The sequence below is a fragment of the Nelumbo lutea genome, chromosome 1, assembly GCF_056320005.1.
Source record: "Nelumbo lutea isolate HS-2025 chromosome 1, American lotus-T2T, whole genome shotgun sequence".
Lineage (NCBI taxonomy): Eukaryota > Viridiplantae > Streptophyta > Magnoliopsida > Proteales > Nelumbonaceae > Nelumbo > Nelumbo lutea.
Genome location: NC_142684.1, coordinates 110,217,290 through 110,283,608, shown reverse-complemented (window position 1 = coordinate 110,283,608; position 66,319 = coordinate 110,217,290). Strand labels below are relative to the sequence as shown.

General features: G+C 38.8%; 2 protein-coding genes, 1 long non-coding RNA gene and 1 pseudogene across 3 annotated transcripts; 1 reads left to right on the top strand and 3 right to left on the bottom strand.

Annotated features, from left to right (window-relative positions):
- Positions 1–8,826: 8,826 nt before the first annotated feature.
- LOC148876765 (uncharacterized) lies at positions 8,827–10,588 on the top strand. The gene is made up of 2 exons (XM_088968720.1): positions 8,827–9,637; positions 9,801–10,588. Exons 1-2 carry the CDS (start codon positions 9,476–9,478, stop codon positions 10,272–10,274), a joined length of 636 nt encoding a protein of 211 aa, XP_088824846.1. The 5' UTR covers positions 8,827–9,475; the 3' UTR covers positions 10,275–10,588.
- Positions 10,589–12,424: 1,836 nt separating this feature from the next.
- On the bottom strand, positions 12,425–14,112 carry LOC148876764 (protein CANDIDATE G PROTEIN-COUPLED RECEPTOR 7 pseudogene; annotated as a pseudogene).
- Positions 14,113–24,567: 10,455 nt separating this feature from the next.
- On the bottom strand, positions 24,568–25,482 carry LOC148876763 (uncharacterized). The gene is made up of 3 exons (XR_016105390.1): positions 25,121–25,482; positions 24,839–25,043; positions 24,568–24,658 (listed from the first exon to the last, which is right to left on the bottom strand). It is a non-coding gene; the product is annotated as an uncharacterized LOC148876763 (long non-coding RNA).
- Positions 25,483–56,524: 31,042 nt separating this feature from the next.
- Positions 56,525–65,849, bottom strand: LOC148876762 (synaptonemal complex protein 1-like). The gene is made up of 18 exons (XM_088947552.1): positions 65,592–65,849; positions 65,448–65,497; positions 64,849–65,056; positions 64,641–64,766; positions 64,299–64,397; positions 63,330–64,006; positions 62,998–63,246; positions 62,788–62,916; positions 62,631–62,699; positions 62,333–62,443; positions 61,619–61,726; positions 61,416–61,526; positions 61,250–61,336; positions 58,116–58,205; positions 57,898–58,005; positions 57,587–57,673; positions 57,418–57,480; positions 56,525–56,803 (listed from the first exon to the last, which is right to left on the bottom strand). The coding sequence occupies exons 1-18, from the start codon at positions 65,749–65,751 to the stop codon at positions 56,702–56,704; spliced, it is 2,634 nt and encodes an 877-aa protein (XP_088803678.1). The 5' UTR covers positions 65,752–65,849; the 3' UTR covers positions 56,525–56,701.
- Between the last annotated feature and the right edge of the window lie 470 nt (positions 65,850–66,319).

Sequence of the window (66,319 nt, the reverse complement as noted above, 5' to 3'; positions counted from 1 at the left end):
TGCAACCTCTTGACAACTGGGCAGCTCGGGAAGCTTGGGCAGCTCGGCAGAACTTGCCACAGCTTGCCACTTACAGACAGATCGGCATGGCTTGCCACAGGCAACCTGGCGTCTTACGAAAAGCTCGCCACTTAGGGGCAGCTCGGCACTTACAGGTAGCTTGGCATAGGCAGCTCGCCACAGGCAGTTGACCAGCCTGGTGTCTTACGAAGAGCTCGCCACTTAGGGGCAGCTTGACGTATCGCAAGAAGATCTCCTGCCTGACAACCGTACCTAACAGATCTGGAGACCTACGCCCACGTCTCTCACTGGGCGGCGCCGTACTTGACAGATCTGGAGCCATACTCTACAGTAGCCGCCTGCACCCGCCACCTCAGCTCTGGCAGTAACGACTGCGGCAAAGTGACAGAGGCGGTTACGCCTGACTTGACAGAGGCTGTTACGCCTGATTTGACAAGACATTACTATATAAGGACTCCGACCCCCAAAAGACAAGGGGGAGAGAATGAAAAATGGAGGTAATCCTTGCTCTCTAGCTCTCTCATTCCTCTAATATCATCTTCAAGCTCTCGACACTCAGAGTGCTAACTTAGGCATCAGAAAGTCCCCGCTGGGTAAATACCCTTGGGCCCTCTGGTTCAGTTCTTGCAGGTTCCTCAGCTCCTGCCGCCTACAAAGGAGAGAAGATCACCTCATGTAGAGGGTAGTTGGGTTGCACTACACCAGGGAGCTCCACCATCCTCTGAGTTACAGGCCGCGTAGGAGCAGGTCAAATGATGAGTCCACCAAAGTAGTTCTCCACCAGGGAGCTCGTCACCAAGTAACTCTCCACTAGGGAGCTCTTCACCAAGTAGCTCTCCACCAGGGAGCTCTTCACCAGGTAGCTCTCCACCACGGAGTTCGTCACCAAGTAGCTCTCCACCAGGGAGCTCGTCACCAAGTAGCTCTCCACTAGGGAGCTCGTCACTAGGTAGCTCTCCACTAGGGAGCTCATCACCAGGTAGCTCACCACCAGGGAGTATGCCACCAAGTAGCTCATCACCAGGTAGTTCGCCACCAGGGAGCTCCATCATCCTCTGAGTCACAGGCCACCTGGGAGCAGGTCAAATGACGAGGTACTTAGCCAAAAAATTGGTAGATCACAAAAAAATTGGTATGTGACCAGAAACGGTTCCATCAGTATATATGAAGAAAGACATTACAATTAATATAGCAGGATGCATAGATAATATACAATTTTATTGATAATGCATCAATCAAGAGTCCAAGACACATATTATATGGATTTTTACAAATTAGTACATGTACAAAGCCATTATTATTTTATTTTTTATTAAAGTCCAAGACACAAAATGTATGCAATTATTATATTAATTTTTTCTATTTTATTATTTTAAATTTGTAACATTAACAAAAAAGCAACTAAAAAATAATTCTCAAATGTTAGGTAAACAATATTTTCATTTTTGTAAACAATAAATATGTCATTATAAAATGTAAATTAAAATATCAATTAATAATTTATAAAAGTAAATAATCCTAACTTAAAATATATCAAAACTATTAGCTTTTTGAAGATGCATATCATATGAAAATTCATAAATTTTAATTATTAAAATAATTATTCCATTATTAATATTTTATTTTTATAAAATTTAAAGTTAAAATATTATTTTTTATATTAATGTAGAATAGTGGATTTGATATGCTCGATTTATATTATATTCTCAAATATTTTATAAACAATATTTTTATCTTTGTAAATAATAAATACAATGTTATTTAATGAAAATTAAAATATTATTTAATAATTTATAAAACTTTTAAGATAATATCATGTACAAATTTATAAATTTTAAGTATTAAAATAATTATTTTATTATTAACATTTTTATTCACATAATTTTTTTTTGAAATTAAAATCATTTTTTGATATATATGTGTGTTTGATAAATTTTTTATTCCATCTATTTATAAAATACTAATTTTAAATATTTTTTTTCATTTGCAGTTGGAGTTGTTGAATATAAGTATATATTAGATTGCACGTATATGCTAATGTTAATAAAAGTTTAACTTATTTCAGTTATCGTCATCTCTAATCTTTCAAACTACATCCAGGATAAATCCACCATTTTATGGAGGTTGTTAGTTAGCTATAAATTTTGTTTTATTGCATTTGGTTTGCCAGCTGGAATAAAAATCTCTTCAATGATCATACCATCCATCCGGATTGGATATACTACAGCAAGTAAATACTAAATTCAATGCTTGTCTTGGCAGTGCTACCCATCACCCTTCTCGACCCCAAGCTGAGCAACATTCAATTCCTTTTAATATTCATAAATATATATCTCATGATATTTCTGCCATTCTTTTCTCAGATGGAGGTATATATGGAGGCTTATGTTTTGTTTTTATGCAGGCAGAAGGCAGATTTAGGCCCCGTTTGGTTTGTGGGAATAGGGGTATGAAATTGGAATTGGAATGAGCTATTCCGATTTCAATTGTTTGGTTGGATGGAATTGAAATCTCGTTTCCATTTTTGTTAGAATGGCATTTCCCTATTTGAGGGAATGGCCATTCCCTGCCTCTCCCGTGGCAATGAAATCCTATTCTTACTGATTTTAATTCCCATTTTCATTCCTATCTGAACCAAACATATTATGGGAATGGACCATTCCAATTCCAATTTTGAAGAATTTTAATTCTAATTTTAATTCTAATTCCAACTGTGAATCAAACGGACCCTTAATTCCTAATTGCTTATGGTGGTAACGAGGTGGTGGCATGGCCTCCGGCCATGAGTTTAATATGCACTTAGTTTTGAGTGAAACGTAACTTTGCACGGCATAATGAACTCGTGGGTATTTTATTTACACATCTGTCGCAAAATGATGGAGCATGTTCTGAATTCTGATTAATCAAAAAAGTAGTGATCATATCGCCTTTTATGCTGTGATGTGCAACGCCCTATTTAATTAGGCAGAGTAAATGCAAACGAATGGAAATGGGATGAGTGTAAGTTTTGGTTTAGTTTTACTTCAAATTCAACGTTGTCTTATAAGTAGGAAATAACATCATGATGTGGTCCCTCCTTTATGTGCAAGAGAAATTAGTTAGGAGGAAGGTTAGCTGTTTGGGACTGGGAGGAACAAGGGCAGGAAGAAAAATGATGGGGTCCCGACTTTATATGAGAGAGAATCAAGATAGGAGAAAGTGGTGAAAATTTGTACCATTCATTTGCACTAATGACCAATGTAAATGTAGGGAATGCATGCAAATGGGCCTAGTGTAAATTTTGGTTTAATTTTGCTTCAAATTCATTGTCAGCATATAACATGATGTGGTCCCTCCTTTATATGTAAGAGAAAGGAGTCGGGAGGAAGGTTATTTGTTTGGGAGGAACAGGGAAGAAGCAAAATGATGTAGTAACTACTTTATATGAGGCAGAATCATGATTAAACTTTGCACTGCCAATGGGTGCAAATGAGACAGAAAATGCAAAATGTTAATTCATAGTAACAAGCAAAGAAACTGAATGGAGTGCAAAATTTGTATCCAGTTCAGTTTTGCAGTGCAAAGGAAGACAGCCTTTAGACTCAAAGTTGATTTTTATTTTTTATTATTTTTTTGGAATTCCGATTGCCTTCGTTGAAAAGACGTACATACCCATCCAACTCCTCTTTATCCTCTAAAATAATCAAAAGAAAATCCACTTTTTTACCATTGTAATAACTTGCAATTAAATATATAGATGAGCAAAGCATATAATAATATAATATTTAGTACAAGAAGGTCAAAACTCTTTCTGATGAGTGATCTCCCTACTACTATACATCAGTCAAAATAATAATTTACAGGTGACATCATCGTACACGATCTTGGCCCAGTAGTTGGCCCATAAGACTGGACCTCTAAGTCAAAGCTGGGGCCATTACCCAATGGCAATGTTGGGCCTGACCAGCTGGGAGCCTGGGACCGTTTGTTTGATAACGGCTGAACTCAATTATTTATTACTTTGTCTTTTACTGGAATCTAAGAAAATCTCATGGTCATGGGTGTTGTGATCGATCACTAATCAACCCAGATGTGGTTCAGCCATTAAGGAGCTCATTAATATCTTATTGACCAAAACGACAACTCAATAAGTCATTCAATTCAGCCACATGCACTTTCCCTCTATGTTCGGTTCTGCTGGTCCAACCAGATGTGTTGGTTGGGTTAGGATTGAGGTCAAGTCACCCATATTTCTCTTCTCAAATGGGTAATGGGTCTACAATTTTCTTTTGATCAGTTACACAGAAGTACGAGAAGAGTCAGTCCCTTTCCCTTCTGTATGTGGATGAGGATGAGTTATATGCTATACACACACCTTGAGAAATAAACTCAACTCAACAACAAGTCCCAAACATTTGGGATCAGTTTGCACCTTTGAGGCAATGTCCAAGGTTGATGCATGAACTAGCAGGAGTTAAAGGCTACTATCAGGTGTGATATGAAGATTCACCTAACACAACACTGAGTAAGAAAGCAAATAAAGGAATTTCTTCATTAAAGTCTCCACACCTACGAACTGTCCCTGGTAACTTATTTTCAGGTACCAGATGTCCAAGAACTCTTCCCGTGATTTTTAACGACTGTGTACCATCACTGAGAAAATATACACCAGTCTGGTCAGTCCTGCCCACGTGAGTTGTGCTTGGCTACTTGAATACAATTGAAATTAGCAGGAAAAAAAAACTTGGGGATCCGAGTAAATGCTGATCAATTATTACATCGTCTTAGTTTCCCTGAGTATTGATTCTTTGTTTACTTGTTTGCATTTTCTTTCTTGGAATGAAGAAAGATCTATTATAGGTGCAAAATTTCAGCCATTAGCAGAATTGGGATTGATTTGGCTACTCGGACCCACTTTTTGGTTTTTATCCATGCACGATCGATCACCTTAAAAGCTGTAATGGGTAATGGGTGCGTGCAGGGATGCATGCTAGCTAGCTCTTAGCTCAAGGATGACTGACTTCTTGGGTTGAATTACAAAGTTTCAGAAGAGAGAGATCTCGTGCAATTAATTAATAACTAGTAAGTGGCTCCTATGGCCAAGCACATCCTTACCATGCATTAATAATCAATGCAACCCTATAGCTACGTTGTTATAAATTTTACCTTCCTAATGTTCAGATTCAACGCTTCATCTCCAGCAAAAGAATGGATGAACCAGACGGGTTGCAATTTATTACCAAACACTGCATTTTCCCGCAAGTATCTCATATCACTTGGTGATTACTTCCACTGAGCCGTCGACTCAACTCTTATAAATTAATGGTGTGGCACAACAAGCTCTCTCTCTTCACCTGTGCAATCCCCCTCAATTTCCTGAGAGGTTTGCAACCCCCCTCAACTCTTATAAACAGGCTTATTTCTTCCATACTTGGATCGATCTGCCAATGGAAAACTCAGCAACGCAAATATATATAGATCGATCGATGCATGCATGTATGCGTCTAATGGCCAGGTGGCAACTGGGTGGACCTTGCTCAACTCACCTAACCTAACCTATCGGTGTTATACTATAGCCTATAGGTACTGCTTCGCATTTCCTGTGTGGACCCCTCAGCCTACCCTACCCTACTTAATATCTTAGGTCCATTTTCTTTTGCACTTCTACAACTTCAAAACTGACCTACCTACAATTCTCACGTACACATCCATATCTTTGTGCTCTCGAATCCCGATCGATAACCTATTTCATTGATTATTTGGCATTCCTTACTTTAAGCACTTGTCTTCTTTTTGCTGTTCATAGGGCATTTTCACTGCAAAAAGTTAAAATTAGGAATCAGCCTAACATTAACAAGGTTGGCCGGATAAGGGATAACCACTCGCTAATCCTGATGCACAAAAGTGTTCTTAGTCACCAAATGATAATTAAGCATATTTTGCAATCTCTGCTACTTCAATGAAGAGTGGATCTGCTAACTAATGGCCCAAACGAGAAGCTTCTCTGCAATCTCTGCTAGTGAAGGATCTTTATGATGTAGAGTAAGTTCAATGAAGAGAGGATCGATCTGCTAGTGTATTGGCCACCTTCAATGAAGGTAACCAAATGATACTTTTGTTTGTTATGGCCAATTTCTATTGGCCGATTTTTTTATCAGTCCTTTTGTACATGTTTGTATGGGTCGACCTTTTTCGGTCCTTGCCTGACTGATGGGCCAAAACTCTCTTGTATCTTCTCTCTCTTTTTGTTTTTTAACAAAACTTTATTTTTACTTCCAAAAAAATTAAAGAAGCTTCTTTGCAATTTCGGCCAATAGAGTTGGGTTTTGGCCTTTGGAAGGGTGGACCTGATAGTGAAGTTTCATTGAAGCTTCTCTGCAACGGAAGGCCGGATCGGTCCCATTTTTGCATGCAATGGTAAAATACAAGAGGCTGGTAGCCATTCACAAAGTAAGAAAATATATATAGAAATATGAGCAAGAATAAGAGGAATGCATTAGTTTTAGATACTTGAAGCTGTTCCTCTCAATGTGTGACTTTAGTCCTGAAACGTTCAATTTGTAGTTCCGTACGACTTGATTAATTCAATGCCAAAAATCAATCCAAATGAGTTAATCTAATAACCGGCTATATATAAGATTGGATTTTCTTTCAACAATCAAAATAGTATTTATTAATTTCTTTGATGATTAGATTCAGCAGCTATTGCACAGCCATCCGGATCAGAAAAATGAGTAAAACACAGACCCATCGTTTGGCTCACTCAGTTTTTATTCCAATATGGATCGGGGACCCCAAAAGAAGCCTAGAATGAAACTTCTATAAACACAAAAGAGCTATCTATATACGAAAACAACTGTCTAGGCCAGTAAGTCAAAGAAAATAGATGAGAATAACCGTTGGATGTGACAGGCGGATGATCAACTAATCCATGGATCGAACACTGCTAGCTAGGAGTTAATTAGTATCATCCAATCAATTTATAAGATTTTAAGGAGTACCATTTATTGGTGCACCAACTCACCCAATAAGCACACACTTATGATTTTGCAGGGTTACCATACCATTATTCATTAAGACATTAAAGCTGTATTTTGTGGGTAGGCCAGTTTCTTAGAGGTACGGCAAGATCAATTTAACGCCGTCCACAGTAAATAATTTCAGGGCCGAGTACCTTACTGATACTAGTTCTACAAAGAGGGTCCTGCTCTGATGGACCCAACCCAAACAGATGGTACCCAAGATCCCATGTTGAAACAACATCTGGTGGGATGATCAGAACCACTCGATTAGAGGACATGGAGTGACTGGTTAGATAGATCAGTGGTTAGGAGATCATCTAGTGCATGGGTCCAGAATAGTAGTATATATATATACAATGAGTCGGTCTTATTCCATTTTAATAATTTTAATGCGTATATTGGCCACCTTGAAATTGAATGAAGAAGGTATTGAATATGTAATTGGAACAACAACTATACGGGTGAAATTTTCAAGGGGCACTCCCATAAATATATCTAAGAAACAAGAGTAACTTCTGACATTTATTCTCATAAGTGGGAATAGGTTGAATGAGTTCCCACAATTGGAAAGGAAAGGCTTAATGAAGTAGGAGGGGAGGTGGGTTGGGAGCATTTAACAGAAACCGGTGGTGGCGAGTGATGAAGAAAGGTATTGTAGAAAGAGAGCTGTGTAAATGCTCACCCTTGAATTTTGCATTTATTAGAATTCAAGTTGAGTTAATGAAGGCAGGTGAAGTTCAACCCTGAGCCCAATGACCAGCTTCTACTGAAGCCTTTAATGGGTTTGGCCGTTTTTCTTGGCTTCCCTTCTTGTCTCCCAATATTCCCAATTGTTTTTTTTTTTTTTTTTTCTTTTAACTTCTCAGGGGCTAACTTACACAATTACCCTTAGTTTGGAAACAAGTAAATATTAACCGTGTATTTCTCTTTGTAATTGTGGTGGGGGTTTGAACTTTGAAGTAATATATATGGTGTTTATTAGGTAGTAGGCCGCGGTCCCTTATTTTATTATTTTGTAGGTGAGGTATGGTTAGGGTCACTTGAATATTGTAACTCATCCCCCCTCTCCCCTGCTAGCTAGATATATCAATCCCATTCAAAATTTACCAAAACCCACCAAATTTAAGTTTTAATCAACTAATTTGCCTTTTCTGGCTTTAATTATTTGAGAATGGAAAATCTGTCAAATATCCCAATTGAGTTGGCTGTTTTGTTGATTGTTCCTTCCTGCTAGTGCTAGCTAGCATACTCCTTTAACTTAAATATTCTGATGATCAAATATATCAATGATTTGACCCCCAAAGATTGGTGCTTCAAAAGTACTTTAGAGTTTAGAGTTTAGGCCATTTCATTAACATAACACAAATAAATGCAGTCTACTGGACAAATTTGGTGCTTGCTTTTTAATAACTGATGATGATAGAGAAGAAAACAAAAGAAGGGTAGTTTAATTCTATAAAGGGTAAAAAGGTAATTGTAATATGTTTTAGCACAAGAATAAATAAAAATGTTCACAAAAATAACATGAGTAGAAGTTAATATGAGAGCTAGGGGGGTTTGGTGGTCAAAGAAGACGAGGAAGAGAAAAATTAAATGGTGAAGAAATAAAACTATTCAGGAAGAGTAGTGATGGGAAGAAATATTGGCATTCTGAAGAGAGAGAGAGAGAGAGAGAGAGAGAGAGAGAGAGAGAAAGAGAGAGAGGGGTTATTTAATTCATGCCTCATAGGTTGTGGTTGTTTTAATAGCTCCTGATTTAAGGGTGTTGAGAGGCTTTAAAGTCAGTTGTTTGGGCAACCCAAGTGCGGAAGTTGGATTTATTGAAGAGCGATAAGCATTCAAACCTTCTTCAACTGTACACAGACTCCACCATTAAATGATCTTTCCATTCCTTGCTGGCTTGCTCTCCTCCTGTGTATGATTGTAATTTCTCTCTCTCTCTCTCTGAATGCCACAGCTTATTGCCATTAACTCTTCAAGCCAAGCTAGCTCTCGGCTTATTGGCTTTAGCTTCAGCAGTTAGCCTCGAAGTCGAGGATGATCTGGAAGCGTAACAGGCATTCTTCGTACATGACATCAAGTCACGTAAGAACCCAGGTTGGTTGGTGTTGTTTTCTTCCATGAAAACCAACTTAATTTTGAGGTCTCGTTGTAAATACACTAGGAGAGCGCATAGGCTACCTTAATTGGCTTTAACAATCGTTCGGAGCTAAATTCAATGAGCGAGGTGGGACCTTTTAAATGTCCTTTTAAAGCTGCTCTATTAGATTCTGGCTTTCAGTCCTTTCTTCTTACAAATATGGCTCGAACTCGGTCTATATAAACCCGCTTAGAATTCAGCATTTGATCAAACAGAGGAGGAGTCAGTTGAGAGAAGAAGAAGAAGAAGTAGAAGAAGAGAGTGCCCTGATTTTCCTTCAAGATATCACCTCTCTAAATCAAAGGAGAACACCATGTTAGAGTTGGAGATTTCGTCAAAGAAGAGGAGATGGGAAGAAATAGATGTCAAAGAGGATTTCGAGAAGCAATCCAAGTTATCAAAGGCCGTGGTTGATATTGAGCTCCAACTCGAAAGGCCCTTACCTGTGGAGTGGCAACGATGCCTCGATATCAAGGTATATAGCGTATGTCAAAAAGATTGCCTATATACGCTTATCATCATCATCTATCCTTTCAATTACAGTAATAGAAATGCAGCTAGCTGATCGCCTGATCCTATCCAGGGTAGAAAGATAAACGAACTAATAATGTTTTCTTGTGTTTTATCGATGGATGCAGTCTGGACAGATACACTTCTTTAACACCAGGACCCAGAAAAGAACCTCTAAGGATCCAAGGCAAAGCCCAGAGCGTTCGAGTCCCAGCAGCAACATCAGCTTGGACCTGGAGCTCAACCTCACTTGCGAGTCCCTTAGGAGCCGGAGCCAGAGCCAGAGGGATGACAATTCAACAAAGCGTGAGACCGGTGATGGTGACCTCCTACACAACAATTCAAACAATAGTATAATTCCACCATCCAAGAATTCCGGCAGCTGCTACGGCAGGATGGCACCGATTACTCCTCCTTCATGGGTGTCATCGGAATCAGATGAGCAGGAAATGGTAGCGGCCGTGTGCAAGCGATGTCATATGTTGGTCATGCTATGCAAGTCGTCTCCTGCATGCCCCAACTGCAAATTCATGCACCCTCCGGACCAAAGTCCTCCCAACCTACTCAAGCCAGGCTTTAGGCTTTTGTGCTGTAAGGATTAAATCAGGCCTACTGCCTCTTTTATTAAGATGCCAACTTAGTACCACCTAGCTACTCGTAGTCTTGTCTTTAACCGTTATTTGGCTCATCTATCTATATAGGCTCTATTCTCCGGCCTCAACCCACTTTTCTCCTGTAAGAAAAGAAAATGCAAAGACCCAAAGAATAATACTAGAAACTAGAAACTCAGAGGGAAAGAGAGAGTAAATTCTGATGATGTAAATAGACAAGAAATGGGGTTTTCTGTAAGGATTGCTCATTATCCTATTATCTAATCTAATGTAAAAGAAGGAAAAAGTAGTGCATTAACTTTTAATTAGGTTTTACTCTTTTAGCTAGTAGTTCTTATTCTGATTTGTAGAGATGTTTCTATTATGGATTTGTGACAGCTTTACGTGACCCTGACGTGTGTTCATTCTAAGGTGAAGGCGAGATCACACAATTAGATTCTTGTGACACCCAAATGTATATTGACCTATATACCTTTTTGGGTGAACGTGAAACTGAAACCCTTTAATTTCCATAAGTTTATTATGGGAGCTTCACTACGTCACTTTTATAACTCTTAACCCACCCACCCTCTCCTCCCCAACATTAACCCTCCACCAATTCCTATGCGTTACTTGTAGTCTTGTACTTTCAAGTGCCGAGTACCATACAGAGTCAGCCTCTGCCCTTTAATAGAATATATACAATGACAAAGACAAAGGGTCTCTCGTTAAAATTTGTCTTGACGTCGTTAGACTATGAATCTATAATATAATATATATATATATATATATATATTATATGATTATTGGTAAAAACATTTACAGTCTTTTTGTTTTGGGTGAAAGTGGGGTTATGGTTTCAGTTGCTTAAAGTTAAAACCTGACCTGACAAAGTAGCTAGGAATTGAAGATGCGTTCACTTCATGCGTGTTTGCTTACACCCACTTGTGTATGTGTGCGGCCACGCGCGCACAGACTATAATTAATCATGGAAATAAGAAATTTTTATTAGTTATTAAAGACTATTATAATTACAAGTTAAGAAAATTTTCATTTTATAGCTAAACATACCAAATTGTAAGTAGATATGTTTTAGATTGACTTTTAAGAAAATCAAATTTGCTTTTCGTAGTGAATCTCTTTATTCACAGTTGAAATTAAGGAAAACATTTTTGCTTAATATTGATTCATTGTAGTGAAGGACTGAGGACAATTTATTTTATGGTATCCCTGAATTAAATTAAGTGAGGGATGCAGGATCATAATGATAAGAATATCGGATGATAGTTGGTGGGAATCCTTTTATTATTTTAATTATAACGTCATTCACAATAAAAGCACAGCTAACAATTTCATAAAGAATCACCGAAATGATCTTTTCATGAGTAAATTTAAAGCACTCTATAATTAGCCAATAATATTATATTTATTTATATATGTATTTAAATAAAAATAATTTTAATATCTAACAATAAATAGAAAAAAGAAAACAGATTAAAAAACTTGGTGGACATAAGAGTATATTTATTATGAGAGTGTTGGCTAAAAGACCTCGTATCCCAGTTTTAAAAATATGGATATGCCATAAACCAATTTGATAGAATGACTTTTATATTTGGACTAACGGTTCTCATAACCCTTGTATTATGCTGGCACTTTTGCTTTGAATAATGGAAAAGGTCAATTTAGATCCTAGACTTCAAAAAAAAAGTCAGTTGTAAGTAGATAATGCACGGTATTACTGATTTATAATCCGTTAAATAATGCACGGTACTAGTGACTTTGTTTGCAAGTGGATTCCACTAAATAAAATAAAAATCATTTAAATTATAAATTAATAAATATTGAAAATAATATATAAGTGGGTTTCATTTAAAATTTTCTCTTTTAAGAGAAAGTTATGATTTTCAAAAGGAGGAATTGATTAGGTGATCGATTCCATTTTTCCTTAAAACTGGAATTTTATCAAAAAATATTGATTTGGTCAGTAAATCATTGATCCGGGTGGTTGAACCGTTTGAACTTTTTAATTTTTTTATTAAGACGGGCCATCCGTTTGACTTGAAAACCAAACCCCTGACCAATTCCTTGTCCAATTCGCTTGAAGAAAATTATAGGTGTGATCCACTTAAAATTTTCTCTTTAATTGATGACTCTCTCACTCACTCTACCGAATTTCCCTCCCCATTCCCTCCCCAGTCTTCCCTCCTTTCCACCTGCCACCGCCATTTTGCAACTCTCAACAGCGGCGGATGATACTCATCGAGAACAAAGAAATCATTTCTCTCAACAGGTCAAAATATATAAAACACTACCAAGTAGAAAACAAGACTTGCAGTCTTTCATCCGCATTGCTCACCCACTGATACTTGTTAGTAGCAATCGTTCTGAGAGCAAACACCACAATTCTCGTAAACTTAGCCAAATTCCTCGCAGCCTTGCCATCAGTCTTGGATGTCTCCCTCAACTAACAAGAACACCTTAATCCAAGTTACCCAATACTTAATGAATGGGCCCATATCCCCAATCACAACAGAAGCCAAATTTGCAGGAACCTGAAGTGTGATCACAATCATCAAAACCTTCTTCTCCCTTTCTTGTAAGAACGGCTTCAAGAACGACCATCCCGTGCCAATCAAGATGATGACAGTGAAAAGCAACACAACCCTGAGAAACTGGAACAAGTAGAACAGAACATCCCAACAGTAGGGGGTACCAATGACCTTGGCATAGTATTATCCGCAGCAGCGCAGATCAAATTCAAGGCCTTAATAAGGAGAAAATCAGACATCCAGAGATGAATCCAGTGGACTGAGAGCTTGTTCGTGTAGCAAATGTAGATCCAAAACACTAAGAAGGCTAAGTAGGACAGGGAGAAAGAAGAAAGAGAGCATAGGGAGCTGGGTCTGGCCTGCGGGGAGGTAGTCTTTGACGTCGTTGTCAATGTTGTTGATCTCAGTACGAATTGCCATGGTGACCTGACTGTGGTGCGCAATTAGCGAAGAAGAGAGTGTATTCATTGGGGTCGATGACGGGGTACGAATTGTTGATGGAGGTGCGTTGGGCTGTTAAGAGGACTATGAATGTGAAGAGGGAAATGATGATGTAATGACTGTCAAGGACGCAGAATTAGGGTTTTGCTCGACTTCTATGAGGACTTGAATGAGGGCGGAGGGTCTCCTCCAGAGGAGGAAGAAGCCGAATCAAGAGGGATCGGGTTGGGACAGAGAAGAAGTGTAATACATCGTTGACTGCCACGGTAACGTAACCAGTGTGGGAAGGAGAAATAGGAACTCAATGAAGAGGACTGGGAGAATATTTCTTCCCATGATGCAAAAGTTGCAGAAGCAAAGAGAGAGTTGCAGCAGATATGGAGGGTGGAAAGGAGGGAGAATCATCCGCAGCTATTGAGAGTTGCAATGGCAGTAGTGGGTGGAAAGGAGGGAGAAGATGGGGAGCTAGATTTGGTAGAGAGAGAGGACCCACCTATTAAAGAAAAAAAAAATTGGGGTCTTTTCTGTTCAGTCTGAAATTCAAATCAGAATTCTAAGGTGGAGTGCAATCTAAAAATCCCAAAAAAAATTAAATGGGGCCTAATTAAAGGAGGAAATTTTAAATGGGATTCACCATATATTATTTTCAACATTTATTAATTTATAATTTAAATTATTTTTATTTTATTCAATGGAACTCACTTACAAATTTTCAGTTTTTTGAGTTTATCAATGTTACGTCAGTATTTCCTATTATTTAATTTATTATTTAATGGATTATAATCAATGTCACCAACACGTGTGTTATCTGCTTACCATTGGCCTTTTCTTTGAAGTCTAAGGTTGAAATTGACCATTTTGATTGTTCAAGGGTAAAAATGCCTTTTTCCTTTTATCACCCATTTAATGTAGGTAGTATAGTAATATTAGAAGGCTAGAACCTTGTATACAAGCTGATCTTTGTGCCAATAGCTAACTTTCAGGTAGAATTAATCTGATATTGGGTCCCATTAATGCTCAAACATGGAATAGCTTGCAGGTTATGTGGCCCCTAACCCTATAAAACCCACAAACATGTCCAATGTCATTAGATCTCAGCTTTAGTCAGTTTTTTAAATCTTCAAAATAAGACTGTCAAAATTTAGGGAAAATTTATGATGCAGAAAAGATATAGTATGGAAAAAATTTTGAATAATCAGAATCCACCCATGAATTTTGATCAATTACACCTAATTGGCTACTATGTTTACGACTTCAGTTGACTAGTCAAAAATTTTTAAGATATCATATCTTTTCCATATCATGGTTGAACCCCAAAATTTAATATCCAAATACATCCCTGATTTTGAATTTGGTCCTTATCTAATTTTGGAAGCACTTGAATTAGTACTTTTCACCTCATTCGATTCTCTTTTTCTCTCATTAAGTCCTATGTCTAAGGTATTAATTCCTATTTTACTCACTAATGAATTCTATAAATTAGATCTAAATTCATTACTTTTAATAATATAAAACTAATTAAAAGGGAATAAGTGTAAAATTAAATAAATAAAAAATATCCAAAATTTTGACACATCTCTAATATTTTCTATTAATTATATTAAAGAAGACTCAAGTTTTTATTGATAATGAAAATGAAATACAAAATTTAAACTGACCCAATAGTCAACAAGTCAACCTTTAGTCTCAAATTTATTTACACTTGATGTCTAATGTATGTACGCGTATACAACTATGCATCCATAGATGTATGTATCTATGTATTTTTGTATATTTTTCTACAAGTATTTATGTATACATATTTATCTATCTATACATGTATGCATGTATATTGCATATCATGAATTTTTAATTTAAATTGATGTTTTATAAACATTAACTATGTTGTTTTACATAATAATGCTAACATATATTTAATTAACATGAACCCTTAGAATCTAAGAAATAAGTACATTTGGCAAAAAGTAGAGAAGTCGGACCCAACTTGAACCTGAACTAAACCCAACACAAACTTTTTGGGTAGGGGATAGGGTTTTAACAACTTAGGGTTGGGTTAGGGTTAACCTCAATCTGACCTAACCCGTCACAACTCGCACTATTAATGATGATGATGATAATAGTTATAATGTGTCAAAAATTTTCACAAAATTTGTACATTTCTTTATGTATAAAAATAACTCTTATTTATCACACATTTTAATTTGGTAATATGAATGAATATAAAATATTATAGATTTGCCTATCTTTTTAATAAAATTTCTATATTTAGCATTTTTCTCTATAAACACAAGTAGGTACTATGTACATGCATAAATACATATTTATATAGCATTTCTACATGCAAATATGAAGTTAAGTTTAGGGATGGCAATTTTCCCCATCCCTGACAGGGACTCGACTTCCTCGACATGATGGGGTCGGGGATGGGGATTGTTTTCTGGGGCAGGGACGGGGACAAGGATTAATAAGAAACCCTGATCGGGGTCAGGGTCAGGGATGGGGATTAAGGTCCCTGCCCTGCCCAACCTTGATTACATATATATATATATATATATATATATATATATATATATATATATATGTGTGTGTGTGTGTGTGTGTGTGTGTTATTTATATTATATATGTATATATATATCAAAACATATTGAAAATATTATTTATAACTTAAATTTTTATCTATTTTAAGTAAATTTATTTTTCAAAAAAAATTATATTATCTAAAAAAGTTTTGGGGATTCGGGTCCCCAGAAGGAACCCATCCTCATTAGGGATCAGGGATGGAGGACAAATTTTATCCCAACAAGGATCGGGGACGGGGACGGGGGTTAATTTCAGAATCGGGGGCAGGGATGAGGAATATGATCCACACCCTGAGCCCACTCCATTGCTATTCCTAGTTAAGTTGGGTTTGGATTGGTCAAGGCTTGAACCCCAACCCAATAAGTTCATACTTTTCAAACCTAACCCAACCACCCTAATTTTTCAAGTTGGGTTCGGGCTAACCCAACCAAACCACCCTAACCTAAACCTAAGTTCATACTTGTAATCAACCCTTGTGATTAATGAATAAATTCAGTTTTTTTTTTGTTTTTTAATAAGTTTATTTATTTGAGAATGGAAAGAGCTAAAATATATATATTAAAATCCATGGAGGAAATAGTTTTCACATAATAGTTGTAAACTTGTAACCAATGTTAGATTTGAGATTGTTCACCACTACTCTGGTTTAGTCTCAAGGAAGAAGACAATGAATAGTTTCTTTTATAAAGGGTGATTTTGAAATTTTGAAATGTTTCAAAATGCATGTGACATCACATGCATCATATAATGGATAGACTACTAACGATGGGTACTAAACTAGTAGATTTTGGGAGTTTAGGTACTACAATGGCACATTTTAAAGTTTAGGTACTAAAGTGAGACTTGCCCCAAAGTATAGGAAACTAATCTGCAATTTATCCTATTATAATTATACATATATAGAAAAAGGTTTCTCTTTAATTTGATCAAGGAACTTCCATAAACAAATGCACGTATTTGTACCACATGGAGGGATCTAGTGTCATTTGAAACTGTCCATCAAATAAAGAACCCATTGGATTGGCAATATGTTCAAACACAATTTATATCAACCATATGCCCCATCTTTTATTTGTGGATTTTTTCAATGAATATTATTTTCAAAATTGTGATTTTTAAGAGCAAATTACAAAGACCTCCTATGCTATGGGGTCAATAACAATTAACCCCCTAAACTTTCACTTTGTGACAAATAGATCAATGGATTGGGTCATTTCTAATTCTTGCCTTTTCCAAGTTGATTCAAACCTAGAATTGATTATTTTATTAAATATATCATTTTTTTTTATTTTTTTATAATTTTTATCATATTTTGTGATTGAAATGATAAATTTGATAGATAGTAACGAGGATAATATTAATTAAAATGGTTAATTTATTAACATATAAATAATTTAGCATTTTCTATAATTTTTATTAAGATTATATTATCAAAATTTATATTTTATGATATTATAAATAAAGAAATATAGTTTTCAGTATAATCGGGTCTAGAGACTATTAATTGAGATGGTTTTGGGTTTGTGATTTTGTCTTAACTAATAATCAGTTTTGAATCGGTTCTATCTACACCCGACCCTTGACAATCATAGCGACAAAACACCCTTCTTCATTATAGTTTTGTCAATTAACTTCAAAAAAATTCTCATTTGTAGTTTAAAAATTTGCCAATTCCCAAATTACCCTTTTTTCTTGTTTATTTGAACCATTTATGTTCAATTAGTTTTCTGAATATAAAATTGAAGTCTTTTGAGTTGCTCTAATAAATGAAATGGTAGAGATTCCTTTATGATAGATATAAATTTAAGGTTTTGTTTGGTTTTCATAGTTTCTTGATTTATTGTAGAAAGGAGTGGATAATTTTTAGATTTTAAGGTGAAGAGAGGCATACATGTTAGTGAAATGAAATAAGAATTTAAAAAAACTTGTTTTTGTAAGTTGGTGGAATGATTCTTGTTATTTTAGTTGGTTTCATTTGGAAAAATGGAGGTATTTTTTGCAAATATAAGTTCAGGGGTAATTGTCTTTGACCCCATAGTATAGAGGGGTCTTTGTAATTTACCCTTTTAATGTAAAAGCAATTTTTATAAAATCGGACCAGACTGGCCAGTTGGACCAATTGAATCACGACCTGGACCCCTTGTCTGTTCAATCATACCCCCAAAACTGCATTAGGTAAAAAATTCGCCAAAACTGGTGACTCGGACAATTGAATTGGAAAACGTATGACCCAGCCCCAATTTTAGAAAATTAGCTAGTTTTTAGAAATTTTTTTAGCACATAAGTGTAAACTTCTGAACGCATTAATTTTGTTCTCATATGTCTGATTGTCGTGATCATTTTTTAGATTTTGGCTAACTTTTTGAGATCTATGAGTTCCCAAGGCACCAAAGACGTATGGCCCCACTATTTTTGATAAAAAGATGCATTTTTTTTGCTTCAAATCTTAATTTTTAATATACAGAATCAAAACTAAAATAATATATATATATATATATATATATATATATATATATATACTATAAAATATACATACATATTATGTCATCATGGTTCAACCCCGGTTGAACCTCTAACTAGGGGTGCAACTTGGGTGGGCCTAACCCAAGCCCTGACCGACCCAACCTGCAATTTTACATAGGTTGGGCTTAAATTTTTGGTCCTTGGACTAGGCCTAGAACCAAAATTTTGGGTTTTTAAAATTTTCAAGTTGGGTTGGGGCCTAGCCCTTAAGAGGCCCAAGCCCAGCCCAACTTTATCACAACCCAATTATATACATGTATGTGTGCATATGTAGACACATATGCATGCATACATGCATATATGCATACTTTTTTGATAAACTATACACATACGTATACATGCATACATATACACACATGTATTATATCAATTTTTGGTGGAGGCTAATTGACCAACCCAAGCCCAACACAAGTGCATAAAACATTTGTGTGTGAAAAACTTTTGTGGGGGCTAATTGACCTTAGGGTTGGGCCTAGGTTGAGCTAAAACGCTACCCAACCCACCTGACTTGTACCTCTACCTCTAACCCATGAACCTCTCCCTTTTCTGAGTCGATGTCTGGTCTGGTTCTCTAGATATTTTGTAAAAGTAAAACTTACCAAGGTAGACCATTATTTGGTGTATTGGTACAATTTCAGGCTCTTACAAGCATGAAGACATGGGTTCAAATCTGAGGACAACCACTTTATGCAAAAAAATGCCATAGGTAGGACAAACTTTTGGTAATGACATTTTTGACAAAAGTAGACTTGTTTTTCACACATGGCAAGATGTAAATCAGATTTTTCCTCACAAAGGGAGATGAGTTTAGCTTCCGCTAGGGCAAACCCCATTAGAGCAGCCTTTACAGCTTTGCACTGAGGGATGGGAGATATTCCCAATACAAGGTTGCAACTGGCAGTTGGAACGGTGTGGGCACAGGCTTGCCATGAGGGAGATGTTCCTGATGTACAGATACAAGGGCTATGAGGTGCCTATGAGGACCAATTTTGTAAGGAGGAAATCCAAACTTGAAAAGATGTTTCAGACAAAGTTGTTTTCCAACAGGGTGCAAAGAGTGACTTAGAGACTTCTTTTAAGCTCCGATTTAGAGGACATTTTTGCCCAACTAATAGTGGTATACTTATTAATTTTTCTCATTTTCTGCCACTTTGGTAAATATAATATTGCATACTTCCTATTCCTCTGGATCAGCCCTCGTTCACTCCACCGGTCCATACCAGCCTTGCAGTTCGCATGGCAGTTTTATTTCGCTATATTGAGGATATCTGACTCGTCGGAGTAGAGAACTAGGACCAAAGCTGACAGCAGCGTTGGTAGTTAATGGAGGGGGGTGGGCTACACCTATGTAAACCCATGAAGAAAACGAAAAGGTGGAGATAGATCGTTGATATCTCTCAGTCATTGTTTCATGCCTTTAGTTGAAAACTTACTTTATTACTAGAAAATAAAGGTAAAAAGAAATAGAAAACGCAAACATTTCTATGGAAGATTGGAATCAACTCAGCCTAGTTTCATATATACCCCTCAGTCCACAATCTTAATTTTGTTGATCGTCTCATCTTGCGGTTTAAGAAGATTATACATGGATCACAACATCGACTCGGCCATTAAAAACCGGCTAGTTACTAGTTATTAGTTTGTTTGCATTATAGAAGTGGCAATGTAGGTTCAGGAAATTGACCTGAGCTAGTGCGAGACCAAACCCATTTTCAAAGTCATTGTTTAAATGATATGCATCAAGCACATCAACCATATCCTTCTGAAAGGAGTTTACTTCGACTACCCTTGACCGTATTAAAATTAAAGACCATGACTGACCAACCAAATGAGAGAGAGAGAAACAAAGAACAAGTAAAAAATCAACTTTATCCAACTCGAGTTTAACCAAGACTGATCAGCCTCGTGAATGGGAGCTTGCATCCTCGAAAACTTTCTATTCCTGCCAAGATAGAGCAGCCACAACACCATTTACATTCTAACTTCACAACTAACGGAGTTCAGACTTAATTCCACGTATCAAATTTTGTTAGCCCTCTCAAATAGATTCTCATTTTCGTTTTTCTAGAACTACTCCCTCCTTTCTTCTCCCCCTACACTGCCATTGCAACCAATCACCATACGTTTGTCAACTGCAACAGCCGACTCTCAACCGTCGTTCATTCCCCATCCTGAGCCCAACTCTCTCTCTTCCTCTCCTTTATTCCTCCCCCTCACCTCTAGTTCCACCCTATTATGGCTCAGCTTGGAAAGATAAGGACCCATTAATCAAAATGCTATAGGGTTTGGGATTTTAGATTAAAACCTATAGAGTTTGGGATGGGTTTGGGTTTTGACTTTAGTGTATCTGATAGCCGATACCCGGGATGCATAAATATGAACCTATTATATTATATATCATGCACAAACTTATAAATTTTAAGTACTAAGATAATTATTCTATTATTAATATTTTATTTGTATAAATTTCTTTTGATTAAAATCATCATTTGATGTAAATTTGGATTTGATAGATTGTTTATTTCATTTAGTTACAAAATGCTATTTTTAAATATTATTTCTTTTAATTTTTAGTTGAAATTGTTAATCATATATATGTATTAATTATTTTAATGAATACAAAAGTTAATAAAATCTATTTTATTTCATTAAATAACACAAAAAGCGAGATGGCTTATTGGCCTAAGGTAGTACTAAGAGATTTGGTGTTATCATTAATTGATTTTGGTTCAAGTCACACTATAAGCATTAAGTAACAATTTTTTTAATAGAAAACATTTGGTCAAAGGGTTAAAAGGGTAGGAAAGGTCAAGATGGGTTTGGGGCAAGATAGGTTTAGGAAATTTTTGGTATGGGTTTGGAATCAGGGATACATAGGCGGATCTAGGAATGGGTAAGGCAATTTGCACGGGTACCCTACCCGTTGCCATTCTTAGCCAGAGACAACATAAGGGATGACAACAGTAGGAGCATTGTCATATCTAGCCTCTTGGTTGATGAGGACAAAGATATAAATATCAATAACAGTGCCAATGCCCAAAAATTGAAGTCCCACAATGAGAGGTTCTTCTTCATGTCATTTTGACTTTGAGCAGTTGAGCCTTCACCTCATTTAGCTTTGTTTTGTTCTTTATCCTTATTCCAATTTTGTTTAGCTTTGTCTCATCCTTCAATCGAATTAGAATGCGACCTTTCAACTGTATTCCAATTTCTCTCAATGCCTTGATAGTTCCTCCGGTTCTCAAATGTTGTAAAGTAATAGTAACAGAAAGCAAAATGGAACTTATCAGTAATTTCTTTCCAAACCAAGACACGCTAATGTTGTAGAACTGCGGTGATGAATCTGAGAAATTGCAAAGAGAAGGAGGAGTGAGCTGTGCCACTTGGTCACTCTCCTTAAAACCGCATTTGCCCCCTACAATGTAGTTGGGTGAATGCAAATTAATTTCCATGATAAAACAACCCACAAGCCACTGGTAGGCGTGCACTCACTTACCAGACCTCTGCAAACCACCAGGAATGATGCTTAGAAATCTGACACTCGACAGAGAATAGAATTGTGTTGTGTGCACTAGTCAGTGTTTCTAGGTCGACTGACACTCTCTTTATAGAGTGTTCATAGTCACTTGAATGGACACAGAAGTGTCTTTTCATTGAGATGTTTCTTCAAAACAATGCACCTATTCGAAGAGACATAGAGAAGAAGAGACATGAAAAAGAAAAAAAAAAACATTTTAAAAAATAAATCTGAAATTCAAAAGTCAATCCCAACCCCTCTCTTGGTGAGACACGTGCATACACGTACACGGACACGCACTCCTCCAACCCCTCTCTCATTCATGTGAACATCTATATTGCTTTCCTCCTATGGGTTTCTACACATAGATAGAGCAAGTCTATAGATATACTCAAACACAACTCCTTTCTCAGCAATGTGGGACAAAGATTTTTCCCATTGATTTAAAGGAAGAAGGAGAAAAAGACAAAACAATAACATAAGGGAAAGATGAGACATTCTTGAAATTTTGAATCTCCATCAAACAATCCCCCACAAGATTTAAAATTACAAGATCGGATATCCTGAGCATCGTAGTGAAAAAAGTTTTCATGGTGATGTCTTTTGAACTCCAGTCAACACTTAGGTATGACAGACTATGTTATGGAGTACAAATGAAGTCAGACTCCTTCAACCTTTCTTCTTTGTCATAACTAATAATCTGCCAACCAGCTCAACTCACCATTTCTTTGGTGGTTCTTTTATTTTGGAACATTTTGGCCTTGTTCCCCTCTTAGAATCATGAGTGTTTTAGTGAGTTAACCCTTAGATCTCTCCTAGAATCAACCACACTTCGCACTCACTCAGGTCAGTTATTTAGTGATTCCTTGGTTTCTTGGAAATGCAAGAAACAACAAACTGTTTCCAAGTCATCTACTAAAGCCGAGTATAGAGCCATGTCCTCAATATGTAGTGAAATAGTTTGGCATAAGGCTCTACTTCATGGCATGGACATTGATCACTCATTTGCTATTCCTCTGTTTGCTGACAATATGAGCGCAATCAAGATTGCATCCAATCCTGTATTTCATGAGCATTCTAAACATATTGAGGTGGATTATCACTTCATTCATGACCTCCACACGGGTCACATCTCTCTCCCACATGTTTCATCAAACCTACAGCTTGTAGATCTCTTCACCAAAGCTATGACCAAGGCCCGACATAATTTCCTTGTGGACAAATTGATGCTTATACCCCAACATCAATTTGAGGGGGAGCATAGAGAAGATAAATGGTAGTTTTGTAATTCCACTGTATTTTTATTCTTCTTTCTTGTATTGTAATAGGCGTGTACATTAGTGTACTTCTCTTTTATTTCTTTATAAGGACAATATTGTCCATTCACGTAAGTTTAATATAAATACATTTTTTTTTTGTTTGTTCAATCATATTGATCAACTCTAACAGATCTGAACTTGTGTTTCTCTTTTTTCTCTTTCAACTTCTCACAAACTGACACATCTTCTCTACAATTTCTACTTGGTGAAGCAATGCATACATTGGGGGAAGGTTCGATCTAGTTTATTGTGCATTTTGGGGGTGTTTTCTTGTCACTTCTCATTTGTATTTCTCCTTTTCTAAATTTGGGAAAAAAATTAGTGTTATTAACAAAGTTTTAAAACATGCCAAATAGGGTCTATAGGTGTGCAAGCTAGGTACCTGAATTGAAAATTGTACATGGCATTGGGCCCAGGCCCTTTCAAATTTTAACAATTGTGTGACCTAAGCCCACCCAATGCTGGGAGAAAAATCATTGGCAATAAAAGTTTATCATGTTACTTGATTGTATTTAAATGGACGGTTGAAAATGTTTTTTCTTTTAAATCTCGAGTGAGATTGTTAAAAATCCTCTTACTTTGCTTTTTTCTATATGGACATTGTTTTCCAATAACACATCCAATAGTGGGTCATGATCATCAAAACATGGAGCAAGTGGCAAACTATGGCCTCTGGACCCATATCCACAATGTGTATCCCAGGCCTAAGACACTACAAAATTAGAAAATAGGAACAGAGGTAAGCTAATGAATGAGGAAAATGGAGAGGGCTATTGCATTCAGCAATTTTTCTTGCATTTCCAAATAAAAGAAGAGTTGTTGGAACTTGGAAAGACATGTAATAGAGGGAGGACAGTTTTGGAAAGAAACTAGCTCCCATTGCACTAGTGGAAAATGGAGAAAGAACAGCTTTCTGGGTATTTTTGTTCTTCCTAAACAAGCACCCTCTAGGTCATTGTTAATACAACCTCTCATCTCATAATCATAACTTCATTGTAAAGAACATAAGGGAAGAATTATGAGATAAAACTAATTATACCTGATGATTTTCATATTCAGTTGAGGCTCACAGGAGATGTTAAATTGAGCCCTTTAAAAGCTCAACTCTAAGTTTCTTCATAATAATTAAATTATTTTCACATGCTCAGAGCAAATAGGAATGGGGGATAAAGACCAATGCACTGAGAAGCATATGACATATAGAAGGATAAGAAACAAAAGAGAAAAAGAAAAACCGAATGGATATAGAGAAAATGGATGATCCATCCAACAAGGTATACACGACGAGAGGGAAATAACATTTCTAAAGAACAAAGAAGGAAAAAAAAAAAGAAAAAACAACTGAGTAAATATACAGTTTGAGTAAAACTTACAGCAACACATGGAGCAAACGTATATGGTATGCCCGTAGCTCTAACTTCCAGGGCAGTCGCAACCCCAATCCTTTGAACTAAATCTGCATCTCTATAGCTCATCCAAATAATTGGATATTGAGTGAGATAAGAAAGTGGAGACACACGATAGGTTTTGATGGTATTTGTAACTTGTGGATTAAGTTTTCATCATCTTTTCCAGTTGAAGCAAAGACGAGCAAGAAACTCATTGAATAGGTACCAAAATGCAGATAATTAGCTAAAAAATAACCTGGTTGCACCAAGGCCGATGTTGTGAGGGAAGATGGTAGCACCATATACATTATTGTGGCCATGAACTGCATCAGTAGCATAGAGAATCGGAATCCCAAGGCGCGACTGAATAGCTGCCTTCTGAAAGGAATCAACCATATCGGCCCAAAGGGTAGCCGAGGCGCCATCGAATGGAGCACTGCCACCGCCACTGAGAACACTACCTGCAAATTGCATTCGTGAATTGAACGAGGAATGGCAGAACCTTTTGAACCCACAATAACAGAAAGAGAGGGAGTACCGATGCATAGGTCTCTAATGGCGGAAGGATTGACAACAGATCTCTCAATCTGGGTCATCTGACCGAGTTTCTCTCTCAACGTCATTCGAGAGAGAAGATCTCTAACCCTAACCTCCACGGGTTCATTACTGTTTCTGTAGATGCATTGGGGTTCCTCCGTTTTACTCATCTCAGCCTCTGTCTAGAGTATAGACTACACTACAGACTTCCCCAAGTTTTTGTCCTACTCATTGGATTTTCATCTCCTTTGCCCACTCAACTGCGCCCGTATATTGAATTTCGACGATGCGCGATACTCGGACGCCGGACGGACTGAGTTGGTCGCCTTGTTGAGTTGTTTGACCCAGGGTCCGTATTTCGATGCTCAAGCAAACGAGCTCGTAATTGTTTATAAGAAAAGCAAAAGAAAAATGGATTCCAGCCGGAGGTAGTTTTGCGCCCAAAAATGGATTCCATGTAAGCGGATAATGTCTATCCGTGATGTGGCATTGTAATCTTGGCATTGTAACCTTTCTGATCGTTGATTTGCCACCATGTCATATCATCAATTGATTTCCCACGCCCATGGCTATAAATAAGGGGTCCCATTCACACTATTCTAAGATTTCTGGCAAGAGAGAGACAAACGATTGGAGGGGAATTCTAATCAGAGGTCGTTAGTTCGATAAGCTAAATCCAGTAATGCGAGGTTAATTTCTATTTTCCAAAAAGCTGGTGAGTCTTTTTCCCTCTTTTAGTCATGTCTTCAAGTGAGTCATAAGGGGCCCTCTTATTTTGCTCGGGTTGAGGAAGGGACTTCAGCACGATATTGGCGAGGTTCCATATTGGGACCTCAACTTCTCAGCAAGAGTCGGAGTCCAACTCCTAGTTTGATCCCAACGAGCTAAGCGGGGAATAAATCGTTAGTTTAATGTTTTGTTCCGCATCCCAAATGAGTTCAACTATATTCTACTTGGCCCGGATTAGTTCCCTTGGAGCCAAAGTCGAGGCGAAGTCTGTGTCTTTGAGGAGGCGTTGATCGCTAACCTTTGATTTCCTCTACACCCCATTCATTGTCGAGGTGCTCTTTCTTTACAGTATTTCTTTGGAGAAACTCCACCTGAATGCCATCCAAACCCTCATCGGAACAATTTCTCTCAGCTACCATCTTATCTTCCCTCTAGACATAGATGTCTTCTCAGGCTGTGTAGTATAAAGAAGGTTCCTAACGAGCCCTACTATTTTTACTTGTCTTTCCGCCAAGGTTATAAGCTTTTGGGAGGTTTCCCCACAAAGGTGAGGGATTGGGAGAGTAAGTATTTCTTCCTTTCTCAAGAAGTCGACTAGCCTATAGACACCATTTGGCGACATAGGGCGAGAAACGTCTCTGAGGTCAAGTTCAGTGACTAGTTGAGTGTTGAGGTCCAACGCCTTGTACGTCAATAGTTAATGATAGATCAATTCTTAGTCGAGCCTATGCTCGTTCGAGCTACCCTAAGTCCCGTAGGTAGGTTGGCCTAATCGTCACTTGTCTTTTATATTGAAGGTTACCTTCTAGTTCGGCTAACTCACTTTTCTTTTGTGTATTTACTCAGAGATGGCGAGTACTACTTCCCTCCTGACAGCGGCCAAGAGGCCCTCAAAGAAGAAGAGGATGCCTGACTCCTCAGTTCGCTCGTCAATGGAGGGTTCATTGGTCGGTGCCGAAGAGAGTCTTGCTATGCGCATGCCCACGGTCGTCGACCTTGAAGGGGTCGGCAACCCCATGTCCATAGAGCCCGCTTAGGTCTCCACAAGTCCGACCACCCGATCCCCTTAGGTTGCCCTAGAAGAGTGCACTATCGGTCCCTCTCACTCTAACATACCTCGTTTCATACCCAACATCAACATTTCAATTATAAACCATCTCATTGATCCGATAGTTGCTCTGCGAATAGGGAGGGGAATCCTTCTCCCTAAAGACTTCCAATACTATAGTGGGCTTGATCTTGCTGATGCCAACACAAGAATGACTCGGTGCATCCTACAAGTGTGTGATCTTTAATTTTGATGTCTGGTTATCTTTCTTTCTGAGCCTTATTGTTATTGTTTCTTTTTTGCAGGCAAACTCAATGGACCAAAAATCACTTCGCCTTATCCAAGTGTGAAAAGCAGGAGATGCAAGTGAACATAGAGACCCTACAAGTCCAACTGGAAGGAGCTCGCTTGAGCGCTGAGGCAACTCACCGTAGTGCAGAGGAGGACCGCCAACGCTTCTTCAAGCTCAATGCCGACATGTAGCATGAGTTGGAGCAACCCAAGGGGACCATTGCCACCCCGGCCGACGAAGTGCAGACCAAGGATCATCAACTGGAAGAGTGGTGAACTAAATCTACTAAAGATATTCCTCATGCCAAGGTTGCAGTAGTCAAGTGTTTCCGCTTGTTGCCTGAGTATGAACCGAAAAAGATCGATAATGTTCTTCTTTCTATGAAGAGGGGATTCAAGCTATGCTGCAGTCCCTACATACCAATTTTGATTCCAGTACTCTATCCATTAGGTCGATACCAGATGAGTTGCCCATGCAAGTCAACCAAGAGCCTCTAACTCTAGATAAGGAGGATGGTGAGGTCACAATGTGGTGGAGGACGAGGGGACGGATGGGGTTGACGATGATTTGTAGGGCAATGAAGAAGAGTAACTGCTAGTGGGGAGTCTCTGTTCATGTTCTTTGGAGAATTGTTGGCCTGAAGAATGCTTCTTTTTTAGAGCTTCCGTGCTCTATGATTCTTTCTTTGCCCATTGTTTTTTTTTCGAATGACTATGTATCATATTTCCTTTCTTTTTCTTTTTTTGAATGAATGGATCAATCTTTCTTGTATGTTTTGTGCCTTCTTTCCTGCCCTTTATTTTCCACCACTAGAAAATAGGTAAGTACTAAAACACGACCGGAGGTTGTCAGGGTGCACCTATGTCCAGGGGTACAAGTCGAGTGGGTTCGGTCGGGTTTATGGTTAACCTAGGCCCGAAACTAAAATTTGGGATTAAGGCCCGAGCTCGAGGTCAAGCCCGATTTTTCCAACCTGAGCCCAGCCCTCCCTGTAACTTGATGCACTTAGGTTGGGCTTGGGTTGGTCAATGAACCCACTCTAAAATTATAAATATATAAATGTATTTATGCAAATAAATACATATACATATATTTATGTATGTATGTAAATATGTATGCAAAATATCTATACAAATGTTATATATATATATGTATGTATATAATTGATTTTGGCTCGGGCTACCTAAGTGCTAGGCCCGAACCTAGCCCAAAAAATAAAAAACCTTGACTTCTTGGGCCTAAGCCCAGCCCGAGGACCAAAAATCCAAGCCTAGCCTGTGTATAATTCCAAGTTGGGCTGTTTCGGGCTCAGGATGGGCCTGCCCAAGTCCCACCCATACCTATGTCTAGGTCTTGAAACAATTGGACTTGCGATTTTCGCTAAGTCAAAACGTTGTCGGACTACATATCTTCTTAGCTAAGTCAAAGTGTTGTTGAGTTGATGACATCTTCCAAGTTCGGCATAGGGGGCCTTAGAGCTGAAAGCAGTTTAGCTTTCCCTTATTCATTTAGATTTTTTACCATGTCGTTGTAGCGGGCAGCCTACACTTTGCTTTTGCAAGTGCAACTTGAAAACTCCAAACTCCTTAGAAGTAGTATCTCCTTAAGTTATCAATGTTCCACATACAGGATACCTACCTACCCTCCAATGTTTTGATCTCATACATGCCTTCACTGATCACCTTGAGTACTTTGTAGGGGCATTCTCAGTTTGGACCTAGCTTTCCTACACTGGGCTCAGGTACCATAACCTTCCTGAGTACCAGGATGCCAACTCAAAATTGGCATCTCTTAACTCGGGCATTGAAGTACCGATCTACCCATTGTTGGTATGCCATAGTTCGAATGTAGGCTAATTCACGAACCTCCTCCACTAAGTCAAGGTTAGTCCATAGCTCATCCTCGTTAACTTCCTCATTATACATCTCAAACTGCAAGGTCGACACTTCAATTTCGGTTGGATGACAACCTCCATCATGTACGTAAGGTTGAAAGGAGTCTTGTCGGTTGCTATCTTGATAGTAGTTTGGTAGGCCCAGAGAACACTAGGCAACTCATCCACCCGCACACCCTTAACTTGGAAAAGCCGAGCTTTAAGTCCATGGAGGATTGCTCTGTTTGTCACTTAGGCATGAACATTTGCTTGGGGGTGGGCCGCCAAGGTGTAGTTCAGTTGGATTCCCATCTCGGCATGCCAAATATAGAACTTGATGTATTCGAACTGTTTTCCATTGTTTGATATCAACACAATGGGGAGTCTGAATTGGTAGACAATGTTCCTCCAAAAGAAATTATGGACATTGAGCTATGATAGATACCATCGACTCAACTTCCACCAACTTAGTAAAATAGTCAACCACTCAATCGCAACCACCAAGAACCTCCTCTACCGAGTCAACGGTAGGCTGGTGTGGTATGTTAGCATTTCACTAACACTTGTCACACTTCTGAACTAACTCCATTGCGCCCACCTTCATTATGGACCAGTAGTAGCATTCTCTTATAGCTTTCTGGGCCAACACTCTGGCCCCCAAGTGTCCTTTGTAGAAACCTTTGTGGATTTCACATAGCACCTGGTTCACTTCTTTTGGTCGCAAGTAGCGCAAGTAAGGGAGTGTGAACGACCTGCAATACAGTTGTTCGCCAATGATAACATAGTGATCTAATTGCCACTCTACCCTCCAAGTTGTGTTGCATTTCGCTGGTAGGCTCCTGTTGCACAAATAGTCAATGAGGGGGTCAACCCAGCTCGGTCCCGTAGCCAAAACAGGAGCGTCCTCTTCTACCACATTTTTTATGATAGGTTGTGGTAGGTCTTTAATGTAGACCATTCTCTTTGTGATGTCTATTGCACCAGCCAACTTCGAGACTGCATCAACCTTGGTGTTTTCGGACCTTGGGATAGGACCATAATGTTATGGGCTAAAAGTAAGGACGCAATTTACAAGTTGCTAGCACCAGCGAGAAGGCCAATTACAAGTCTTATATTCAACCTCCTCATTTTGCAACGAGCACTATCTTATTTCAACATCTAGTAATGGGGCACAAATTGATAGTGCTTTCCCAAGTCACCTAGCAACTTGTTTTTACCCGTTCAATCTAATTACAGGGATCTCCTTTCACATAGGTTAGGTGTCCATCACTAATGATTTGTGTAATGGGTTTCAGCCCCATTCCTACCGGTGCCTCATAAACTATTTTAAAAGTTTGCGGTTTGGTTAATGAATCTACAATGTTCTTTTTAGGCCTTACAAAATCCAAAGCGATTGTACCTTTGCTGATGTATTGTCTTACTATGTTATGCCTTACCATTGTAAGTTTTGTTTTGGCATTGCCTATCACTACTTGACTATCACAATGGAGAGATATAGATGGAACTGGTTGTGGTCAAAGTGGTATTATCTACCAATAAGTTTCTTAGCCACTCTACCTCGGACCTTGCCAATTCTAACACAATGAATTAAGCCTCCATTATCAAACTTGTATTGCAGGATTGCTTTATTGATTTCCACGATACTGCTCCACCTCCTAAGGTAAAGACATATCCACTGGTGGAAGTACTATCATTTGAATATGAAATCCAGTTTGCATCAGTAAAGCCTTCTAAAACATGAGGAAAACCTAAGTAATGTAAATCAAAGTTTGTAGTTCCCTTTAAATATTTTAATAGCCTTATTAGAGCATCATGATGCTCATTTCTAGGATTATGAGTATATTGACTTAATTTTTCAACAGTTATTACTATATCCGGTCTTGTAAAATTCATTTAGTAAGACATAGACCTGATTATGCTTACATACTCCTTTTGTGAAATAGGTTCTCTTATATGTTTCCTTAAGTGAATACTACGGTTAAGTGGTGCTTTAACAGGTTTACAGTCATAGTGTCCAAACTTTCTAAGAATACTTTCTACATAGTGTGACCAGGAGAGAATAAAATTTCCTTGTTGTTTTTAGATTTTAATCCCCAATATCACATAAGCCTCACCCATGTCTTTGGTATCAAATTTGGACATTACGAACTGTTTTGTTTCTTTCACTACCTCCAGACTTATTCTCGTTATTAGCATATCATCAACATATAAACAGATCATGCCACATTTATTATTTACAAACTTATTGTACTCATTTGTTACTAACACATTATCAAACCTTTCATGCCATTATTTGGGAGCTTGTTTTAAGCTATACAACGACTTAATTAGTTTGTACACTTTGTTTTCTTGTCCTAACACTATGAAGCCTTTAGGTTGCTTAATATATATTTCCTCCTCCAGTTCTCCATTTAAGAAGGTTGTTTTTATATCCATTTAATGAACTACCAATTTGTAAATGGAAGATATAGCAAATAAGACTCTAATTGTAATTAACCTTGCAACTAGGGAATATCTGCCAAAAAAACATACATCTAATTTTAAAAATTTCTTAAAAATCCACTTACAATCTAATGCCTTAGTTCCAGGTGGGAGATCTACAAATTCACAAGTGTGATTAGTGACTAAAGAGTCCATTTCACTTTTTATGGCTTCTTTCCAAAACACTACATCAGGGGAGCTTACAACTTTCTGATATGTTATTGGGTCTTTGTCAATTAGAAATGTGAACATTCTGTCACCCAAGTTTGTTTCTTTCCTTTATCTTTTACTTCTTCTCAAGTCCATTTCTTGATTATTGGAATCAATGTTTCCTGAACTAAGTGAAATACTATTTTCTTGAGCATTTAACCCTTGTTCTTGGTTTCTATTATAGACTTGGGGTGGTTCCCTACTTAATGTTTCCCTTTTCTATGGGAAGATATGCTCAAAGAACTCTGTGTTTCGGGACTCAATTATTGTGTTGTATTCTACAACATTTTTTATTATTTTTATTAGAAGGAATTTGTATACTACATTGTTTCGTGCATATTCAATAAATACACAGTTACAAGTTTTGGGTCCCGGTTTCTTTCTTTTAAGTTTAGGTTTTTTGACCTTTGCTAAGCAACCCCAAACTTTTAAATAGTTTAGGTTGGGTCTCCTATTATGCCAAAGATCAAAAGACATTTGACCTTTCTTCTTAGGAGGTACTCTATTGTATAGGTGACAAGTGTGAATGTCAGAAAAAAAATGGCTCACTTTGCCACTTGGGCTGGAAATGGAGTCGCCACCCATCAGATTAAAAAAATGGAGGTGATGAGACCTCTGGGAATAATTTTTAAAAATGTTTTCATTTTAGTAATGACTCCAAAGCCTGTGGCACCAATTAACCAGTCTGGGTAAGACTTGGAAGGGAGAGGGAAGGAGTTAGACACCCCTTTCCTAGGTCTAATAGGTGGGGCCTACATGGTACTCAAGCCTTCAGTTAGAAGTAAGAAAGCTATTAAGGACAAAAATAAGGTTCGACAAACCAAAAGCTCAAAATGATAAGTACATACATTCTTTCTCTTTTCATGAATTTGAAGATACTATCATTAGCATTACTTTCCTAAACAAGCTTTAAATAATACTGAGAAGATTCTAGAAATATAACACAAATGAAAGCAAGCCAGAAGCAGGGGTCTACTATTGTATTGTCATCTTATTAAACCTAAATCAAGAGTTACATCTCTTGGTAAACTTCTAGAGATTGCCCCTCCAACTAATTCAATCAAAGGATAATAAGAGGAAAAAGTGTGACCACACTATGCAGCAGATCAATTATGAATTTAACAGTGAATCACAAACTTCTAGAAAGGAGACAGGATTCCTACGAAACAAATCTTACTCTGAAGAAATCTAACTGAAAACATACCACCTAGAAAATTTTAACAAAAGGAAGAAAGAGGATTCAATGAGCACTCTAAAAGAGATCGATCTAAACACAATTTTAACTTCAAATAACAAGATGAGGAATCTAACAATGAAACAAACTCACATCCATAGTACTATTCGAGACATATACGGATTAAACCTGAACAACTATCAACACTAAATCTAAAAGAATAAAATACAAACAAAAAAAAAAGAATAAAAAAAACAAGGAGTAACTGAACAACAACATAACATACAATAGTACGTACAAATATAACGACACATGATAGTAGACAATGAACAAAACTACTTTGTTCAGCTGGAAACCTACCAACGGGAATGAGTCCAATGGAATCTGCTCCGTCAGTTTAATCCCCAACCTTGAACCCTCACTGTCAAAGTGAACTAATAAAGAGGTTGGTGTGGGTTACTTGAGGGATGTCCTAACCAGAGGTTCAATGCAGCGAATGGAAGTCTAGATAAATTTGGTGTGTCTTGTAGGAGACAATAAAAAACTATGGCAATCGCATGGATCCTCCCGACCTCTGAAGTTCACCGGCTTCCTGAGGAAGTCTACCATTGATGGACGTCGAATATGCAGTAATCTTCTAGAGAACAGATGAGATAAGTGATGGTGTTAAGGATGATGAATCTCACTCTAAATTTCGTAGGAGGAGAGGGATTATCGAGAGAGAGAGAGAGAGGCGGATGTCATCATTATTCTCTGAAGAAGATGATGAATAGTGATGAACGAGCGATGGGCTTCAAACTAGAGGAAGGAGAGGGAGGCGAAGGTGGAAAATGATCAGGAAAGAAATACAAGAAAAAGGAATGAAGGAAACCGGAAAAATCTAATGAAGAGGATGACAAAATCGTCATTGCCTCCAATGGTCTAGGCGAGAATGACAATGAATAGTAAGAGCTTCCCTTCTCTTGTCCACGTTTTCTTTGCTTAGGGTGAAAATGAAGGGTTCGGTCCCTTTTAAAAATGTGCTAGGGGGTTTTGTAAATTCTGAAATATTAAAGGGGCATTTTTTACTTTACGATTTTGGACCTAAAATGGTTCAAAGGGGGTGGTCGGACCAGGTTTTTTGGTTCAAAGATAGGGTTTGGTTCAGCTGATATAGGGTTAAAGTGGGTTTGACTATAAATAAGGATTTGCAAGAGCAGGCCCGTAAACAAGGGTACTTTTGGTTTAAATTTTATAAGGTGGGATTTTTGGACATTCTAAGTTGATTGACAGGGTCAGATTGACCCGACTAGGCCCGGATTGGGCAGATCTGGAAAGGGCTCAATTCGGTTAATCTAAGGGCTCAAAATGGAATCTTTGTGTGATGAAGGGGCAAATAAATGCAGTTTTGGGTGAAATTTCACAAGGTAGGGTTTTTAGGAAATTTGAGGTGATTGGTAATGTTAGATTGAGCAAACTAGGCCCAGATCAAGCAGATTTGTAATCCGGTAAACCTATAACCTTAAAATATAATATTTGTATAATTGAGGGTAAATGGAGATTTTTTGGGCTAAGATTTCATATGTAGAGGTTTTTTGGTATTCTGGGGTGATTGGAAATGTTTGATTGGTTTATATGTGTTCAGATCAAGAAGATATGGGTTGTAGGTACGAGAAGGATCGAAATAGAATCTTTGTTTGATGGTCGGGTGCATGGTGAAATCTTTAGTTCAAATTTCATGGGTAGGTGTTTTGGGATGTCCAGGGTTTGATGGTTATGTCTGATCTAATGGTTGAGGTGTAAGTGATGATCAATCGGGGGGCATCGAATTGGTATCGGGTATGTTTAACGGTGGATTTGAGGGCTCTCAGGGTAAAATTCAGGTTGTTTGGGGTTTTGAGGTGTTTCAGAGAGGTTGGATGAGTTTGATCGGGTGTTTGGGGAAATCGGAGATTTAGGCGGTAGACCGAACAAAAATCGGATGCTAACAACAAACTGTTAGGATTGGTTCTCCCCACATGTTCAAAGGTGCACCCGAACTGATTAACATACTATTCATCATTTCTTTTAATGTTCAATTTAGTCTTTCTGCAACTCCATTAGATCCAGGCTAGTAAGGGGTTGTGGTTTCATGGATGATTCCATTTTCTTCAAAAAATTTCCTTATGGTTTCTCCATCATACTCAATCCTTCTATCTATTCTAAGTCTTTTTTTTTCCTAATTAATTTTCTACTTTAGCCTTATATGCTATATATGCTTGACCAGACTCATCTTTTGATATAAGTAAAACAACTTTTGCATATCTAAAGAAGTCACCTGTGAAGGTTATATAATATCTTTTTCCTCCTTTAAATTCATGAGACTTAAGATCTCTTAAATCGTTGTGTATAAGTTGGAATAGTTCAGATTCTCTTTTTACACTTTTATGAGGTTTTTTAGTGAATTTTTCTTCTATGCATACTTGGAATTTTAATGTTTTAAAATCTATAGGAACATTCAATACTCCTAACTTAGATAACCGTTTTAGATAAGGAGCACTACGATGTCCTAGTCTAGCATGCGAAAAATCAATAGATTCAATAATATAAGTAGAAGAAGAAACACTCTTATTCATAAAAACATAAAAAAAAAAAAATTAGTACAAATAGTCCACCAGCATTATATCATTTTCCAACAAATACATTATTTTTAGTTAACACAATTCTATTTGCTTCAAATAGGAGTTTCAATCCTACTTTATTGAGGAGTGCTCCCAATACCAAATTTTGACTGATCTCCAGTACATGCAACGCCATTTAGCATTAGGATCTTTTCTGAAGTCGGTTTCAGGAGTACCTTTCTCTTGTTGATGACCTTCAAAGTTTGTGAGTTTCCCATGAAGACTTGCTCTCATAGAAGGAGTTGCGGTCTCCACATATGTGCTTAGTAGCACTAGTGTCCAACACTCACTCCTTTGGTTTATCAACCAAGTTTGTCTCAATTACTATGGTTGCAATGATGTCCTCAGTCAAATTGACCTTTGGCTTTCTAGAGTCTTTCTTCTTTTGGTACCGGTAGTCTTTCTTGTAATGCCTAGATTTACCACATACAACTATTTTGATTCAGACAACTACTTGGTTCAAAGTAGTGCCCTTTCTCTTGTGCTTCATAATGGTTTTAAAATCATTCCATGTATGTGGCAATTTCTTTATGAGAGAACCAACAATGAATTTAACTGGCAATATCATGCCTTCTTTTGCTAGTTCCCCCACAAACACTTGAAACCATAGTGCAAAATGCCTATTTCCAGGTGTTTCAGACCCCAACTTTTTTTAATAATAAAAACCACGTTTTAAGCTTCCAAAAAAACCAAACTTTGAAAAAAAATATATTAAAAAAAGGTGTTTCGGTCATTTCTAAGTACCGATACGATACGACCAAAATGCGTATCGTATCAATAATTTGAACCTTGCTTGAAACTCATCTATTTGGGCAGAAATGTGCATGTCTTCTTTCATGGTAAAATGCAGGAAATTGGCAATTACATATTTTTTATTTCTAGCATTTTCCAAAGCATATTTATTGTCCAAAGTATTCTAGATTTCATAGGCAAAATTGTAGGAGTAGTAAACATTTTAGAGTTCAGTGGACAAGTAGTTAAAGATATAGTTTTTGCATAGGTGATCAGTTGTGATCTAGTGTTCTGCAATAACAGAATATGTTGGTTTCTCCATGTTTAGTGGGTTTGGTTCAGTCAAAGTTGATGTTACCCCTAACTATTCTAAGGCAAAAAGGAGGTGTTGACAACAACGCTTGTCTTGCAGTTGGTTCCATTAAAGGAGTCAATCTTAGAGAAATTGGGAACTGTTGATAGTATCCGGTTCCTCATGATAGGGTAAGCAAAGATAGGTTCCATAAATGCAGTTTAAAGATTGTTGTAAAATAATAGTAACAGAGGAAAAATGGAACTTATCGGTAATCGCTTTCCAAACAGAGAGACGGTAGTGTTGCAGAACTGCGGTGATGAATCTAAGAAATTGCAGAGAGAAGGAGGAATGAGTCGTGCCGCTTGGTCACTCTCCTAAAACTGCATCTGCCCCCTACGGTGTAGCTGGGTGAATGCAAATCGACTACCATGATAAAACAACCCACAACCATTGGTAGGCGTGTACTCATTTACAAGACCTCCGCAAACCATCAGGAATGATGCTTAGAAATCTAACACTCGACAGAGAATAGAACTGTGTTGTGTGCACTAGTCTATGTTTCTAGGTCCACTAACACTCTCTTTATAGAGTGTTCTTAGTCACTCGAATGGACATAAAAGTGTCTTTTTAAAGAGATGTTTCTTCAAAACAGTGCACATTTCGAAGAGACAGAGAGAAGAGATAGGAAAAACAAGAAAATATTTTAAAAAATAAATTTAAAAGTTAAAAGTTAAACTATTTAAGCCGATCAAAGGTAAAAAACTAATTTTGTGGGACACGCACACACACGTACATGCACCTACAGCCCAACCCGGCCCAACCCGGTTCGCACATGTGAAAGGCACCCTCAACCCCTCTCTCATACATGTGAACATATATAGCGCTTTCCTCCTGTGGGTCCCTACCCATAGATAGAGCAAGTTTATAGATATACTCAAACATAACTCCTTTCCCGGGCAGTGCAGGCGAAGGAGTTTTTCCATGCATTTAAAGGAGGAAGGAGAAAAAGACAAAATAACTACTAGGAAATCCAAAATTATAGTATTATCCCATCAAAATAGGATGAAAAAACTATTTAGGTTTAACAAAAATGCAATAAATAGAATGACCCATGAAGACTAGAAAAAGCAAATCACAAGAAACTAAATCCTAAAATACAAATTCACACACATTGGTGTAGGTGGTGGTGGCTAGTGGGGTGGGGGTAGGGCTGTCAAGTGGATTAGATTTGGTCCAATCAGGTCCAATCCAATGTTGGTCCATTTACAAATGGACTGGACCAAATCAGGTCCAAACCCCATACAAATAGGATCTAGTCCAAACCAATTGAAATTCAAACCGGTCCAAATTAAATGTTTTTCTCAGAAAATGTTTTCCCTACTCACAATCCATAAGAGTCCACAATGGTCACTAAGAAAAAACAACAACAATCAACGGATGGCAGCCTCTCAACATATATGTGTCATCTTTTCATTGGTTGAGTTTTGGTAAAGCAACACTCCTTCCAAACCACGTACAAACCCTGGAAGGCAGGAAATTTTGCCCCCTCCCTGGATAATATCCCACCGTCCATCTCTATAAACTTGGAGAAATCTCAATCGTAGCTTGCGGCGATGCTTATCCTTCGCTAGTCGCCATGCAGCATGCCAACAGTCATTGTTTTCTATAAAAAGAAAAGCCCTCCAGACCTCTAGCATCTCTCTCTCTCTCTAGTTTCTTGGGTTTTAATAAAAATGGTGGCGATAATCGCACATCAAATCAGTGCCCTATTTGTGATGCCCATAGCTTCATAAAAAAATAGGAAAGTGTCAAGTGATTAGCCTGTTGCGGTAGTCAGTGTATCAGCTCTCTAGAAGACACCCTTACGGCCTATGAACTGAAGGGATGTGAGGTCCAGCATATGGATGGCCGAACCCTATAGGAAGGTTGGGCGAAATTTCAAAAATTTCTTTGCTCCTATCTGGGAATCCTATTCCCAAATTAAAAAACTGCATTTTCAAGGTTCGTTCTTGTAACCAAACCAGACCAAATCTGAAACCAAATAAAGGGAGGATATACCTGATACGAAATCTATGCAAGAATAATCCTCCCAACGTAGGTGTTCACGCCCAAAGAGAGTACCAAATCCTTCCTCCACTAAAGATGACACAGCTTAGGATGAGGCAGGATCAATAGATAGTTCTTCACCAAGAACTAGTGATTCTTCGGCAAGAATCGAATGGGACGGTGAGCACAGCTTCTAGATTGTCTCTTCTGGCAAGAAACAGCATCAATACCAAATCTTGATTTAATCCAAGAATTGGAGATCGAACAGGGTGGAGTGGCAAGAGTAGGGAGAAAAAGAGCAGAAGGCAATAACAGTTTAACTGTGTTGTCTTCTCTCTGTATTCAGTGAATGAGTTTTTGATAGTTCATCGTGCTCTCCTATTTATAGCCTTAAAGAGACAATTTCCTAATCTCATTAGGAGTTTCCTAATCCAAATCTTTATTTGGATCTAGACTCTTTAACTAATAAGGATAATCCCTTGTCTTATCTATAGATAAAGATCAACCTTCCTAATCAAATTAGGAGTTCCTTTACTCCAAATCTTTATTTGGATCAAGACTCCTTAAGTGGATGAGGACAATCCCTTATCTTATCTACTAATCCAAATCCCAGATCCGCCCCTGTTTAACTAATCTAATTAACCTAATTCCAAATGGGCTTTTAGGCCCATTAAGCTTTCAGGCTCACTTCCACTTTAATGCTAGCTAGCTTGGCTCTCTTTGTATGGTGTGGGACCCTATCATTGATCTACACATCAACCACATGGGTTCAGCCTAGCCTCTGTTAAAGGCCGGGCCGAATTCACTGATAAATACAGTGAAACCCTGAGTTCATTACCATGGGCTCTTAATGGGCCCAACATTTACACTAAATGGTCCTTGGGTCTAGCCATTTTATGAAGGCCCAAGAATTGTGGACAGATGCAAGATTAACCCATCAGGTATAACCCTCAGTGGTCTTACACTTAACCTCTCAGCCCATAATGATCAAACACTGCCCGACAAGAGAGGACCTCTCCCTCGGCTGTAAGGTGCAGTGTTGCACTCTTTACTCACATGGATCCCGGGAATTAAAACATTTTGCAAACATTTTGAAACCATAAATGCAAAACAAATTTCAATGGTTGAAATCAACTGCCAGCAGCTTAGGTTTCCATCAGAAAGAGTGCATCCCCGATCATTCACTTTGTCCGATAAAGGGGCTGATCTTGTCACTATGATCACCCACTCAGATGAATTCTCGGACTATCCCAACATACCTAGGTTTTGACCCCCCTAAGGATCTCACTGATTGGTATATCAAAGACAATCCAATCCGACACCTAGTGTAGCATCATAATCGAGTCTAGGGGTTAGGTGTAACATTCCAGTTTTGCCCATTTGTCTCCAAGGTCTAGGGTAATACTGGAATTTTGGTCCAGTTCAGGGTTTCAAGAAAACCCACACTACATGTACCTCAGGTCTCACCTTGGCAGCTGAGACAAGCCACCCCAACCAACTTGGTGGTACATCAATGTCAGCCTTGGCAGGATAAATCTCCCCAAATCTATCCAACGGCTATGAAGATTCTAAACTAACACGAGTCTTATATGTGTCCAGTTTAAGGGTATTACACAGAAAAACACCATAATAACATGAATTAAATATGTACTTTATTCATTTACAATAAATGTCATAATGTACATCATGCTGATTGGAGCTAAGGGAATACACTGTCTAACAACTTCCACTTGCACTTAGGTCCAATCAGGTATAAGTCGGAGTCCCATACTTACCACATGTTTCTCAAACACTTCCAATGTCAGTGGCTTAGTCAGGTCTGCTACATTTTCCGCTGATGCTACCTTTTGAATCAAGACATCCCCTCTTCCAACTATCTCTTGTAGTACATGGTACTTCCTCCCGTGGCTCCTTGGCCTGAGCAATAGCTCCAGTGTTGTCACACAACAATGGAATGGGTGATGTGCTAGATGGAACCACTCCTAACTCCTGAATGAACTTCTTCATCCATACGACTTCTTTGGCAGCTTCACTTGCAGCAATGTCATCGGCCTCGATTGTTGAATCTATAGTGGACTCATGTTTGTTGCTTTTCTAGTTAACTATAGGACCCCACTGCAAAGATGTATCCAGATGTAGCCTTTCTATCATCTGGGTCTAACTGGAAATCGGCATTGGTATACCTAAGGATTTGTAGTGAACTACCATCGAATACTAGACAAAACTCTTTTGTCCTTCGAAGGTATTTCAGTATGTTTTTCACAATGGTTCAATGCTCTTGTCCTGGATTAGATTGGTATCTACTTACCATACTCATGGCCTAAGCTATATCTGGCCAAGTGCACGGCACGACATACATGATGCTCCCTATGGCAGATAAATAGAGAACTTCCTTCATGCCCTCAATCTCCTCAGGTGTCTTGGGAGACATACCCTTGGAGCGAGTGACTCCAAGCCTGAAAGGAACATTTCCCTTCTTAGAGTTCTCCATATCGTATCTCTTGACTATTTTGTCAATATAAGTAGATTGGGATAATCCTATTATCCTCTTCGATCTATCTCTATAGAGTCGAAGTTCTAAGATATAAGATGCTTCTCTAAGATCTTTCATGGAGAATTGCTATGAAAGCCATACTTTCACTACAGTCAACATTCCTACATCATTCCCAATGAGTAGAATGTCGTCTACAAATAAAACCAAGAACGTAACCTTATCCCCACTAGCCTTCCCGTAAACACAGGGCTCATCCAGATTCTGCTCAAAATCAAACTGTTTGACAGTTGAGTCAAACCGAATGTTCCAGCTCCTAGAAGCTTGTTTAAGTCCATATATAGACCGGTTGAGTTTACATACCATGTGTTCCTGACTTGCAGCGATAAAACCTTGTGGTTGTTGCATATAGATACCTTCAGTAAGATCCTTATTCAGGAACGCGGTTTTGACATCCATTTGTCAAATCTTGTAGTCATGGTATGCTACTATAGCTAGCAGAATCCTAATGGATTTAAGCATGGTCGCGAGTGATAAGGTTTCCTCATAATCAATTCCTTCTTTATGAGTGTACCATTTTGCCAAAAGACGAGTTTCGTAGGTCTCAACCTTTCCATCAGGGCCCTTCTTCCTCTTATAGATCCATTTGCGACCAATTATTTTTAACCTAGGCAGGTGGATCTACTAGAGTTCAAACTCCATTGGTCTCCATTGAGTCCATCTCAGCTCTCATGGCATCTACCCACTTCAAGGAATATATGTCCAACATAGCTTCCATATAAGTCACGGGATCCTCCTCACTGGTCGTGGCTTCCACCAAATAACTTTCTTGGTCATAACTGTAATGAACTAGAGGCCTGGATGCCCGGGTAGATCTCCTAGGTTGGTCATTTACTAGAGCTTGTGGAACATCTCCCACTACTCCTGAGCTCTCCTCATTAAGAACAACTTCCTGATGATGATTGTTCAGGATGTAATCTTCCTCCAAGAGATGGGCATTTCGGTTATAGAACACCTTCTGTTCTTTTGGGTCATAGAACAAATATCCTACAGAGCCTTTTGGGTATCCTACAAATAGACAACGGCTGGTTTTAGATTTTAATTTGTCAACACTTGTTCTTTTAACATGTGTCAGACAACCCTAAATCTTCAAATGTCTTACACTTGGTTTCTTACCGGTCCAAAGCTCATAAGGAGTCTTTGGAACGGATTTGGTTGAAACCTGGTTCAGCACATATATCACAGTCTCTAATGCATAACCCCAAAAGGATGTGAGTAGTTTCAAGTGTACGAGAAGTGATCGGACCATATCCAATCAAGTCCAATTCCTCCTTTCTGACACACCGTTTAAGTGTGGTGTAGCAGGAGGAGCTAGTTGTGATACTATCCCATTTTCCTTTAAGTAGTCCATAAATTCAATGGAGAGATATTCACCTCATCGATCAAATCAAAGGGACTTAATGTGTCTCCCCAACTGCTTCTCGACCTCTTGCCTTAACTCTTTGATCTTTTCAAATGATTCAAACTTATGTCTCATTAGGTATATGTAACCATATCGAGAGTAATCATCGGTGAATTTTATAAAATAAACGTGTTGGTTACGTGTCCTAACATTCAGGGGACCATATACATCAGTATGTATAAGGTCAAGTGTGTCTGTTGAATTTTTAGGCTTACCGTTAAATGGTCGTTTTGTCATTTTACCCTGAAGGCTAGGTTCACGGGTTGGAAGATCTTCTACAGTTAGAAAATCCAGAGGACAATCATTTACTAACCTTGTGATACGATCTATGTTAATGTGGTCAAGTCGATAATGCCACAAGCATGTGGGGTTAAGTGTATCATGGGTTTTTTTCTTGGGGTTATTATCCAACGTAGATTTGGTTATATTTGTTTTCAGAGAAGGATAGAGAACATAGAGACAATTCTCAAGTTATCCATATGTGAGGGATTTGTTATTTCTTTTGATAGTAATCACATTACTGAAGAGAATAGAATATCCATCCGCACATAGTTTTGAAACAGAAATCAATTTTCTTCTCAAATTGGATACATAAAGACAATCTTTTAATGTAATTATTCCTTTTCTGAAATACAATTCTACAATTCCTATAGTTGTAGCTGCAATGCTTGCAGAATTCCCCAAGTAAAGAATCACTTCATCGTCACTCAGTCTTCTGTTTGTCTTGAACCCCTGCAATGTATTACATGCATGAGTAGAAGCCCTAGAGTCAATACACCAAGAAGCAGAAGTGACCAACATATTGGTCTCTATGACAAAGGATTCGAAATTACCTTGTTTCTTGGTCTCTAGGTATTGAGGACAGTTCCTCTTCTAGTGGCCGGTCTGTTTGTAGAAGTGACAAGAATCCGATGCCTTGTCCTTCCTCTCTCTGCCTTTTAGGCTTGTTATTTTTCTTCTGAGGTTTCTTCTTTGCCTTCCTCTTCTTCTTGCCCAACTTGACACATTCAACAACCATGGAAATGGGCTCATCCTTCTTTATCAGTTCTTCAGCCCTCTGCAACATATTGTTGAGTTCCTGGAGGCTAACATTTAGCTTGTTCACATTATAATTCATTATGAACTAATTGAAGGAAGGAGGCAAAGAGTTCCGGATGGCATCAACTTTGGTGACATGATCTAGCCCAGATCCAAGAGACTCTAGTTCATTGATGTATCCATCATTGTATGACAATGGTCATGAGCTAGCTGGTTCTTAGAAATTTATGCGGTTGTAAACTGCTTTATGACCTTCTAACGAGTAGAACAATTCTGCTCTTCATACATTGTCCTTAGACTATCCAAGATATTCTTGGACACTTTGATCTGATCAAATTTTTGTTGTATCTGGTTGTCTAAGGAGGCTATGATATAACACCGGGCAAGAGAGTTTTTCTCTTCCCATTCTTGGTGTTCCCTCCTACGGGCCTCAGAAGCCCTATCATTCGAACAATCCAAAGCAGGGTTCTTAGCAACCTTGTCCAATTTCTCGAACGTCAGGACCAACATAAGGTTACGATACCAGTCAGCGTAATTTGGGCCCTCAAGCTTATCGTCACCCAACAGATTGGAAAATTGTCCATTTGCCATTTCTAATAAAAGGCAAAGCAAATATTGGTTCACAACCTGATTTGATTCGTGTTATCTACATAGATATGGCTTTTAATCTATGTTCCATTTCTATTTGTTCATCTCTGAGATTTTCTTCTTATCTCAGTGACGGAGACTGCAAACTATGCCTCTGGAAATGTGGGAAACCACATAGGGTGCATGGAGCCAATTGTTTCAGCTGCATAACGACACCACCTTCTGTGAAGGATATCCACTCATCTAATGAGCTTTCCCTTTGGTCTCTGTCAAACAAGGTTCATTACCATTTTAGGTTAAACATTTATGTCCAATGAGTGTTTACCCATCATATTCGTGAACGCCAAGGTACCATGAGAAAGTCTTCCATTTTAGGATAGGCCCCTCTCATATTGGTCTATAACACCCCTATAATTTTATAAAGGAATGTGAGATCCATCATATGAATGGACAAACCCTACATGAAGGTTTGGCGAAATTTCAAAAATTTCTTTGCTCCCATCTGAGAATCCAATTCCCAATTTAGAAAATTGCATTTTCAAGGTTCATTCTTTTAACTAAATCGGACCAAATCTGAAACCAAATAAAGGAAGGAATATACCTGATGCGGAATCCACACAAGAATGCTCCTCCCAATGTAGGTGTTTATGCCCAAAGAGAGTACCAACCTGAAGCCAGTCCATTAACACCCCTAGGTGGGGGTATAGAGTGGAATAGTGGATCAAAGGTGTTTGAGTGTAGAGAAATTTAGGGTGGATGAGGTGATGGGGCCAAAGTGCATTAGATGAGCACGTATGCATAATGAAGGAAGAAGAAAGAAGCGAAGGAAAGAGAAATAGTAGTTGGTTGCAGTTGCATTGAAGGGGGGAGAAGAAAGAAGGTGGAGAGAGAGAGAAAAGAAATGAGTTTGAGTGAAAGAAAGGGGAGAGATTTGGGATGGATAATGAATTTTTTCTTTGAGTCAAACGATGCACAATCTAAAAGCTCCTAGCTGGAAGGTTGACTAGACATTGTTCACATGGTGAGTTAGATCAAACTGCAAAACAAGGATCAGAGAGACCGGGGTGGATTACCTGGTGTGGTCTCTCCGATGCTTAAGTTAGTATTCTTGTTGTGGTGGCGAGCTAAATGCTTGAATGCTAGAGAGCTTGATTGTAAATAATCGCTCATACCTGGGCCCTAGAGAGGTTGATGCCCTTATATAGTTGAGCTACCATGGGTCTCACAAAACAATTCCGGAATCCTCGACCTAAGTAGATGAGATCCGTTTCTACTTTAGGCGGGGAGTAATGTATCAGTCAATGAAGTCTATCGTAACCGTCTGATCCGGGCGGGGAGAGGATAAGGCCTGCCATTATGCAACATGATCCCGGGAGGTTCAAAGTCCGCTAAGAAGCATCTAGAGTCGATTATGTGTCACTTCAGTTCTTGGGCCTCAAACTGGCTTAGGTGTCGAGGTGCTTCTATACCGAGGTGACTCTATGCTGAGGTGGCTTTGTACCAAGGTGACCGAACACCCGAGTCCAAAAACTACTAACTAGGCTTCTCTTGTTGAGTTGTCATCCTACTGGTAGATCGCGTCCACATGACCTTTACTTAGTAGGTTGTGCCAAATTACCCCTCATCAATTGCCCCCCACTCTTCGTGCTAGGGGTCCTAACCCGACACGGAGAGTTCTTGACAAGCCCAGGTGGATTTAGCATGATGTCTAGGTGGTATGGAGGCCGGACCTTTGGTTGGACCTGTTCGATTGTTTGGCTAGACTAGGAAGTGACCCATATCGTATATCAGGTACACGTGGACATCAAGCCGATTATAAACTTTGCAAACGTCAAAACGCGTGCTCAACTGATTTCAACTTCAGGTAGCATGTAGTCAGTTTTCCTAGGAGCCGTTGGATCACACAGATCTTGGCCATTGATCCCTAGATATAATGGCTATAAATAGGGGCCAAATGGCCCATTTTCTTTGCCACAAACCATGAGTCTGAAGTCCTTGAGGTCGCGTTCAAGTCTTCCAGCTTGGTGTCAACTATTCCCGAGTCTAAGGTCATCTTGCTTTCTTCGGTCTTCATTGATGAGTTCGTCTTCCTTTTCTTTCAATTTCGTTGTCCTTTCCATTAGCATGTCTAGTCTTAGCTTATATAGCCTTTTAGATGGGAGCGGTGAATCCGCTGGGGCCAAGGTGGGCACCTCGGCACAAATCACAAAGCCTCATCCTACCGAGGTGGGCACTTCAGCACAGGATGTGGACTCCAGCCCATCCGAGGTAGACTCACCTCAGTGAAAGCAATAAGCCTCTAGCAAGTCGGCCTTTACCTCACACAGAGGTTGCCTTCCAAATAGCTTCGATCCGTCTACAATGACAACAGACAGGCTCTTGTCTTTAGTAGCTCGTTGCAGACTCCCTAATAACTTAGTATGTAGTATCCCCTTAGGCAACTTTCCTTGGGATCACAGTCATCACGGTCATAACAAGATCATGGTCTTCGAGGATCAGCTCGTAGTCGAGCTACGTCTTCCACTCCACCCCTTCATAGTCGAACTCATTAATTTTTTTTTATATCGCCATAGACCAGCTACATCTGAACTTCATCCGCAACATTGTAGGTACCATTTACCTTTTCCATGATTATAACCGACCTCTAGACCTCGACATCATTTCTTCGATCCTCTCCATCAAGAAGAATCCGACCTATGTTCTAACCAAGCACAGGCGAAGTTATTACATGTCTCCTCGCCCCAGGTACAAGTTGTTGCACGAGCTCCCAAACAAAGTCCTGGCTTGGAAGAGACGTTACTTCGTGGTCCGTAACACCAAGGGGTGGCCATTCTTGACTCAATAGAGAGCAGCCATCCAGGACCCCAGCGTTAGGTTGGACCCAAAGACATGGGAGGAGATCTGATCTTGGGCGAATCTCGACCTGAAGTTCAAAAACTCCGTGACCAAGGAGAATATCGTACAAGTTGTTCTAAGTCCTCCTAGTAGGTCACCAACTATTGTACTTGTTTTCTTTGTTTTGTTTTACTTTGATGTTGCATCTAACTCGATTCATCATCTTTTGCAGCTGCCATGGCTAACATCCCCACCGACGAGCTCTTTGGGAGTATGCAGAATGGGAAGAAGAAGAAGAGGGCCTCCAAGAAGGCTCGCCTCCACACCGAGACCACCACCTCTGATATTGGCACCTCCATCCCCGAGCACCCACCAGTCGTCAAACAACCTCCCATGATGGACTTGGTTGAGGAGGACTAAGGCAAGGCTACCCCGTCCCGCGTGTCCGAGGAGACCAAATCTTCTAAGCCCCAGCACGTGTAGGTGACCACCACTCCGTCGAGTAGCGACACTTCTACTCAGAGCATTTTGACTCCGAAGTTCAGTCAAACTGACTGATGCCTTGGACCCCCTTTGTAAATACTCGATGTCCCAAGCCTTCGAGCTTGGCTAAATAGTTGTAATCTTTTTGTTGATTTTTTTACTATGTACCCTAATTTCTTTATCAATGGAATACAAGTATTTTGCAAAACTCCTTGTGTGCAAAAATTTTTCTAAGTGTAGATTACTTCTGAGCTGGCGAGCTCAACTTGAATAGGAATAATCTAATCATCATTGTACACCAGGGTGAATTGACACTATAGAGTACATGCCCAACTTGTTTGTGCTCGAGCTACTTTGCCTTGCCCATGCCAAAGCAACTGGGTTTTAATGAGCCTGTGCCGAAGAGGCGACCGGGTCTTAGACTGCCTATGCTGAAAAGGTGACTAGGACTCATCTATCCATGTCGGAGAGGTGACTGGGTCTTATATCATGCCAAGGTCTCTTGTCAACTCGGCACCATAGCCCTTAGGATTGTGGGAGTGACTTAAGTCCTCTCTCCAGTTCGTCGTCTTTAGGATCAGCTCGGTGATCCTATGGGCTTAGTTGTTTTCTATTTAAATTGAGGTTTATAGATAGTATCTCCTCAGGTTGTCAACGTTCCAAGCTCATAGGTTCCTTCTCCGAACACCCATCTCACCCGGTAAGGACCTTCCCAATTTGGACCGAGCTTACCCACGCTGGGCTCAGGTATCATTACCTTGCAGAGGACTAGGTCACTGACTTGGAATAGTTGCTTCCTGACCCGAGCATTATAATACCGAGCTACTCGTTGCTGGTAAACTGTAGTTCAAATGTGAGCCAGATCATGTACCTCCTCGACGAGGTCCAAGTTAGTTCTAAGTTCATCATCATTTGTCTCTTCATTGTAAGCTACGGGCCACAACGTCGGTACTTCAATCTCTGTCAAGCTTACAGCTTTCGTCCCGTATGTGAAGTTGAAGGTTGTCTCGCCAGTCATAATCTTGATGGTAGTTCGGTAGGCCCAAAGGACACTGGGTAGCTCGTCCACCCACAATCCTTTAGCTCGTGCGAGGCGAGCTTTCAGTCTGCGGAGGATAGCCTTGTTCGTCACTTTGGCCTATTCGTTCTCTTGTGGATGCACTACCAAAGTGAAATTTTGGTAAATCCCCATCTCAGCGCACCAGTTTTGGAATTTGATGTCCTCGAATTGCTTCCCGTTATCTGAAATCAAGACTTTGGGCAATCCGAAATGGCACACGATACTTTTCCAGAAGAAATTCTGCACATTTTGGGCTATAATGCTTACCAACGGTTCGGCTTCTACCCACTTTGTGAAGTAGTCCATTGCCACAACCAAGAACTTCCTCTGCCCAGTTGCCGGAAGAAATGGACCAAGGATGTTGATTCCCCACTGTGTGAAAGGCCATGAGCTAGTAAGATACTTCAAATTGGCAGTAGGTTGATGGAGGATATTGGCATGCATCTAACATTTGTCGCATTTCTTGACAAGCTCAAGTGCATCTTTCTTCATTGTGGGCCAATAGTAGCCCTGCCTTAATGCTTTTTGGGCAAAGGCTCTGCCCTCCAAGTGTCCTCCGCATAATCCTTCATGGATATTGTGAAGTACAAACTCAGCTTCTAAGGGTTGCAGGCAATGTAGGTAGGGAAGCATGAAGGATCTCTTGTACAACCATCCGTCTATAAAGACATACCGAGCTAATTGGCGCTTTACCCTCTGAGCTGCATTGCATTCTGCAGGTAGGGTCTCGTGGAGCAGATAATCAGTGAGAGGGTTAATCCAGCTCGGTTCTACTTGCAACATAGGAGCAACCTCTTCTGCCCCCTCCCTCGAGAATGTTGGGCGGAGGCAAGTCCTCTATGTACAGAGTTCGCATGGTGTTGCCACTTGTACTTGCTAGTCGAGACAAGGCGTTGGCCTCAACATTCTCGGACCTTAGAATTTGTTTGATGAAACAAGTGCTGAAGCCTAGTAGGGTCTCCCTGACTTTGGTTAAATAGGTCGCCATACTTGAGTCGCGTTCTTCGTAGTCACCATTGACTTGGTTAACTACTAGCTATGAGTCACTGCACACGGTGAGATGTTTTGTACCCATTTGCTTCGCTAACTTTAGCCCGGCAATTAGTGCTTCAAGCTCCACCTCATTGTTCGATGCCTCGAATCTGAACCGGAGAGCGTACTCTAGCTTCACCTCGCTTGGACCATACAGTATCAGTCATGCACGACTTCCTCGCTAGTTGGACGAGCCATTTACATGGAGGATCCAGGGCTCCTTGTCCCAGGTCGGTACTACTCTGACTGGGACCAGTGCCACGCTGGTTGATGCCTCCGACATGTTAACAGGCTCAATCAATTAAGGGGCCAGTGTGTTGAATGTACATTCTGCTATGAAGCCCGCCAAGACTTGGGCTTTGAATGATGGTTGTGGCTCGAACCAGATGTCATACTCACTGAGGCCTAAGTAGGATGTGCCTCAGAGATCTATTAGTAAGGACGACGATGATATGGACTTGGAAGTATGGGCGTAATTTTCGAGCTGCTATCACTAGCGCGTATGCCAACTTCTCAATGTCGAGATATCTGGTTTCTGTGTCCTACAACATTTTACTTACATAGTAGATGGGTCATTGAACCTAGTCTACTTCTCTAATTAGTACCGAGTTGACCACCTCGTCACTCGTAGAGAGGTACAACTTCAAATCATCTCCTTCCCTAGGTCGAGTTAAAACTGGGGCGGTACTTAAGGTACCTTTTTAGCTCACCAAATGCGAGCTGGCACTCTTCAGTCCATTCAAAAGTTTCATTCTTCTGAGGAGGCACCAACCTACCGATTTAGACATAAACTGGTTTAGGGCAACTACCCGGCCAGTTAGTCGTTGTACCTCCTTGATTTTCTGGGGTGGTTGCATTTCTAAGATAGCCTTAATTTTATCTGGATTAGCTTTGATGCCACATTAGTTCACTATGTAACTGGGGAATTTGCCTGACATGACCCCAAAGACACACTGATAACTCTGCATTTTGATGCCTGAAGGGCATCAATTCAGGGGTATTTTCAACCTTAGAATAGTCAAATTATGTCATTTTCCCAGTTAATTTTAATGTTGTGACCTCTGAGGGTCTCTATGCAAAACTAGGAAGTTTCCATGGCTGAAATGCAACTTTTGGGAAGCTGGTGTAAAGTCCAACTGAGAGAGGGGGTGTTTTCATGAAAAACTAAGAACAAGAGGGCGCCTCCTATCTACTAAACCCAGTTTAGCACCCCTCCTACTGTATTAGAATGCTCCCCACACCTTAGCAAACCCTAGGGAACCTTTTAACCCATTCTTTTCACTCTTAGCAAACCCTAGCTGCCCCTAGGTGTTTAATCTCCACCCTCCACCACTCATTCTAGGGCACTCTTTTTGTAGCTTTTAAACCCTAGGGCTCCACCCAACTGCTAATCCTCACCATTTATCCCCTAACCACTAGATCTCAGCCCTCCATTCCATCTTCTATCTCAGTCATCCACTCTAGGGTGCCACCCACCTCTTAATCTCCACCTTTCAGCCCTAAGCGCCTCAATCTCCACCATCTATTTCTGAGCACCCAAATCTCAGTCCTATATAATATTGGGTGCCCTCTCCTTCTATTCTCAGCCTTAAGATCACCCCAAAACCATCTTAACCCTCCATTAAAAACCCTAGGGCACCCATATCTTTGCTAAAACCCAGTTGTCGCACCCTTCTTTCTCTTTAATCCCAATTGTATCCACCCTTCTCTATAAAAGGAACCTAAGAGCTCCTGAGAAGGGGTTGGATTCTACCCCCAGGTAAGACGAAAGGTTGATCTTGAGAAGTTCAAGGGTAAAGGAAGAGGACACCCAGGCAAGAGGAGGAGTTCCTACTTGCAATTCGCCAACACCACTACTGCCACCTCTAGAATCGAATCCCAACAACTTTTACTTTATTTTAGCTTTAATTTATGTTCTTTCAATTCTAGTTTCATTATTTATTTTCTGTAATTTATTTTCATTCTATTTGATCTTCATTTTGTTTTTTGCTGATTTACAATTCGGCCAGATAAGACGGAAGGCTTAGCTCAAGAAGTTCGAGGGTCAAAGGAGAGATCCAGAGACTACTACCTCTGATCGGATTACAAATTTTTATTTTGTTTCTTTTGTTTATTTATTTCTATATTTATTTATGTTTTTACACTTTTAACTTTCAATACTGTTTGAATTCTATATTTTTCTCAGTTTAATTAATTAATTTTTCTATTTTTGCACTTTGTTCTCTTGTCCGGATTTGAGTATACGTTAATTTTCCCTCGCTTGCTTGTGGATACGACCTGTTCTCACCCATTTATCGTGTTAGTATTTGTTTGACAGTCAAAAAATTTTATAAATGTTTAAACTAGTGTTCCAAAGTGGTTAACAACACGCTTCTGGACACACCACACACTTGTTTGGGTTTAACTTCATATTGAATTTCCTTAAAATTTAAAAAATAGCATCTAAATCATCAATTAAAGATCTATAAAATTGGGTCTTCACGACCATGTCATCAACATAGCATTCCACTTTATTGCCAATCAAAGGTTCATAAATTTTGTTTACAAGTCGCTGGAAAGTTGCTTCAGCGTTTTTCAAACCAAAGGGCATAACTTTATAGCAGTACAACCCGAGTTCGGTTACAAAAGTAGTTTTATCTTGGTCAGTTGTGCCCATCCTAATTTGGTTGTAGCCGGAGTAAGCATCCATGAAACTCACCAACTCATGCCCTGAGGTCGCGTCTACCAGGCGATCAATTCTGGGCAAGGGGAAGCAGTCCTTTGGATAGGCTCTGTTCAGGATAGTGTAGTCATCACACATGCACCACTTGCCATTGGCTTTCTTCACAAGCATGGGATTGGTGACCTAGCTCGGGTAATGGACCTCCCTAATGAAGTCTATGGCGAGGAGCTTCCCAACCTCTTCATTGACTATCCTCCGCAGCTCTGGGGTGAGGCTGTGTTTTCTTTGTCTAACTGGCCTAAATAAAGGGTCCACATTAATTTTATGAGTTATCACACTAGGGTCGATTCCAGGCTTTTCTGCCATGGGCCAGGCAAAAACGGTCTACATTATTGAGTAAGAAACTCACTAGCTATGTTCAGAGCGATTCGCTTATCAGTGCACCGATCTGAAGATTCTTGGTCAGCTCGGTCTCAGAAACGATATGTGGAATGTCTCTTCCACCGGGGCAGCTCACTCCTCAATGTAATCTGCTGGTTGCTCCAGTTCGACTCTTCCGCTAGTTTTACCTTTTCCTTGAGTGCAGCCACGTAGCACTTACGGGATTCAAGTTGATCGCTTTGTATGACCCCCACTCTGTAATCTGTCAAAAACTTCATCATGAGATAATAAGTTGATGTTATCATGCATAATGCATGTATGATGGGCCAACCTATAATTGCATTGTAAAGGGACGGAGTTGCAACCACCAAGAATGTATCCTCTCCATTGAACCCTACTAGTGGAGTATCCACTAGTTTCATATCGCTCTGCTACAGTTGTAACTTGTCAAAAGTTCCTTTGAAGAGGATATCGGTCGAACTGTCTAAGTCCACCAAGATCTGCTTCACCTCAAAGTTATTGATGATCAATTTTACAATAAGGGTATCGTCATGAGGATACTGAATCCCACGAGCATCGTCCTTGGTAAAATAAATGGGTTCTTTGATCCGAGGTCGCTTTGGTGAGTTCTCTATCTCGTGCTCCAGTTCTTGGAGCACATGCACCCCGCTACAATGGATTCCCTGTTGTTCACATTGATCACCCCGTAGATCGGTCTTTCTTCTAGTAGCAAGCGAGGTGGTTGTTCATTTTGCCTACTGGTTTATAGGGCGTCCTTCCGATCTCCCTATCAGTCCCCCTGTCCTTTCTCCTTGCACAAAATATAGTTCTTCAAATATCCACAACGAATGAGTTCCTCAATCTCGTCGTGGAGGTTTTTGCAGTTCTCTGTGATGTAACCATGGTCCCGATGAAAGTGAAAATAAACATTTGGGTTCCTGGTTGTTGGGTCTCCCCATAGCCTAGGTGGTCATCTAATGATGGAGGAATCTTTAATGGCCATTAAGATCTCTCCTCGCTTCGCGTTAAGGGGAGTATAATTGGTTCTCTCCACTGGCGAGGTCCTAGAAAGCTAACCCAACTTGTAACTTCATGAGGAGGACTTGCTTCTTAGCTTTGGGGACTTGCTCTTTTTCCTTTTCTGTTTATTGTTGTTCATCCCTTCTTCTCTCTTTCTTTTTTCGCCTTGCTGGTTGTCGATCTTCTAGTTTATTTCTTCTTTTGTACTAATAAACTAATCGGCTACCCTAAGCAACTCTGGCTTTTTTCCACAACATGCCACTTGAACTCCTTATGAGTAATTCCTTTACATGTTGCGAAGAGGCATACCATCGGATCAAGGTCTGATATCTGTAGGCATGTCTCGTTGAAGCACTTGATGTAGCTTTGAGGTTTCTATACCAGGTCCAAACTACTCCTCTGAATGTGGTGGAGAAAGCCACGCACATGCAAGCATCATCGGCCTTGGTGAGATGCATCTAGGACTGGAACGCATCTACATGAGCATTGGGGTCAAAAGACCCATCGTACTTGTCTAGTGGTGGTACTTTGAAACCTTTCAGCATTGGAGCCACTGGGAGCTCAGGTGACAAGGGGATGGCTAGCTCAAAAGAGCAGGCATCGTTCTCATGGCCACCGAGCTTATCTCTTCTCTTTCTTGGCTTTGATCCACTGGATGGCTAGGCTTTGCTGGTGGGTTATTCCTTGTTGAGGAACGGCAAGTCTTGCGACGTCGCCATTGCTACTTCTTTGGTGGTGCGGCATTTATATTGCTAGCCTCAGTGTTGTCAAGTATCTCGATCTTGCTCCAAATGGTGGGGCGAGGTGGTTCGGGGGTTCTTCTCGCAGCTTCTTCTTCGTCGCGTATCCGGCGCTGGCAATCATGAGGGACCGAGGGGTCTCTTCTTGAGCCCGCACCTCGGGCCCCGAGATGACGATCTACATTATCTTGGTATGGAAACTGCTGACTATGCCTCTCTGGATAGCTGGATTTGGGCCTATCTTTCGAGTTCTCTCTTCAGGAGGTCGGGGGAATACGCCGATCACCTATTATACCCCGTGGTGAGGTCCGTCCCGAGGGAGGGACCAGTTCCTGTGAAGTTTTCTCACCACGGGGGGGAGATTGACGGATGTTTTGATGAGCCCGATGCTGATTCGGGTTATGAGTCTGCCCTTGATGTTGATTTGTCGAATGGTTCAGTTGTAATGGTGGGAACTGCTACTGGTACTGTTGATAGATATAATACTACTAAAATTGTTGGAATTGGTGGAACTATCGCATTTGAATCTGCATTGTCTGGACGTTCTAGACGAGGTCATTAAATTGGAGTGCCCGACCCCAGGGGGAATCACAGAAGGCTCGGAGAATGTGGCATTCACTTGGGGGAGCGAGACACTCACATGTTGGATAGTGTGCGGCACAGACAGTGATGGAACCCCCGAGAATGTCAAGGGGATGGTAAACTGGCCAATGGTCACTAAGGTAAACTATCAGGGATCGCGTCCACGTGACCTTTACTTACTAGGTCGTGCCAAATTACCCCTTATAAGAGTCCAAACTACAGTTTAAATCTGGACTCCGTTAGTTTTGAGTTTTGAATGTGAATGGTGTTGTGGTTGCTCTCTATTGGTAGGGACAAAAAGAGGACAGAGGATATGAACTATTTCGTTCTTACTATGCCCAAGTCCATAGCTAAAGAATCACATTCTGATTCAATTGAAGGATGAAACAAAGCTAAACAAAATTGGAATAAGGTTGAAGGATGAAACAAAGCTAAACAAGGTGAGGAAGGAAGAGGCCCTGCTGTTGTTGGTATTGGTATCTTTGTCCTCACAGGCAGAGGCCAAATACAACAGCGGCCTTTCTCTTGTCATCTCTTATGTTGTCTCCAACCTCTCAGCCATGTTCTCCGTCTTCTGTTACATTGAGTTCGCCACTGAAATCCTTGCGTTGTTATTAAGAGTAGTCTTCAGTAGTTGGTAGCAATGGTCTCCAGCAATCCATAGCAGGGGGAACTGGAGGTGAGGAGGGAAGATGAAAGAAGAGGATGAGAGAGTCGGACTTGAGATGGGGAATGAATGGTGGTTGAGAGCCTGCTATTGCAGCAGATGAACGAAAAATGGTGGTGTAGGAGGGGAGAGAGGAGAGAGAAAGAGAGGAAGAGAGTAGTTCTACAAAAACGAAAAATGGGAATCTATTTGAGTGGACTAACAAAATTTGATTCCTTTTTGGAGTCCTGACTGCGGTTAAGTTTGGACTCCGGTAGTTTTGGGTTTAGAATGTAAATGGTGTCATGGCTGCTCTCTATTGGCAAGGACAAAAAGCTTTTTGTCCCTTGAGAATGGATGATGCGAGCTCGACAGCCGGAACATAATTATACCCGATTGCTATCTGTGGGCCAACTAAATAACTTTGCCTCAATTTCATTGCAATGTAAAACACATTTCTTGATCAAGCAAAATTACCAAACTAAGACCCGATATTGCCAAAAGCCCAAATATGTATTTTACTTAGACATATCAGGATGCTAGCAAAACAACAGATTCGCCAGATTCGTCCAATACACCCCAATACGCGATGAAATTTTGAGCCTTGATTCTATTCATCCTAAGACAAGATATTTGATACAATTTAAAACGTTTGTCTCTTTTGGTTAGCCTTTATTTTTTAAAATCTTTATTATTTCTAAAAGGACTATTTTTTAGGGTCTTATGAGAACCAGGGATCAATCTCCAAACCTTTTTATTCCCTTGTAAATTGTCTTAGAGTCAAGGATTAAAATGTCGATATATTATACACCTGTATTGAGGCGTATTGTATTTGTATTGGTATACTCAGATACACATGATACACCGATACAAAATAAATTCATACAATTTGTATTGGCAATACCAACAATTCAGTTTCAAAAAAGAAGAGCACATTGGTCCAACAATTCACAAAGACAAATGCCAAAAGCTCTTTTTATGTACATGCTTATTTGAATAACCTCTAAATGACTGTTATTACATGTAACTAATTGCAAATACCTCTAGTCAAATGCATAAGGATCGTCTGCATAAGGATTCAAAGACCCCTCCGTAAACAAGTCACCTATTGCTGAAGGGCGTGAATCAGGACCACCCTTGATTACCTGAACAAGGAGCAAATACACTCAGATATATTTCTTTTGATATGAAAAGCTCCACAAGAAATGATTTGCTACAAAATTAAAAGGGTTAGAAGAGCTAAGGGTAGATCTAAAAGGACATGATTAAAAATAGTAAGAAATGATTCAAGTACTAATAACAGTGGATATGATTTTAAATAGAATGAATTGGCAAAACAGGATTCATGATGATGATAATGATACTTATGATGACACAAACCAGTCAAAATATACACACACATAAAACAAAGAAAACGACAACGTAAGTGTCCAGTTTCTTGATATTCTCACACTTAATCCAAGTGGGAAAAAACTCCATTGCAAATCTTGATGCACATCAATAAACACGGACTCCCATAGCAGCAAAGTATATTACCCAAATTCTTTCAAAAGAAACTTAAACAATGTTAAGAAGTGCTGATATATATATATATATATATATATATATATATATATATATATTATAAGGTATATATATATAAGGTAACTGATGATGCTTCTAATTTATTTCAATGAAAAAGAATATATAACTAGAGAAAATTATTCAAAATATTCAAGAGAAATCAAAAGCTTGAAATCAGCTTTCCATGCATCCTTACCTTTACAACATCTTTTCTGCTCTTGGTTTTTGGTGTATCGGTAGTCTTATGTTTCATTGGGCCCTGATGATAAGCATGGAAAGCAAAATACATTATAAAGACAAATAAATTATCAACCATAAAGTTGGTCAATCCTCTAAAATAAATAGCACTATATCAGTAAGCACACCCCAAACAAGACTGTGCTTTTTGATTTCCTGCGTTTTGTAATTCTTCCTCTGTCGGAGGTTTCAACTTCATACTCATGGTGAGTGACCTGCCATGGCAACAGCTCATATAGGAGCCAAGGACAATTTTAATCAAAATATCCAGGTAAGCAACTTAAAACGGTATCAGGCACTAGAAACGACTTTCTATATGAAAGATAAATTGAAAAATCTATTTTTTGCTATTACTTTCCAAATACAGATATCTATCATCACCCACAGCAGGGATATATTATGTCACATATGCGAGTGCATACAAATACATGCAACTTACCTTCCTACTATGCTTAGGAATAGTCAATATGCTTCCTGGAGTCACTTTATCTACTTTCTTCAATAAATTTGCCATTGGTGTTTGTGTTGCTCTTAGTAAAGATGAATCCTGGAAATAATGCACAAACATATATTCAACCGAATACTCTATATTCCCCATAACTGGGACCCAGGATTGTTGCCAAAGGAGGCAGGTCAGAATATTGTTCTCCTTCTCACCTTCGCCTTATACTCTGATATTATTGGGCCATGTCGACTCCTTTTCCTATCATGCGCATCCTCCATTTTGATTGATGAGATGGAATACTCCTGCAAAAGAAATGGAGCACTATCATCTTTGAGAAGACTTTTAAATCCAAGGAGTTGGAAGTTATATTGTTTTTGACAGGTCAAGACATTGAAGATTCCAAATATCCATGTATTGCAATTTAGAAAGCTATCCATTGCCAAGGATTGGGAAGAAAGTGCAATACTTTCAGGTTTTCCATGGAGAGCAATAAAAGAAGATTAAATTAGAAAATCTGGGTTTCATTTTGTGAAGTTCACTTATTTCATCTAATACCAACAAAACCTCAACTGGAATGCCATGTTCAAAGATCACAGTAAGGTTAGTTTCAGAAATGAAATGATTATCAGAAAGACAACTTCAAGAAATATATCAGGATATGCTTAGGATACATATGGATTATTCAAAACTGAAATAGAAAGGTACGAATTTGTTTATAATAATTGACATCAATCGATTCAGTTTGTAATGGTTAAGTATGAATTTATAATAGTTGAGTATCAGTTTGCAATAGCTTGAGTACGGTTTGTAATGGTTGAGGGATTATAACAGTTGAGTATGGTTGTGATGGTTAAGAATGGATTTATAATGGTTTTTACCAATTGAGTATAGGTTAGTAACATTTTGTATTAGTTGGATATTGATATATAATGGTTGAGTACTTGAGTATTGGTTTCTAATAATTAAGTATGGTTTGTTAGGGTTTAGTATGGGTTTCTAATAGTTTGTATCTATTGTGTATCTGTTTGAAAAGGTTGAACGTGGGTTTGTAACGATTGAGTATAGTTTGTAATGACTTGTAAAAGTTGAGTGTGGGTTTGTACAGTTGAATTGGATTTGTGATGGTTTATAGAAGTTGCATATCAGTTTGTAAGCATTGAGTATTGACCAATACAGGCATGATAGGTACCAATGTGTGGTGGATGCAGTAGAAATTTACCAAAACTGATGATTTCCTACTATGCCATGTATCTGTGTCAAGTTAAATTTTCTATTTTCTTTTGGTCAGTTATTTTAAATAGGAAATTGTGACAATCCCTCTATCTAGAATCTACAAAAATGTTCTTCTGTAAATTGGATAAAAGAGTAAATTTGAACATGGAATAAGAATTTGACTCTGATTTATTGTGAGGCATGTCTCTCTTCTCTACTCTCTCCACTTCTAAAAGCGTAAGCTCTTCTTCTCTCTCTTTTTCATATTACAGGTACGAAAGCATCTCTCTATCTCTGCCTTTATTGAGCCATACAAGTATAACATTTCAATCTAGAATTAGTCCCTTTTTCTCTAACTTTTTCCAAATCTGGAATCTTCCTTTGAACTGGATTTTCTTTATCCACCCTTCTCAGCCTACATTGCTAAATCTATAGGACACTCCTCTTGCCCTAAGCATAGTTTTCAAGGTTCCAAGGCAAGGCTAGGCAACGGGGTGCCTTGTCACTAGGTTTCCTAGGCAGGCACCTAAGAACCACCTAGGCGATGATTTTTTTAATAAATACCTTGAACCCTATGTTCTATAGCAACAAACAACCAACTTTCACTAGTAACTATCAATAATCTTCATAAAAATTTTGTAAACTTCATACTAAAAACATAGAAATTAAGATAATTTTGAGGCCCCATTTGTTTTCAGGTAAATCACTTACCAAGGTAAATGCACTTACCTGTGTTCTTTTCTACCCGCTAAGTTCTCCCTGTTTCCACTTTTATCCTTATATCCCTTTGTTTTTAGTGCCTGTTAAATCGGCCTTTTTGCATCATTAGGAGAACAGTAAGAGTTTCCCAGGTAAGTGGCCAAAAAACTTACCCAAGGGAATGTGCAATTACCGTGGGTCCCACATTTGCCTAAAGTGGAACATCCCCCCCCCCCAACTTACATGAAAACAAACAGGGCATGATTGGCAACATGTAACTTTATTGATTTGAAAAAGAAAAGAATTAGATAATATATACAAGAATAATAAGGTGCCAAGCACCCCAATCACCCCAAAGTGCTGACTTGTCCCCCTTTTTCTATCCCCCTAATTGTTTGACTTATGTTGTTAATTGTTTGACTTATGTTGAAATTAAGATCCATCATAGAAAATCAACATATTCATGAGAAGAAAAAGAAAAAAGAAAAGAAATTTCAGAAAATATAGGAATTGAACTCCTGCTTTTGTCCTAGGAAAAGAAAAAAAAAAAGAAAGGGTGAAAGAAGAAGAAAATAAAAATGAAACTAGTATATAAACACAAAATGAACAATTTAGTATAAAAATGCCTATTTTATTTTATAAACTCAAAAATTAAAAAAATATAAAACTATTTTATAGCATCGTGTAAAAAATATCTAGGCACTTAAGCGAGGAAACCCTCCATGGGCACCTTTTCATTTAGGAGTCATCTTGGCAACTATGATCCTGGGTCACCTGAAAAAAACCAAGGATTTTAAATTGGATTGTAACCTTGTGGAATAGTTATGGACTAATGGTCACAAAAGTTTATAGGCATTTCATTGTACATGGATACTCTAGAGTCTGGACCTTCTATTGCAATGGCATCAAAAGGGAGAATGGTCTACCAATTGCTTTTGAGATTGGAAGTGGTGATACTACTAAAACATCAAGACACAACCTGAAAGTCCAAGCATTTGGAGATTGTTATCCTCACCTTTTGTTTCCTTTTTAGATCCAAACCTATCATCCCCCTTTGACTCAGGAGGAAGAAACAATTATTGCACTAGAGCTGAAAGGTATAGTGATTAAAGCAAGAAAGAAACCAGGCCCATTTTGTGGGAGCAAATGTGATAAAAGATTGGATGTTATTAATAGCAGGAGACTACTATGATAACTTGTAGCTTTCACTCTAAAATTCCTTCATCATAAATGACAGCATGTTTTCAACATTTAATAGGAAAATATTTACTAAGCAGATATTATATGAAACTCCAGAGGAGTTGTTATTTGTTTCAGATAAAATAAAGCCCTCAAGAAGTGTGGTCATGTTATGCATATTGTGACCTTAGTTATAGTACTTGAATATCTCTGCACTCAAAAGTGAAAACATAAATATTATAGCATATTACTAAACCTCCATTGAGTTGACCTCATGATCCCCTTGTGGATTGTCATCCATTACTTTCCACTGTAACTGCAACAATGCCCTTTGCCTTTCTTCCTGCAGCAAACCAATATCAAGGTCAAAATGAGGTCAGAACTATCTAAATTCATACAATAACTTATGAGAAAATGTACACCTTTGACTTTTGGAGTTCCAGTTCCTCTTTTAGTTTTCTACATTCGTCTTCATGATTATGCCTCAAATCTCTAATCTGAGCTTCATGCTCCTTCCTCATCAACATAGTTTTCTAAAGGGTGATAAATTTTTGAACAGTGAGCAGTTGAAACAAAATAAGAATCCTGGACAATAAAATAATGAGAACTTCAAAACAAAGTTTACTTCCTTCATTTCATTTTCAACTTTAAGCTCAACTTGTTTTAGCTCTTCATTGTGTTCAGCTCTAAGACTCAACAGAATTTTATCATGCTCTTGTTTGATATGATTAATCTACAAAACAGAAAAAGAAAATAAGATAGTTCTGCTAATGAGAACTTTTCATTCAAAAGGCAGGTCAAAATAAATACAAAACCAACCATTGGCATATGATATAAGGCTTAAATATTATCATTTAAAACTGTACAATTAGACTACAAATCATAAACAAGAGCAGGAAAGGATGTTTTATCATATAACATGGAAATGTTAGTGAACGCAAGCTATATAAATGGGGAATGATGCATTAGGTAAGCCAAACTAGCAAGCTGTACATATGTAAGTACATAATACAAAGGTACAATTGCACAGACAGAGTATTTCATTTTATATTTATGTACTAGTCCAACACTTCTTTTAATTGGTCAACTAGTACAACACTTGTTGTAAATGGAAAAGTTATATTAATAGGCTATGTAACTCTTAACCAATAAGAAATATTCTCCAGCTACTACAGAACAAAGGTATAATCTTAATTGAATAGTCAGACATTGTGTAACGTGACTCTGACAACCACCAACCCCAAGTTCAAACTGCAAATATGCAGGTATTGCTTATGCATATTTAGTATGGAGAACAACCAACCACAAACTTGAAAAATTAATTAATCTTCTAACATACCAAAGCAACATGTTCCTCCTGAACATGAGTTAGATATTGCTTTGCTTCTTCTTTGCTTTCTGCAACTTTTTGGTCACATTTTCTTTCTATTTCTCCAATAAGTCTGTCTGCCTGAAAGTTCAAATGGATGAATAATATCCATAATAGAGATAAGAATGCAAATTGGGTTTCCAAATTGAAGATTTAGCATGGTATCAGGCCCAGGGCCTTGGTCCGTGCCCATTCAAAACTTAATAAATGCTAAACCCAGGCCCACCCAAGTTGGACACCTAAATAGATAATTTTAGTATAAACAGACCTTTTGCTTTTCAAGATTAACAATCTCCAGTTTCTCTGCCTCGTACTTCTTCCGGATATCATTAATTGCCTAATCAAACTCCTCTTGGTTTAAAAGAAGGGAGAGTTTTTCTAACCATTTGGAGCATTCATTTAATGAAATAGCAAAATGATAACACCTGATCATTCCTCTGAGAAATTTCCTTTAGATGCTTTGATAATTCTGATTGTTTGCTTTCTAGCATCAGATCATATTGCTTTTTGGCTTCTGCAAGTTTGCTTTCAGATGCTGCTAGAACTGATTGAATCTGCAATCATATATTTGATTTTATCTTAGTATTTTCTAAACTTAAATAACTCCAGAACATCAAATTACTCTTTTTGGAAACCTCTGTTTTTTGATCTTCCAGCTGTTTCTCTCTGTCTTTATGTTGCAGATGTAGCTCTTCCTTCTCATCTAAACTGTTCTGAAGTTGGCCAACTTGTTTCTCCAGTAAACCAACATGCTGCACATGCTTCACTATCTCATTTTGAAGAGATTCCATTTCTTCTGCTTTCTCCTGTAGTTTTTCTTGCAGATTCTCTTCAAGAAGTTGGCTCTCGGATTCTAACTTAGAAATCTTAACTAATAGATCTTTCTGCGACATTCAACCAAGTCAAACAGGTTAGCATGCAACATAACAATAAAATGAACCATTGATAAAGAATAAAGCTTGCAAACCGTTTTAATCTCTGATAAGCTTGACATTTCTGTCAGTTTTTCAATTTTCTCTTCTGATCTGGTAACCAAAATCTCCAATTCAGTCTTCTTTGAAACAAGAGTTTCTACTTCAGACTCCAATTTCCGGACTTTCTCTTCTGCTAAACGGCATTCTTCAGCATGCTGCACCATTATAAATTCCTGCATTTTTTGCAGATCAATGACCTTATTGTTCAAATCTTCCTTTTCCAATTTAAGTGCATCTTTTTCTGATGCAATGTGCAGAAATTGGTCATGAAGTTGATCAAATCGGCACTGAGCATGCTTGGCAACTAAAAACTTCTCTTCTTGAACCAACTTATCCCAAGTGTCAAATGCAGAGTTTAACTGGGCAATATTGTTGGCAACAGCTGCACTTTGTTTATCCAATTCAATTAGCTCTTTCTGTGAAACATGAACTAAATGTTCAAGGTGTTTTATGTCTTGGCCTGCTGTAAGCAATTTTTTAACCAAGCCCTCATTGCTAGACTGAAGAGCATTCTTTTCTTTTTCCAAATTCTCCTGATTAGCAATCAAACAATTGTATTCATGTTGTTTTGAACTTAGCTCAAGACGCATCTCTTCCAACTGAGAATTAAGACTTTCTATACTCAACTTATCAGTTGCCAAAGTTGCTTCTAACCTTTCAATCATAGCATCTGCATGCAAAGAATTCTGTTCTTATTAATGTTAAACTGTAACAGCTTTTTTACTAACCAAAGCCATGAAATTTAAGGTTTTTCAAAAACTAGTCCACATAATAAGAGACTCAAACTCATTCTGATCCATCTGGTCCTACTTGGATTATTATTTTTTTTTTTCATCCAGTTCATTTTGCATCTTTACACATCAAAGTGACCAACTCCAAGAAAGCAAATCACAAGGGTTACATGACTAGTCACCAACTGAAGGGTTGGCATGTTTACAATCTCTAGAAAGGAGAAGACCAACCTTTATCCTTTATGAGCTGGGTAGTTTTGCAATTTTCATCCCTGTAAGTTCTTTCCCTTTTCTCCTCCTCAATTTTGGCTTCTGTCAATTCTTGTTCCACTACCAGAAAAAAAAAAAAAAAAAAAAAAAAAAAAAAAAGAGCAGATCACAAGAACAGCACATCAGAGTGGAGTGGATGCTACATATATCTAACTTTCCAGTTTTATTTTGGCACATCTATAATAAGTTTCCCATCTGATCAATAGTGTTACTTCCCGGTGCACAAAGCAAGTAAGTATATTGATGTATCCTAATCTTCAAAAATGGAAATCTTCATAAAATGAACATTCTACAAGGCCTTACTGTTTCTAATAGTTTCTTCTGCGGACTCTAATTTTGCAGACAGATCATTCATCTGGAGATGTAGACTATCAAAAGCTTCTGAACTTGCAGATAGTTTATCCTCAAAGAACCTTTTATCTTGCTCAGCTGTTGATGAAAATTAACAGAGAACAGTCTGAATCTGAAACAAAATATACAAAATTCAAGGAAAGAAAAGATAAGGAGATACCTTCCTGAACTCGGCCAGCTAAGTGCTTTAAAGTTTCAGTGAGTTGATCACATAAGACCTTGGTTGAAGAAAACTTTGACTCCAGTCCTGTCCAAAGCTTCGCATCTTCTTTTTGCTTCACTTTGAGTTTTGCATTTTCATTGATTGCATTCTGCAACTTCTCCTCTAGCTCATGAATATGATCTTCTGTTTTCTTCAGCTTTGAGTTCTGCACCGTTTATCACGATAGTTGGTTAATTAGTATCTGAAATCAGCATTCGCAAGTTATCTCCTCTGCCAGCTTACCGATTCTATTCATTAATTTAAAGTCCGATGCAAGCGCAATCATTATAGCACAATGAAATATCCGCTTATACATGAAGATACAATATGATTAAAAAATCAATCTAGTAGGAAGAATCTAAGTTAAAGATGACAATATCAAGAAAATAAACAGAATAATTCTATAGAAAATAAACAAAATATAGTTAAGCACTGACATTAAGTTAGATGCCGTCGAAGGTGCGTAAATGTATATGTGGGTGGTATCGCAACAATTGTCACTAAATTATGAACTATGACCAGATAAATGCGAGGAAAACAATTAGAAACCATTTTACCGCCATTTCAAGATCGGTTTTCACGGAGGCTTGTTCTTTAACCAATTTCTCTGGAAACGAAGAAATCAAAGAACAGGATAGAATTCAACTTTGCAAAGTTAACAAAACAAAGTAAACTAAAGAGAAAAAGGATAGAATAGAAACCTGCAGTGAGCTTCAAGTTGGAAAAATTCCCCGACGAAATTGAATCCGAAGACGACCTTGAATATATAGGAACGGTCTTCGCGGATCCTGAAACCGATCCTGACAAGGATCTGAACTGATCCAAGCTCTTGATACCAGAAAACCCGATCTTCTTCATCATGAATTCATATATAAAAGTTTGCCTGGAGAAAACCTTAGAAATAAGAATTCGAAGCTTTCACCCTCAGAGCTCTGTGACTCCAGCTTCCGCAGGGAAAACAATTGAAATAAATCGGGCGCCAAATTCTATTATTTATACTGTTGGGTTTTGTCGCTCGGGCTTTTGCAATCTCCTAAAAGGCAGTTGCCCAAATATTCATAAGATAACCCTTGTTTTCCACTAAATTACGAAAATACCACTTTTTAAACCATAAGAATAGCATATAAGGACAATTTTGGGGTTTAATATCAATAAAAGTAATGTATTTAAAATTTTCAAAATCAGGTAAACTTTTTAAAAATAATATTAATAAAGGGCAAAACATTGTTCATCTTCTTCTTCTTGCCATTTGCTCATCGAAGCCGCTGTTGTCTGCCACCACCGTTTGTTACTGCCCACTGCACCTCTGCCCACCTCCACCTCTAGCAATGTTGTCGGAGGTGGCGACAGTGGCACTAGTGGTTTTTTTGTCCAACACCGCCACCTCCGCCTATGCCTCCAACAACATTGTCGGAGGTGACCGGAGGCA

Bases quoted from the DNA above. Each gene is read 5' to 3' on its own strand.
- LOC148876765 (XM_088968720.1), top strand. From the start codon at position 9,476: ATGTTAGAGTTGGAGATTTCGTCAAAGAAGAGGAGATGGGAAGAAATA. The intron at 9,638-9,800 runs GTATATAGCGTA...CGATGGATGCAG, and splicing joins AACGATGCCTCGATATCAAG to TCTGGACAGATACACTTCTT.
- LOC148876762 (XM_088947552.1), bottom strand. From the start codon at position 65,751: ATGATGAAGAAGATCGGGTTTTCTGGTATCAAGAGCTTGGATCAGTTC. The intron at 65,057-65,447 runs GTAAAATGGTTT...TAAACGGTGCAG, and splicing joins AAACCGATCTTGAAATGGCG to AACTCAAAGCTGAAGAAAAC. The intron at 62,700-62,787 runs GTGTTATCATTT...GAGTTTGATTAG, and splicing joins TTTCTCAGAGGAATGATCAG to GCAATTAATGATATCCGGAA.